The sequence below is a fragment of the Erithacus rubecula genome, assembly GCF_903797595.1.
Source record: "Erithacus rubecula genome assembly, chromosome: 1".
NCBI classification, from domain to species: Eukaryota; Metazoa; Chordata; class Aves; order Passeriformes; family Muscicapidae; genus Erithacus; species Erithacus rubecula.
In genome coordinates, this window is record NC_136658.1 from 41,684,185 (window position 1) to 41,745,073 (window position 60,889).

The following is a 60,889-nucleotide window of genomic DNA, read 5'->3' on the forward strand; positions in this document are numbered from 1 at the left end:
AACTGGTGTGCTGGATAATTAAGAGTTATAAAGCCACAATTGTGATCTGCCACGTCCCTAAACATGCTGGTTTGTTCTTGGGTGATTTGCTGGCACAGGTGGGATTACAGTTTTCCAGATTGCTTCAAGAATGCAAAATACAGCCTTTTTTTTTTTTTTTTTTTTCTTCAAACATCAAGCTGCTGCTTTTTGTATAATCTGGTTTGGTCTCTTAGGATGGTGCTCCTACCATCACCTGAGGCTTCTCCTCTGTAGCTCTGCTTTGTCCCTTGGGCTGATCAAGGACTGTGAGTTTGCCCAATTTAGACAATTCTCTAAATTCCATGAGATCTGCCTACGTCACCTGCAGGGCAGGCTTGGAGACCCTGTCACCAGTTACAAATTTCTCTTGCAAAAGCTTTAACAAAAGGCTTGTAAGCCTGGCAGGCATCACAGCAGCTGCTGATGCAGGTTGAAGTGTTGTGACACTGGAGATAAAAGGGCTCTGTCACTCATCCTGGAGCTGAAACCTGAACTTGACAACCTGCATGACCTTGTCTGGAGAAGCCAAGGAGAGGCTGCTGTACACACAGTACACAGGGATGCTCCTTGTTAGACCATTTCCAAGCAGGACAAAGTGTCACTTGGGCTGCTCTGGGCAGCATCTTCCAGCTTTGTGGGGTCTTTGAGTTCCTTCTGTGCTGAAGAAATGGAAGGGAATTTAGAGATTTTGTGTCCTGGTGCATAAACTGCCTCCTTTGCTGCAACTGTAAAGAAAAAGCTGGCACAGAACTGGGCACATTATGAGCACATGCACTAAATACCACATCATCCTGCTCCTCAGTGTCACAGCAGAGGACCTGTGTTCAGTAACCTCAGCACCACTCCCAGGACACCTGGTGTGGCAGCAGCACAAGTGCTGAAAAATGGTTGAAGCTGCTCCACCAGCCAGCTTTGTCCCAAATCCTGTTTCACTCAGCCTTCCCAGCAGGCTCCCACAGTACTAACAACCTGCACCAGGAAGGAGCTGCTGCCCTGCATTTCCCTGCCCATCCCTGGGGACACATCTAACCCACAAGGAGAGCTTGGGAGAAGCATCAGGCTGAGGAAGACCTGGGTGAATCCAGCTTGTAGGGGAGCCAGGAGATGAGTCCTGTGGGAGTTCTGCAGGGCAGGACAGGGTCCCAGGGGTGCTGGGACACACGTGAGCATGCGGTGGCAGTGGTGCAGAAGATGTTCTGGTGCCACTCCATCTGATGGTCTCCATAGCAACAGTCAGGCTTTTTCTGTCCCAGCCAAACTGCCAGCAGCAGCAGGTAGATATGACGGAAATTCAACGCTGCTATTAATTTACATGAGCTGGGTGAAGCGTAAGCAAGAGGAGTGTGGGGGATAAGGAGCTGGCAATGCTCTTCAGGCAGGCTCCTTACCAGCCAGGCTCACCTTACAGAGATCCCCAAATGCACAATGGAACCAGAGCTGCAGCTGTTCCCAACATTCCAGCCCTCGAGAAGTTGCCTGAAAGGGGGAAATTGCATTGGGGTCTGGCCAGGGTGCCTGGGAGAAGGAATTTCTGGGTTTCATCCAGCTCTACAAACTTTCAGGCATACACAGACCTGGATTTTAACTTATGTTTTACCAATTTCAGGAATAGAAAGCCTATTTTCCCTGGTGGGGGAAAAAAAGTGAAATGAATTCAGTGACACAACTCCCTGTCTCAGGCAGTGTTTTGCTACCTGCTCTCCCACTGCAGCCACCTGCAGCAGTTGTTGGGGACTCTGGCATGAGCAGAGTGCCTATAACCACAGAGCTGCTGGGGCTCAAACCCACTTAAACATTCTGGGGTTTTGGGGAGGTGCAGACCATGGTGATCCTCAGTACTGACCTGTCCCCAGTGTTCTGCCCTGGTCATGGTCATGGTGAGGAGAGGCAGATGCTCCAGGAAGTGCAGAGAGGGATGATTTTATGTTTGTTTGTTTGTTTAGTGCCTGATTACATGAGCTTCCCTTGATTCCTCTGCGACAAAGTGATTTAATTAATGCCGAAGCTCTGCGTACACAGGATGCAGCGATGCTGTTCACGGTTGGCATGGGCTACATCTATAGAATTATTTCAGAAAAAGGAAAACGTCAGCATGACAAAAATGGAAAGTGTTAGTGTGCCATGTGCTGCCAGGAAATGGGGCTGCTACCCTATTCTAAACCTGGATCAGACTTCTAACAGAAGTTAGCTTGTTCACCCCACCTTTTAACATCTAAAGTTAATTTAATGGAATTCCTGCCCCCAGCTGAGGGCCAGCAAGTGCTGCTGTGGGAGGCAGGCAGGCTTCCACTCACTAACTCATCAGTGCACATCAACTACAGCAAGCCAAGCAGCAGCAGAACTTCAGCCAGACCGGCTGGGAAGAAACCCCCAGAGGGCTGCAGGGGTACAGCATTGCCCTCTGCAGTCAGAGCTGTGAGACTCGGGGTGTCTGCACCCCAGTGACTGCCTGCCCACCTGGCCAGGGCCAGCCAGGCTGCTCCCAAACCCACACCCTGCTGCAGGCACAGATGCAGAGACCACTGGTGAATTCAGGGAAGACCCAGGATGAACTGCAAGGAGAAGCAAAGCTACTGGCCAGCCATCAGGTGTGGGAATAGCATGGAGAAGAGAGGGACAAGGAAGGGCACCCCCCTTTCAAGTGGCAATCAAGTTGCTTTCTGCCTTACAGACCATCCACCACTCTTTGATGCCAGCCATTCACAGGCACGATTGAATTCACTCTCTCTTTCCCTCCAGGATAGCATTTTTCACCATACAACATTTCAGGCAGACCTTTTCCTACAGGTAAATACCAATCTGCAATTCCAACAACATCCTCACCAGGGCAAAACCCTGACTGCAGCGGAGGTGTCTGAGAAAATCCTCAGGTACATTTCATGGTGGTACTGAAGGTATATTTGCATGAAAGGGTCTTGCTAGCTTTAACTGTGGGTATCTGAAGCAAGCACAGTACTAAAGAAGGCAGCTCCAAGCAGCAGCTATTGCAGAAACACTTTCTAGGCATAAAACCCACTGTGCCTTGGTCCCCTGAGCCCCAGAACATCTCTAAGTCCCCACATGGGTCATGCAGGGAGAGGGAGGCTGCAGAAACAATTTTAAATAATCACTCAAGTGCTAAGCAAGCCAGCCCCAAGACCCCAGTGCTGGCTTATGTGTGCAAATCAGACCCTGAAACTCCACAGCTTTGGATTTTAGGTTCCTTTTGGCATCTTGTCTTCCAAGAGCTGAGGCAGGCAGAGTCAGCTGTGTGTGCTGGTGTGGCACTGAGAGGCAGGAGAGGCTTCCTTCTCAACAGCCCTGGTCTCTGTAGGGTTTCAGCAGAAGCTGGCCATGGCCCACTGCCCACCCTACTGACCTGCAGGTGTGGGGGATGTGGCTCCAAGCCCTGCCAGGATGGAGGGTCCCGGGCACACAGCCCCTCCTCCCTCAGCCAGGGCAGGGGCGGTGCCTGCAGGAGGCACAGCAGGCAGGTCGCAGGTCCACGGGAGCTTGCAGAGCCCCGGGGCAGCTTCCTCCTTGGGCTGTTATCACCCAGTGATTTGGGACACATGCCTGAGGCTCTGGCAGCCCTGCTTCAGATCCAAGTCCTCTGAAGGATCGACTGGCACAGTTCCCAATGCAGGAGGCCATTGTGCAAGAGGGCACTGCAAGGAACACAAAACTCACTCTGAAGAGTATATCAAGGTTTGGATTTGAGAATAATTCGGGTATCTATCTACTCAGTTAATAGCTTGTTTGATTAACAGCTGTCTTTTCCTTCAATAGCAACCCATTCTCTGTAAAAAAAGCCTCTCATTGCCTTACCTGGTCAGAGCACAAGATATTTACTGGGAAACTCCACTTTGGATTGGTGCTACAGAAATGAATTAAAACTTCTCCGAGAAATGAAAGAAAATCCACTAGCACCATGGATCATCAAATGAACAGTGATTCTTTGGGTGAACGTTAAAACCCATTTATTCAGGCTTTTGTGCAAGGTGCACAGTCCAGTTATATATACACAGTATGCACATCCTGACAGCATACAAAAAGGTAAGGAGCAACGGGTGCTTACACTGGGAATGTATGTACAGACATATTAAACTGGGATTTTTACATTAGAAAATTATCTGACACAGTTATCATCAAGGTTATTAGAAATTGTGTAGAAAACCAATAAAACTTGGAAAGTGTCTACTGTTATTTCCCTTCACCCAGGCTGGATACAGGTCAGGCTTCCCACACTACATCACTTGTGGACAAAGCCTACAGGATTCCCCACGCACTTTGGAGGGTCACATTACTCTAGCACATCCCAGTACAATTTAAAGATTAACACATTAGTATTATTTCCTGTTTTCCTGGAAAGAACAACAGCTTAAATACTTCAAATAGCTAATTTTTCTCCTGGGAAAAGACAACAAAGGAAAGACCATGAAAGAATAAACAGTAATGAAATATTTTAACAGCACTTCCTGGTCCTTCCAAAAACTCTTCACAGACCAGGCACCTAATTTAAAGCACTGTACACTGTCCAGATTTAAAGAAGTGCAATAGCAGGCCTTGGCAGACCCCAGGTCTTCTGCAGATCTTTACCTTGCTCCTATCCTAAGGGTTGCAAGAGATCGTACTTTTGTAACCTGCACAGAAAGACACAGAGAGATCAAATAGATTTAGCAAAAGGATACTAAGCAACAGATAGAAATAAGCAGCAACATCATATGAGCCATACTTCACTTCCTGTAGCTATTCCATATTTAATTTCTGACTGAACTTTTTCCCTAAGGTGTGAGCAGAACAAGGGAACAAGAGAAACTAGCAATTCTTGTGGCCAGGGCACCCAGGAACACCCAGAACCCATCTTCACAGACTTTCAGCTAGAAGAGGAGGTCCAACTCTCTACATATTCTTCTATGCCAAATTTTTGCACATAGCAGTTCAGTTTTGGTATCAAATTTTAGCATTACAAAGCCCCTAACTGAAAATCCACACGGAGTAGTTTTAAAGGACCAACGCGCTCCTGCAGGTCAGACAAACCACATGTGAGTGCAACACAGATTGTGCTAAAACTGCTCCCAAAGATGGCTGAAATAAAATGCCTTGTGCACAAATACACCAAATACAGGACATATTTGTAGAACATTCAATCACAGCCAGTATGATTTCAGACATATTTTCCTTTTAGCACAGCACTTGTGCTGTTTGTTGTGTAAGCTCTGGAGTTCAGTTTATTCCGTTTGTTCCTTTGCATGAACCTTTTGGAGAAAAAGGTGAGGACAGGCATAAAGAATCTCTCTCGAATTCATTTCTCTCCTAAAGTTTAAAGTTCTCTGCTGGGAATCTTTACAATGAGTCAAAACTTACTGAGCAGACACATTACAAAAAATGTATATTTTTCATGTTAAGTTTTACAAAAAAAAACATTGTTGAAGTGGCTTGAAAATTGCTTTTCTTTTGGAGAATGACTCCCTTAAATAAATTATGACTAGGCAAAGAATAACCAGTATTTTATATTCAGCCTTTCTATGTGAACCTTCCTTTGCTGTGAACATCATTATGATTGCTTTAGAGAAAGAAACACTTCAGGTATAAGCAGCAATATATCATAATAATCTTCAAAATTAATCAGGAAAAACAGCAAAGAACTAGATTCTCTTTGATATTAGTAAGCATGGGGAATAAGCAGCTATTAAAAAGAAAGAAGCCTTCAATAGTTGTTTTGTTTTTTTTCATTTATGAGTGCAGGTACAGCATGTAACGTGTAGGAACATCAAAATTCTATACCACAGCCTGTTTCCCTCACAGATCATTTTCTGGCACAAAAAGTCAACAAGAACTTCCAGGGCTTGGCCATAAGCAAATAAGGCATGTGGTTAAGACTAGTGTTTTAAAAGTCTGACAGCAATTCCTGGATATGGGTGGGGAGAAGAAACTTATTTCTGTCAGTGAGTGAAAATGTGGGCTGGGAAAGCACCACTGAAACCAGTGAAATGCTTCCTGGTACTAAGAGATCCCCAGGAACAGCCAGCTGGCTTTCATAGGTGGCTAAAATCAAACATGCAGATAAGTAGATATGATTTTGAGATTAAGAACAAGATTGAACCATATTCACTCGGCCTGCTGTGATATTTTTTTAAATCGTAATTCAAGCACAGTTTTAAAAAGTCTCATTTTTAAAACTATTCCAGATCAAAGTTCCTACAGCAACTTGTACATTTCACTTTACATACAGCCATTACAAGGCCTGATGCCACATGCTGTGTTAGAAGTCTTCAGTTTAACCATGCTATCTCTATGTTTTTAATCTATATGTGCATACATACACATACATATAAATTATCAAGCTCAGTTAAGCACAAAACAAATCATGATACCTTTCCCTTAGAAAATACTTTCTTCCATTAAACTCCAGTCTGCAAAGATAATTTCAGTATCATAGGCAAAACATAATTTTACAAAATTGCTGCAGAGGGGGAAAAAAAGCATTTTTACTCAAATTGGTGGAATAAGCAAACAGAAGTAATTAAGGGAAATATGACTGAAGAATGATTTAATATTTTCTTCTCCAGTGCTCTCAAAATAATCCAGTAAGTGCAAATAAATTAAAAGCCACGTGAATTTTACCAAAGTACTTTTCTATCATGAATTTAGCTTGAGAAGTCCACCTTGCCATACTTAGCTGCCTGCCTCCATTTTTCACCTTGAGTCTAAGGTCTAATTAGTCAAAGTGCAACATACTTTTTTGCTAGGACTTCAGGTTTAAACTTACTTTCACAATGTCTTTAATAATTATGCAACATCTTCCTTCCCTGTTTCAATTTGCATTCTTATATTGAAACAAAGTTATTTAATTGCATTGAAGCTCTCAGTGATGTAAACTGAAATCTGTTCTTCAGATTAAATAAAAGGCATGACACATTAGCAAGAAGAAAAAAAAAACAAAACAATAAAACAAAGACAAGCCCAAACGAAGCAGTAAAGCAGCAAAGAGAAGTGAGATACAAGAGCCAGTTCAAAGAAGACTGGGAGAAACACATATGAAAAGGGCCATCCCAAAGCATAGAGAGGCCACTGCTAGAAAGAATCAGAATTCCAGAACTTATTTTCATGACCCTCTATTAAAATGAACAGTGACAGGTGTTTTTCCCCCACACCTGCCACTGTTTTTTACAGACAGGGCAGGCTGAAGAACCATGGGATACCTGACTCCTGCTCTCAGGTATCTGTGCTTATGCTACAGAGTTCAGCTTTTACAAGAGTGACCTGCAGAGAAGTTTCAAGCCAGACAGGAATATAACAATATTATTATAGCAATTTATTTAGGACTCCTTGGGAAAATCCAACTATTTAATGGCCGCCTTTTTTTTTTTTTTTTTAAATTTTATTTTTACATCCAGGACACCTGTTGTGCAGAGAAGCAAAGCTGCAGCACCATGCAGTTGTGCCTGACAGCTCTGCTGTTTGAGCAGGAATAACCATCCTGCTCCAGTGCTTTCTCCTGCTTAGTCCAGACAGCCAGATGAGCTACACAATGAAAGCCCAGAACTTCTCTCTCTCTCCCACAAGGTCCCTTGTGCATGTGAGCAGAGCTAGGCTCAAAGCTAAACCTCATGATATAAACACCATGATTCAAATTCTACATGAATATACTTGTTTTCTGATATTTTCTCCAGAAAGTTACCAGCAATTTTTAACTAGTCAATGTAATTCTTTATGCTATAAGGTGGCATATGCCATGCATGTCTGATAAGAGAACGTGCACCCAAAGTTAATCCAAGGACTATTTTGAGAAGCAGCAGTAATAGTTCTAAATTTGAAGATGATGAGTTCACTGGCTTTGCTAAAAACAACACTAAGATCCCAAATGCAGAAGAAGAAAGAGCTGTGTTTCCAAGAGCTGTATGGAAAAGTACAACAGGCACAGAGCAGCAAGATAGATGCCCAAAACACTGTTCACAGGAGAAAAGACCCAAGAATTCAAGAGGTGAATTAAACTGAAGAAACACTATCAAGGACATGAAACAAACAGTGGAGTGCTGATTAATGGTGTGAAGGGTTCTTATAAATTTCAGATTTTTTTCTGATGTGTGAACAAGGTTGCCTGAATCTCAAACACAAAATTTGCTCACTTGGATGTAAATGAGTTTGTACCAGCAATAAAGGCAGCAGCAGGATTGACTCATCTGTGTATTCTGCATGTTACCTCTCAGCTTCGCTGAAGACTAAAACGCACTTGGCAGAAAAGTTTTGAGCCTCGGTCTCAATGCAAATGAATCTCTTTCTGGCAACACAACTTCAATTACCATATTCACAGAGATTATTAATTAATCAGAAGTGCTATTTGAATAAAAGTGTGGCTCATTGATATATTTTAAGAAAGCATTTGACACAGTAGTCAACCACTCATGGTAAACTCAGTTTAGCAGAATGTTACTGAAGCCATAGATTAAGAAGTTAAATACTGTATCAAGTTTAAAGAAGAAATCCAGGGTGAATAAGAGGTGTGAAAGCTGAGGCTGTAAAAAGCTGTGGATACAAGATCCCATGGAACTGAGAGTAGGCAGCCACAGGGTTGTGGAACGATTACTGTTTCACAGGAGCACACATGGGTTTCGTGTTGCTGGAACAAACAGTGGGGCAGCAGAACCCTCCATGGGCATGGCTCCTGGCACTGCAGAAATGAAATGGGGCAAAATTACCACACTGCAGAGGAAGTTATAACAAAGAGGCCAGGCTGGGAGCATGTGTCCTCAAGAACTCCAAGACCTTTTAGTGTTGGGCAGGAGGCTTTCTAAAAGCCTTCAAATAATGGCAACTGCTCCTCTGTAAATAAAGTAGCTTAAAAGCAAACAAAGAAATAAAAAAGCTCAAAACCAAATAAGCAGAAAAAGCAATGTAATTATCCTACCTCTGAGCTTGATCTCTTTTCACCTGATCCACTTATCCAGAGCACAGGAAAACATTAACTCTTATGAACACGTGCATTAGCAACATTTGCACCAACCAGGCCGCCTCCTTTGATGTGCATTTCCATCTCCCCTCGTTTCTTCTGCTGCCTAAAGCCTACTGCTGTGAACAGAAACACTCTTGACATATTATTTACAAAAGCCAATATAAACACCTCATGGAATACCAGCAATTCAAAATGCTCTGTTTCCTCCTGCAAATTTTGTTGTTTCCTAAACTATGAGCTATGTGGGCATAATCTGTCTCTTCCTGAGGCACTGCTGCATGTATTGTGGTCCCTTCTGAAGAAATGTGATAACTTGGTGAGAAAGCCTTTTGGGCTTGGTGAGCCCACTTCATTCACATTGAACAAAACATATACATTTGATATGGCAGCAATCTCTTGGGTGGAAGGAAATAAAAAAATAAAAAAGCAAAGCAAAGCTTGTTTAACAGCACTCCAAAGTGGCGGTTTATCAACTCAGACAGTAAAGCGAACACAAGCGACAAACTCCATGAATCAAAACAAAACAGGGCAACTGACCTATGCCTATGGGTCTAGACTCACCTCAATGAAATGGAAAGTGCAACTTGCTCCAGAAAACTGGCTGCTAAATTTGCTAAACAGATTATTGGTCACACCTGCCACAGGACTACACCGCAAAGGAGTCCTCCACACAAGTAAATAAAGGAGCGAGTAAGGGTATCTAGTGAACATTTGCATTTGGGGTTTTCTGCCCTCCTTGAGCCCTCTACCATCACACCAGCCCTTTCTTTAAGTTGCCCCTAGCTGCTGCCTGGGTCCACAAACTGGGAAAAGGAGCAGCCAGGCAGAACTCCCCTGCCTGCAGTCCTGTTTTGTGGGGAGAAAAGGCACTGGACTGTGCTGCTTGGGCACGGAGCAGTGGGACACAGCCCTTGGCAGGTGCCCATGGCTGCCAGCCAGAAGCATCTCCTCAGCCACCCAGGCAGCACAGCACTCCCACTGGGAAGCAGCTTCTCTCCACCTACAAACACAAGCAGCAGAATGTGCCCTGAGGGGGTCAAAGAAATCACCACAGTTTGTACGCTGATACATATTACATTTTCCAGGAAAATCTTATCTCCCAGCCAAGATAAATTAAACTATATGTATGAGATAACTTCTATTAATAAGTGAACTTTGGTCTTTTGTAAGGAAGCTTTCAATTTTATGTTGCTATTTTTACTCCAAGTACATTTACAAACACCAGGATCAACTACCTCAGCCCACTTAGATACATCATCTTTGTTAAAATCCCTGATCTTGGGCACAACAACTTTTTAGATTATCCATATGTAAACAGACATGGAAAATGCTTGTATGAAAGTTCCTCTTCAAAAACAAAAGGTTTTAATTATTATCTATATTTTCTTTAAAGAGTTAGAAAATATTTGTGGTACTTTTTCTTCAGAAGTTTGAAATATCTCATTTAGTACAAACATCCTTTTTCCTCAGAGATGCTCAAAGCAAGTAATTTGAAAAATTCTAGAGAACATGTTTTAAGAAAAAAGCTAAAGCATAATAATGCTTTCCAAACTGGTACAAGTGACAGAAAATGTAGGTTTTGATGTACAGAATGGACTAGTTCAAGAAGACAACATATCTTCTTGCACAATGAGGCACTCTGTGTAATAGTCTGTAAATAGTGGCACTACTTCACATCCTTTTCACCTCAAGAGCATAATTTTGAAAAAAATCTTTCAAAGCACTTACCTCCCCCTTCAAGCACAATATTGGGAAGCTACATACCTATGCAGAAGCTCTCTAACAAGTGAGAGACCTCACAGCTAAGGCTTCAGCAGGAGGGGCTCCAACAAGGGGAAGTATCATACTAAAAATACACACACTTACAAGTACCAAGTTTTAATTCCTCATGGCAATTCTGCCCTATGGAGCAACAGAAATAGACATGTGCTCATACCAAGTGCAAGGCCAAACAAATTCAAGAAAGAATGGAATGCCACCTCAGAGGAGGTCTAATTTATATGGGAACATTTTAGCAAGTTATTTGTACACCTATTTACATGGGACTGTTCCTGCCTTTTTCAGGTGTATTAGAGAAACTAAAAAGCCCATTAACTTGCCATTGTTTAAAACATGTGGCCATGCATGTGTTTGACAGCACTGTCCACTACAAGGTGCAGTAACAAAAACAAAAACCCAACAAACAGATTAAGGTTTCGTAATAATTAAGATATCGACCCATTAAACTACTAAATTTCATTTAACCTGGGGCTAAGCAATACGTAGGCAGTGATTGAAAGTTCTTACATTACCCACAGAGCTCTTTTATGGCCAAATTACCCTCTGTTCTTAAGAGAGCAAATTTGCTGTGATGATTCACATCCTGTTTTGAATCGACAAACACTAGTGCTTCCTCCTAACTGTATGTGGTAATTTCTTAAGCAAAACACCATTCTTTAGGGATATAATTTGATTTTTTATTTCATTCTGACCAGAGTGTAAAACAAAAAGATGATAAAAATTTCTACACTGCTCTGGAAAGAGAGGCTATTGGAGCGTGCTCAGTAAAACTGTCATAAAAAAAGGGCATTAAATAACAACAATGGACCTCAGAGAAATTAACTGTTATCTCTTTATTGTTAACCAATGAATGTTATCCAAAATAGTAGATGTAATTGTAGCTTAATTGTACAACACAAAACATGATGCTAAAGGAAAAAGCATGTGGAAAATTACTTCACCAAGTAATCATTAGATGTATTCTTAGTATTTCTGCACCAGTAAGTGTTCCCAACTGCTGATGACAGCAGCTATTACCACTTTGTTCATTGTGAAAACCTGTATTACAAATGGTTGTTCCTGGTTGTTTGAATTAAAAAAAAAAAACCAAAAAAACAAAACCACACAGCTTTATAAATGGATCTAATCCATTTAGCCCTACTCTACATGTTGTAGATTTATAAATAGCGATCTTTATTGGTGTTTTTTCCCCAACACTGAAACTGATGGATCAGTGTTAGTGCACACTTTTCAGGGAAAAATGAAAACTCACTGGAAGCACAGTATTTCACCTGCCAGGGCAAACTGTTCAAATACTTCCAAAATTTGCTTAAGCTTCAGTGCATGAAGCCTGTGAAACAAAAACTGTTCTTACAATGCACTGCAAGTTGAAACACCAACTTCCACCAAGCAGCATTTTGAAGCATGTGCACAGCATCTGCACATCAGTCTTCAGGGTCAAGCAGATATGTTTAGCCCCACAAACCAAAAATATATTAACATATCTTTATTTAATTTTCATGATGTCACCCCACATAGCCAAACTTCTACTCCACAAAATAAAAAAAACAAACTTAGTCGGACTGTTCATGAGAAATTTAGACCTGTTGTGCATGAAAAAAAAATGTTTAATAAAATGGCAAATTTTAATAGATAAGTGTAAATTTATGAGTGCATAATATCAAACAGAAAAAAAGCTGAACCATCCTCAGAGAAACCTAAGTCTTTCCACTGTCAATATTTACTGGGGTACTCTAACATAGGGAGTAACTGAAGTCCACATTAACTGTGAAGTTATTACTAAAGTTCAATTTCTAAGCAAATTTCTCAAAAGAACAGGTTTCCTTTTCAAGAGGGAAAGGACTTAATAACCTGACATCAGATACAACAATTAAAATACTAGCTTCACTGAAAACTGAAGCTACAAACACTTTTACTCCAATTCTGGGAAGTTCCATTTTGTATTTGAAACTCAAACTGACTGACACATACATTCTACACCCCTCCCAGAATATAGTATACCAGTGACAGGTTACAGCTTTAAAACACACCAGATGCTTTTACAATTTAAACTCAACAGAAGGCAGTTAGACAGTATTTAGCACTATAAATCCATCATAAACTCCAAAATAAAATCCTAGGAGTAAGGGCTCCTAGAAATCTTTGATATTACTGTGTAGTGACAGTCAATTTAAACAGTTTTTTTCATGGTGTTTGAAGGACCAGTCATCATGTACATAGTAGTGAGGTAGGATAGTGTCCCCTCCCTGGGACTGATGTTTTCATATGCTCCCTTGCCAGAAAGGTCCAGGTCTCCCTACTGCAAATAAAATAATTACAAGCAAATAGCATATTAAGCTTGTTTATTTTTTCCCTCTTTGCTGCATTGGAACATTTTGCACATCTAAAAGAATCACCTAGGAAAAGCAATACTTACTCAAGCGCCTATCAGCAGCCATGTGCTGCCCCACAGGTAGTGTTCCATTTAAAAACATTTCCTGGAACTACCACCTGCCATCCAGACCTTTGTGAACAGGTAGGCAAAGAAAACCATCAATGATGACAGGACATGAAACACCAAAGAATTTCACATGGGAGAGAAAACAAAACAAAACAAACACAAAGCCCCCCAAAACGAAACAAGAAAAAAACCAACCAAAACTGAAAGTGAGCAATATCAAACTCTTAATGGAGTAGCTACATTGAAAACTAATTTCAAAATTTGTACTTTAATTGTACCTATTCAGTTTAGGTACAGTTCAATTCTTCTATTTCTTATTGTTTAAGCAATATATACACTTGTCAGTCATTATATACTTCACATCTGTTTCCAAAGGAGGGAAAAAAACCCAAATAAACAATGAAACTGAAAATACAATAGGAAAAAACCTGCTAATAACCTCCATACCCTCCCCCCACCCAAAACCTAGGGTCAACAGACTGCCTTACTGTTGAATAGCTTCCCCTAAATTTGTCTTCTAGTCACTGTAGTCAACCTGGTATTAAGTGCTTTGGCAAAGTGGGGTGCAATCCATCAAATCTGCAAAGGCCTGCTTTTTTTCTCTGTTGGTGGTTCAGCTTTACGAGGAACATATAGCAAAATACCAGCTCTCACATTGCTTCAAACTCATCAATACGCTGCTTTGTATTGCCTTGTCGGATTTGCCGGAGAGTCTTGTACTTATCACGGCCTGCTTTAACATTCTCAGCATGAAGGACATCATTTTGTGTTTTCTTGGTTTCATCTCTGGCTTGAGCCAACTCTGAACTTAAAGCCTGTTGAATAAAACATTTAAATTTAAGTGCTTTGACGAATGCTTTAACAGTTCTGGAGTTTCTGATAACAACTATCCTGCAATCTGGATAAAAATTTCTTAAATGCCAACCTATGGAATGCTTGTTGTACTCCCCAGTAACACAAGTTGTGAGGTCTATCAAAAGGAATGCAGAAGGAAAGATAAGGAGAGCATATGATTCTTTCCTTACATGAGTGTAAGCATCAAACTATAAAAAAAAAAAAAAAAAAGCCTCACCATAAAATCCAAGAAGAAAGTGAACAGTAGGATAAAGCAGGAAAACCACCGAATTTTTCAATCTTTGTTTAACTAAAGGCTTATCTCCCTGATCTGGTCAGTGACTGACCAAGCAAGAATAATACACACACATGCTACTAAGACAATGGTGCCAGAAAAAGTAGCAGCTTTTCTTTTCTTCTGTTTTCTTCCCAAATAAACATTTTGTAACCAGAAAAAGGGCTACCACTACTATAGATTATTATGCTTTGAGGAGTAAGACACAGCCTGGGAGGAATTGCTCAGTTTTTATGAAATAAGAGTAATCCAAAGTGCGTGCAATTTGAGATTTTGCATTTACAACACCTGTGAGTGACTACAAATACTACCAAGCAAGCATCTGTTCATACCACTTAATGCAGTTTTGGTATTGAAAAAGGAAAGCATTGTGTTTTAACACGCAGAGTTCTGGAAATTACGTAATTATTAGAAATGCTTACTGGCTAATGCAACAGTATACTCACACTTTTAAGCTATAAAGCACTATTTTACATCCAATCTTTCTATATATTCTACTTTTAGAACACTATGAATGATATTGGTTGGTAAATTGGTAATAAATGATAAAGAAGCTGTTTCCTTGGCAGACCATAACATCAGTGAAATTTCTTATAAAAGAAGGATGAAAACCCAAAGCCTGAATTGTGCTGATACAACTATGAATCTTCATTACCTGGAGCTGTTTCTTAACACGTTCATTTTTCTGTGTTTCTGTTACCCGTTCTTCCTCACTCCTGTGATTCATGACACCATCAGAAGACAGTTCTGCACTGGCTTCAGCATTGTTCTCATCATGTTCATCGTGTTCATTCTCTGTTGGAGGAATAACAGGTGGGGGTGGAGGTGGAGGAGGAGCAGACATCACAGATTTCAATTCTTCTTTGGTCTTTTCCAAGTCCTCTTGGGCTGCAAAAGCCTGAATACAGTAAACAGCATTTAGCATCTTTTAAAATGATTTATCAAGAGTCAGAAAAATAAAAATAAATATTTGAGATGTTCTCAAGACACATGGCTGTTTCTTTTTAAGGGACATGACTAGCTTACACACTGAAAATTGTCAAATAGAGACACAGAGTAAAAACCAGATATGACTCAAAATAAGCTGTACTAGGGTCCAGCTATTTCTGGCAGTAGACAAGAGAAAAGTGAAAGAATAGGGCAATAATACAAATTGTTTTGCAGCTTTCCTAGCCTCCTGAAACTTAAGGCTCAGGGATATCCCATATCCCAGATGTCTTCAAATTTCATACTTAACCAGAACTTACGAAAATTTGTTCAAAACCTTTTGGAACCCATGCACAGTAACTATTCACACTGCATAGCTAATTATAGATTTCATGAAGTAATACTACTTTGCTTTAAATTTTTGTCCAGCTGCATTTCACATGCCTTTGTTAAACTGTTTTGGTTCATCTTTCCATCACATCTCATGATTTTATACACATCCCTCCTGAGGTGTTTTCCTCTCTAACACAAAGCTCCAATCTATTTCATCACCACACAAAAGGAAGCCATTTCTAGTCTTTGACCACATCTTTGTGATGAGAATTTCCCCCACTTCATGACTATGTAATATCAAGAAATGAGTTAAACAGAAGCATAGGCTGGCTTCAGTAGATTGGAGGACAAAAACCTTTAAGAAAAACTTTTCTGAAGCCTAAGGGAAATTTGATCCCATGGACTTCTGGTGAGATTTCTGCACTCATTTCCCTTAGTTTCTTTGAAGTTCTGACTTCACACAGAATGGGCTCATTACTTTGTGCTGCCATTCTGAAGCTTCCTCTTCTTTCTTTTTCTTGGCCTCCTCTAGAAGTGCAATCTTGGCTGTGAATTCAGCAATTTCTGCTGCCTGAAACAAACAGAAGAACAAAGTAGAACTTTTAATTTGGTATCAGCCTGGCTTTGCAGTAGAAGAAAGCAGAGCCTTTGCTATGATCCAGCCTGACAAGAGTCAGTTACCATCCATCACTTCTCTGTGAAAAATAGAAATTTTAAGCATACATTACAGAGGGTACACTTGGCTAACAGAAGTAAGTCCAGAAAAAAAAAAAAAAATTATCTTTTGCACTTCCAAAGCTTGCTGGAAAACAGCAAGCTGTTGTTACAAACTAGCATTTCAAGGCTGTTTCAGTATCATACAACTTCAGTGGTCCCACCATTATGATTATGGCCCTGGATCATAATCTCAGTACTATTAAGGTAAATATTGTCACCAGAATTATATACTAACTTTACAGAAGATCAAAAGCTCATTTACAGTTGAGAAATCATGTCTTCTGTTTTCATGCCTTAGTTGATTATTATGCCCAAATTCTTGAATTATAAGTGGTCTAAGACAGAATATGAGAAGACACTGCAAATACTGGCAATGGAAGGGGAAAAGCAACAAAAATACCCCAACAAACCCCAGTGTCACTAACTTCCCCCCACAACCATCAAGCTTCAGAACAGACCTGCCTCAGAGAACAGGCTTCCCAATGGGCTGTAGAAGGAAGCTACTCTTGTTCTCAGCTGGATAAGCCTGAGACTATTAGAAAGAGAATGTAATGAGTGTTGCCAGTCTGAAAGGCAGCTGTCATCTTTTAATCTCCTACAGATCCAGAGTTTTATTTTTGTCTTGCAATGTAGTGGCAAGTCTAATGCAGTTTTCTAAAACAGTTCCCACAACACTATCAGTATCTCAAGTACTTCTGTGTTTCAATATACTTCTTCATTTGATATAAACAAGGGTAAAAGCTAAATCTTCAACTGCCTTTTACAATTTTAACCTATTGTGAGGAAAAAAACCCCAAGTTTCTTACTAGCTGCTCCTGGTTCTTCATTTGGTCAGCTGCCTGCTTGGCTAGAGCAGCTTTGGCTACTTCAGCTGCTCGACGCTCTTTTTCCAAGCGCTCTGCTTCCTCTTTCGCACGCTTCCGCTCTTGATCCAGCTCCAGAGCTCTCCGAGTCTGTTCCTCTAACTCTGACAAGACCAAGAACAAAGTTTGCAGACAAGGTATCACTACCTACCTCTTCCTCACATACATCACAGATACCAGCTGTAATATGACCAAAATGAAGTAGCCTAGAACACTAACCAAGACTCAAGCTAAGAAAAGCTGTTGAGCTTACTCAGAGCTCATTTTTACCAACAATCCATTTGCCTTCACCATAAGCTTTAATACTATAAAAGCACCTCTCCAGGTATGCTGACACATGCTTCATCTTTGCACTTCTAGTTTTAAGAAATAATGTAACCACTATTCTTCAGTTGTTTTCCCAGGCCTACTACTACTTCAGTTATAAAATTAAATTAACAGCATCACAAGTATCTGGGGTTCTACAAATGCATAATCCAGAAATTAAATAAAACACAAAACTATTTAAAAACACTACTCAAACAAATCCTCCCATAAAGATGGAGAACACAAAACTAACACAGACCATGTATATACTTGCCCACGTATGCATAGAAGGCTAAAAAGACCAACAACACATTAACATTTTGTATTTCATCAGAAATTAGGATACATTGCTCACAAAGTTATGAGAAAATGTGTATTGACAAAACTCCAGAATCACCCTGACATTGCTTTGACCTGGGTGAAACAGCTCTCCCTAAACAATTCCATGGCATTCCATAGTGTGTTAATTGCCTGGATGTATCCAACCTGTTCTGCATAGAAAGACTAAAAATGCAGGGGTAGAGCTGGAGAGCAGTGCCAGGCATATGTAATTTATTTGCATAAGTTGATCAGTGATTCTCTTTATGATGCTTCAAGACAACAGTTAAGAAAAGAAAGGAGCAACAAAATTTTTATAAATGTGAACCAAACCCTGAAGTAGGGAAAAAAAACCAAAAACATGGAGAGGAGGGACTGGGAAGTCATGGAAGCAGGGACTCTACAGGGTGATTAAACACAGAAAACTGATCTGTGGTGAAACTATATGTTTTGTCACTCAGGTCTGACAAGACTTTACTTTTCAATTTCTCAAATCTTACAAGGGAATAGGAAATGAGGAAGGAACAAGGAATTTCCAAATTAAAAGCTAAATCTAAAAAAAATCCTAGAGAAAGTACTTCAAATCTCTCCCTCTAATTTCCCTGCTCCCTTCAAGTCCAGGTGTTCAGCACTTTAAGCATTTCATAATTCTGAGTTGGACTGCATATATGCATTAAATTTCTTATTACTAAATCAAAACTTCTGCTATATTAGAAATTGGTTTTATATTAAAAAGATACAGACAAAGGCATGCACATTATCATTTAAATACTGGAAAATAATCTCTCCTATCAAATAAAACCCATTAAATTCTTGTCACTATTAGTAAAAGAAACAGCCTCCCCACCACAAAGTAACAAAACACTGACGTACAAAAAGAATTGTAGAACTGAATTACCCAACTAAACTAAATACTGTCACACGATTTAAGAAATCTATGACCTCACCTTTCTGAGCTTTCATTGTTTGCTCCTCAATTTGTCTTAAGCGCTCCATTAATTCCTCCTTTTCACGCTCTATTCTTTCCTTTTCCTTTTCTGCTATCTCCCTTTTTTTCTTCTCATTTTCTAACTGTGCCCTGAAAAAAAAATAGTAAAAGTGTTTTTTTACTCTCCAATATATTAACTGCTACTCTTTGGATGGAGGTAGCCAATTTTTCAGTTTACTCAGCTAGCAGGGAGGGACAATTTTAAATGTCTTCTAATTCAGTTTCTGCTTCAAAACACTGTAGAGAAAAACAATTTACGAACAGAAATGATAATCAACCTTGGGTATGGTTCAGCCAGGTAAATCCACAATTATATCTGCATTTTAGGCATGATGTTTCATCTGGGTTAGAAATGGCAACAGTGTTTTTTAAATACACAAAAGGTAAGCCAGGACATTCTTCACGGAACTTGCTTTAAGGGTGCACCCAGAGAGGATAAAATTCTCTAAGAATCAAACAACAGAGGGGTAAGACTTGCACAAAATACATAACGGGGAACAAGGTACAGCTACTATTACTGTGCTGAAAGCTCAAAATAGGTAACGCTTTTATATTAAGAGAGGGGAGCCATGCCAGTTCACAAACCTGCCTACATAGTGCAGAAAGAAAAGCAGTTCTCTCTTTTCTAGAATTCTAAGACATACGATACTCTATGACTTCTTATAAAGGTAGCATTTTTTTCTGTTTCATGGAAGTTTGTTAATTACCTTTCCAATTGTTTCTGATGTTTCTCTTCTCTAGCTTGGGCCTTCATCTGTTGCACTTCAATTGTGTCAGGTTTCCTCCGCCTCATGTACAATTCATGATTTCCCATACACAGTGCCAAAATTCGCTTGTTAATTCTCAGACGGGGTGCATAAAAAACAAAATCCTAGGAAAAAAGTAATTCCAGTATATCCATTAACCTAAAAAAATACACTTAGAACAAGATTGAAAGCATTATTGCATTCTGGCATCGGTTAAATGAACACTTAACAAGTATTTTGATATTTTGTGCAAGCAAACACCATAATCTATAAATCTAGTTACGTCAGAAACTACTAAGATAAATTCAAAATTGCACCTAGAATACTCCAAAATTAGTTTGTTTATATAAAATTGTTTAAAAATGTAAAAAATGTTCTATTCTATTCTGAAGTAACTTGATCTAGAAAGTCTCATGAAATGTGTTGTTGCAATAAAAAAAACAAACAAACCAACCAAAAAAAAAACAGAGGTGGAAAGAGGTAGAGAATTTAGCATCTCAGCCTATCTTTGCAACACAGCACAAAGTATTAGCTAACTTTAAATCCCCCAACAATTTAGAGGTATCAAAACAGAATGAAAAGAGAGAAAATAAACATACCATATTTCAAAATGAACATTTTCTTCTGGTTACTGACTATTCTACCAGTACAAGTAATAAATGTCACCAATATTTACTCATGTTTTAATGCCAGAGCAAGTCCCTGAAGGTTTAAATCCCTTCATATAGCAAGTGATACTACTGTACACACTACTTACAGGGGCCTTTTTGTCAATTGGCTTTATGACAAATTTTTTATCGTTAAAAGAAATGTTTCTTATTTCGCTCCAAGGAAAACCAATCTTGGGTGTCAGCCTTCAAAGAGAAGAAGCTCTCATTAGAAGCAGCAAGGATGTGCACTGCATATATGTATGAATTCAATAAGGATTATGTCATATAAGGAATATTACATTTACAACATTATGTTTTAATGTCAACATTCAACAGTTCAAGCATATTTTGGCAGATTTTTCTTTTTACAAATATTCCATCAAATTAATTACATTTTTATAAATTACACAGCATTGTAACAAAAGGCATTTTGATTTGTGAATTATTCTACTAGTTTGCCTAGATGCTAAACATCCTGATCATATAGTCATTCTTTATATGGCATTGGTAACTGTATTTTCACTTGAAAGAGTAACTATTTAAATGTGAGAAATTGACATTTCAAATACTGAAATTACAGTAACCTTCAGTCATGCTGTATCTGTTTAGCTGAGATTTGTGTTCTCACATTTTCAGAATTCAAGTTAAATTTATTTCCCTTGCATCTTAAGCAAAATAAATTCAGAAATTATTACAACGTTATGCATCGACTACATAACAGTAAATATTTTTTCTGTCAGCACAGAAGCTTTTTCAATTCAGATTATCTTAATTATAAATACCAGAAAATATTTAAGTATTTGATTGCTAACTATCAGCAGACAGGAAATGCCAAAAATTGCCTCATAGCTCAATCTGATCTGAACATTTTGAATATTTCCTGCTTTCAGGAGTTATATTGCCATCTAATGGCAATTAAGGCTTACAGAATTTTGGTGCAGAGTATATACATCTAAAGTTGACTGCTCCCATCTGCAGTTTGACACATCATGTGTAACTTTAAATCACTGTGAACAGTCTGTTGACATCAGATACTACTAACAAGTGCCAGTAAAGAAAGAAAAGAACAAGTCTGTTGTTCTGTTTCTAAATGCTTCATATTTTCTACATTTCAGCTTTTCCCTCTTCAGGTAGAACAGATTATTTGATCTTGTTATCAGGACACATAAATGATCTATTTTCTTTGGTGTCTAAAAGGTTTCATTTTTAAATATATAAAGTTTCTCATGCTCCAACATCTATAATACTTGTCATGGCTCCCAACAAAAGTTTCTCATTAACTACATTGCTCAGCTTTAAAATATCCTTTTCATCCTGACCAAAGGGAATGTTGTGAGTGAAAGGTACAGGAAGAAACCATATAAAGATGGTCTATCTGTAGCAATCTATATACAGCAATGCATATTTAAATTACCATAGAACTGCTCTTCCTTTCCCTTCTTTTGCATCCCTAATCTTTAAAATTCAAACATTCTAGCAGTTAACATCTCTCTCTCTCTCTTATTCTACCTCTTACATAGATTAGAAGGAGAACTTGTTTTGCCAGATCTTACTGAACACACAGTAAGGGGGGGTGTGCAATCTCAGATAGCAACTCCTAGGACAGCACTGCAAAATGAGTATTTCCCACTTACTTATCATCGTGCTCATAAATATTCAGACCCAAAGCATCAACTCCTAGCCACAATTCAGTTCCTTTTTTATTCTTTATTTCAAAATAGTTGACTCCATACATTTCCAAGTCTTGTGCTATCTTAAGGTATTCCATCATAGAATCTTCCCTGATGAAGAAGAAAAATTGGTATAGTTTAGACAACAAATCATAAGCACATTGTAAGAATAAGGGAACTGCAGAATAAACAGCTGGGGTAAAATTCAGTTATTAATTAAATCTCTCTCAAAAATAGTTTCACTCAGATACTTTGAAGAGCTCTGCACCCTAATATCCAAGTAGAGTCCAATCATTGCACTTTATCTTTCTGCCCCATGAGCTAAGGAAATACTAAAAGGTATTTTAGAGGCAGGCAACTGTGGACAATGGCAGTTAACAGCCTTACCAGAAATCATGTAGGTAAAACCAACCACCCAACTGGAAACTCAACTCTCATGGAAGTCTTTCAGAACTACCTACCCTGGTCAGAATAAAAGAAAGCCAGTTTCCAAACAAATACCTCCCAAAATACATCCTAATAATAATGACAGGTGCAGTGAACATTTTTTACATAATTACCTTAACATTCCCCTGTGCTCTTCATGCCAGTTCTGTATTCTTTCTTCCCACTGTTCTTTTGTCAGTTTGTGCTGTTCTAACACACTGTGAATAGAAATTGTTGCTATTAAATGACACTGACAAACTTTACCACTTATGTTGCACAGCACAACATATGCTTTAACAGAATACCCTTAAAAGATTACTTCCTATATACTGCTCATATTTACAGCACAGAAACAGAAACTTTATATTTCACCAAATTCCCTTCTAAGATAGTGTGAAAATCTCGTTTTTCTTGGTATTCTATATTCTTTGTAATATAAAAGTCACACCATTGCATACCTCAGCTAAGTCATAAAATGTAACATTTACAACAGCTGAAAATGCTATAGAATCATCTGGTAACAATGCTGCAAATTAATCTCTCGTTGTGCAAAGATATATTCAAGCTTTCATTCTGCTGTCATTTGAAAGAAAAAGTAAGACTTTACAACAAGTTAGGAGACAACCCTGGTGAGAGGTTTCTTTGTGTTTTTTGGGGATTTTTTATTTTTCCTTTATTAATAAAATCAATAGGGAAGCAGGTTCAGAAAGCTATTTGATGATTAATCTACAAGAGGTTGCAATGATGGAATTCCATTTTGGCCTATTAGAACTTTCAGTGTAGTAATGCAGTAAGAAATCAAATGCATATGATAACTTTATTATGCTTTCATTCCTTGTACCCAGCATTTCAAGTGTTTCTGGAGAAACTGTTTTAAAGGACAATTAAAAAAATCATCTGAGCATTTGTCTACTGAAAAGGAACACCTTAAGTATATGAATTTGTGTTGTACTAAAGCACTGTAATATGTTTTATTTGTAGTACGCTTACTTCCAGGAAATGTGTACAAAAACATGAAAACTGAAGAAAATGAGAGTCAAATGAATTTTAGTTATGTCTATATTGAAGTATTTTGATTTGAATTTAGCAGAAGCAGGCCTCCAATAACATCACATGATTTTAGAGTACTTTGGAAATGTGTTCAACAAAATCTGTGCAGTTGTTTGTGGACAGGAAATACATCTCAAGAGACCTGCGGCTGTGATGCTTCTTTGTAATTTAAAATCCAAATGAGGATCTCTGATTTTTACTAGCAAAAAGAGGAATTCTAAGAAAACCACCATTAAATGCAAGTTATCACTTAATATTTTATTTATAAAAAATGTACTATGGTTAAATTTATGTGCAAAATGGTGCAAACCCCATCTCACTCACCGCTGTGGGAGAAGCCTGTCATTGGCCAGGTAGCCCAGTTTATGGATCTCCTTACTGTAATCTCCATACTTGGACTGGACAGCATAAGAAGCCAGAAGAACTGCAGTTTCTGGTGGGCAATATATTTCATCATTTAAGATCGACTCTTTGACTTGCAGGAAGAAAAGTCTCTGAGTTATTTCTTGAATTAATTCTTCAGATACATCCTCTGGAAAAAACTTGGCCCTGAACTTAAACTGCAAAGGATTTTCTTTCCGTACATCTTGCTGTGTTACCTAACGGAGAGGAATAAAGAGAAAAAAAGAGCACTAAATAGTAAATTAAATGTGATTTAATAGTACTTAACACTCTAGCTCCTCTACACTGAAACCCAAAACTTCCTAACAAGTTCACTGTAAAACTCACTGAAAGGTTCACATGGTGCAAACAAGTACATCAATTTGAATAAACCAGATAATTTTGAAATGATACTTAAAGGCTGATTAAGAGATTTTTTTTTTTTTTCTTTTTGGTAGGCTTGTGTGAATTTTTATTTATCACAGTAAAGACCTGGAAACTAAGAAGTTGCAATAGGCATTAAAAACATGAAAACTATATCCAAGGATGATTTGCAGGAAGTAATAAATTAGGGTCCAACAATGGCACTTTAGCAAGAACTTCAGCACATTTCTTTAATGTGAATGTGAAGTTGGATTCTTTTGAAAGTCTTTTAACTATTAGAACAAATACAAATTGCTTTCTTCCTGTGCAAAAGCCTTAATTCCTTTAATTCTGCTATTGTTGTAGAAGAATGGATATGCATTAGAACTGTGATTTCTGCAAAGAAATCAGATATGGCTTTAAGACTTCCTCTACTTCAGATTTCAACAAACACTTGTTTTTATGTAGAATTTGATTTAATTTGTGCTCAACTTGCAGCATCAATTATGCTCAAAACTAAACTAATTTTAACATAAAATAGGAATTGTTAAAATGTACATTCATAGTAAAATAATTCTCATGCATCCCAGTTCACACAATGTGTAATAAAGTGCTTGAACTGGGATGTATGTTTTATGTGTGCTATTAGCCCCACTAAACCTCTTTGTTATGCATAAAATGATGTATCTATTTGCTTGACTTGTAGGAAGTCTCAAACTGTGAATATAATAAAAATACAACCTTTTAGACACCTAAAACAGCATAACTACATACATATTCAACATTTGAGATGTCAGTTTTAAAAGTTTTGCTCACTTTTCATTAGTATTGTGCATTATTTACAGACGCATTTCATCTCACCAGTGAAAAATTAGCTGTGCTCACCATAATAAAATCTTATTTGCACATCTATTCTTTACCAGATTTTATCTGCATATACTGAAAATACGTAAGTAGTAATTTAAAAGTGAGAGTTAATTTGATGCATTTCAGAATAAAATGTCACCAGTTTTTTTAAGAAGAGATAAATAACTGTCTTAAAGTTTAAAAAATGAGCATACCCTCAGCTGCTTCTGAACTGTACCAGAAACTTAACTTGCTAAAGGTTTACACAGAGCAATGTATTCTGTATTTCTCATATCTAATGCAATAAGTCCCATGGTCTCCAACCACTTGAGACAAGCCATTACAGTTAAAGTATCTGCAGCACTACAATGTTAATTGTATATAAAGCAAGATACATCAAATTCTAGGACACAGATTTAGTTGTCAGCAGGTTTAACTCACTGGATTTACCACAGAGGAGAAGCAAAGATTAAGTAAGTGTAGACAGTGGGACTTGCTCTAAAACTCTTCCAATTTGCCTCATAATATTGAGGATAAGAAAGGTACTCTTGATTAGGTTGAACTAAAAAACAAGTATCTCCATTCTAAACAGTGACAAATAATCTGACAGCAAATAATAAAATAAGGAGTGACCATTCCAATTCATAAATACAGTTTAAAGGAAAATGACCAAGTTCTCAGTAACTAGGAGATACTCAAGGTACTCAACACCATTTGGAAAAGAAAAATAATTATCCTACAATCTACCTATTAGACACCATAAATTTAGAAGCTGATTATTTTGCCTTATTTAAAGATTCATAGCTGTATGTCTACAAATTCCTGAAGCTCAAATACTTCCTGAATACATGCCAAAACTGCAAAACAATAATTCTATTATGTTTTGCTACATGAAAATGGGACAATCATATGAATTCAAGTTTTCCTAATGCATGCATGCATTCCACAGTACTGGAAACTATCTCCTCAAATTAAATATTGATGCAGCTTTGCATATTCTTTATAATTAATCCAACCTAACACTATTTTGTCATTTAAAGCACATGAAAAACAATTTTTTCAATTAAATTTGAAGTCAGCTATACCTCACTTATAATATTAAATCAGCAAAGCTTATAAAATATATTCAAATTGTACACTTGGCTAAATATGTGGGAATTTTTACCTTCTTATTTAGCTTCAACCAAGTTGAGTAGCCTTTGCTGTCCACATACTGCAGCCCAAAAAACCAGACTTCACGAAGACCAACAGTTTTCACCACCTAAAGATAAATGAGCCATAATCATCAGTAATCACTACAGTACATTTATTTTTTTAACTGATATTGTGTAGCTTAATAAAGCTACGTAAACCATTTCAAACTGAAATGTAATCTAGTCTTACAAAAATAAAAAATTATTAAATAGTAGCAAAACATCCAGTTCAGGGAACCCCAGAGTTCCAAATAAACTCAAACACTCCAAGCTACCAACTGGAGCATGCAGCTCACTGTGTACATCAGCACCTGAGGAACAGACGGTTTTAACAGGACCCTGAGGTTATAAAGCACATCTGGGAAGTGACCTGCAGCCCTATGGAGAAGTGACTACACTTCAACAGAAGACAACCAGTGAAACAATAATAAAGAGTAATATTTGTGGACAAGCATGATGTGATGAGGATGAACTGCCTCCTTCAAATAGCTCTGCCATGTTCTAAGAGTTAATGATAAAAGAGGCAAGGATGATCTACCTAATTAAACATACATGATTTTCTTGTAAGATTTCAGATCAGGTCTATCAACAAAAGCTACTAAAGAAGCAAAATTGTCCTCAAATGGAGGGAAGGTTGTTTTATGGATAGACTGCTAAAAAAAAGACAGATAAAAAATAAAAGCTGTTTTGATAACAGAATTGTAGTTTAACCACTAGGGGAGTCCCCCAGGACTCCAAAAAAGGATGAAACTGATGTGACAAAAATCTGCTGTAAAAAACCTTCCATAAAGATTCATGAATAACAGTAATACCTTAAAGATCTGTGAATAACAGCAACAAAAGATCATATTTAATAAAAGCAAAACACTGTCCATAAAAGACAACAATTTAAATTAGATAAACAAAGTTCTAGTAAAGCAAAAAGGCAAGAAAGCTATTACATTATTATACACATGTATGGTATTCATAAATCTCTAATTTTACATTAGACTGATCACAACTTATAGAAAAGGATGCCGCAGCACTGGAAATGTTTCAGAAATGTTGAAAAGAATGATCAGTGACTTGGAACGTTTTCTGCAGAGCTAAGACAAGAACTAGGGCTACTGACAGAAATAAGGCAAGATATGATACAAGTCTATAAAACTGGCATGGCGTGTAGAAGGAAATAGGGAATGATTGGTCATTATTTCTTATAACGTAAGAATTAAGAGAATCAACAGAAATCATGACATAGCAGGCTCAAAGCAAACAACTTTTACTAAAGAGTTTCATTAAAACTCTGGAACTATTTTACAAGTCTTTTGCACAGCAAAAGCATATGTGGATTTAATAAGCAATTAATCAGAAAGGTCCAGCAAAGATTATTAAATGACTGTAAACTCTGGCTCCAAAGATCATTATGGTAGTACTTACATACGTCTTCAGGTTGGAACAGGGTGCCAAGCTGCTTTACTGAAGGCTGTTTTATGGAAGCATTCAGATGCATGTGAAGTAAATAGAATTTTACACATAGATCCTCCTCCATTTTAAAGTAGTACTATCGGGTTGCAAAATTAAGATTTTGAAAATTAGAAAATGTCATAAGACAATTATGCAAACTTACTTCTGCTGCCTTGCATATTTGCATAATCACTTAACAACCATTCAAGTGTGCACCTTTTTTCCTTCTTTATCATTTCACTTGCAAACTCCAAAGCACAAAATGGACAATGCTAGTGGATCCAACCTGATTGATGCCTTGAGTGAGCACAGTTATTTCCTCTAGAATTCCCACATCATTTCCTTTAGATCATAAGAAATGCTAAGGAAAGGTGTATATTATTAGTATGGTCCCCAGCAGCATTAAATTTGGAGCCCCAATGCAGGAATTCAAGATTTGCTGGTTTTTTTGGCACAGATCTCCTATATAATGCTGACCAAACCACTTATAGCTTTATCAGATGACTGAGAATGCTCTTTACTTAGCAGCTGTCCAAGCTGAGCCCTTGTACCTTATCAGCTCTCTGAGCTGCAAAGAACTGCAGATGCTCAACTGCTCTGCCCGTGAGGCATAAGGAGACATGTGCCTATGCTCACGTCAAAACACTCTGCTCTCAACCCAATAACTACAGCCCCTGAGATGCACATGATTTAAATACAGACAACCTGGGTGCAGCAATGCAGAGCTACACAAGTTTGCAAAATCAACACTAAAACCAGCAGAACCCACAAATAAAGAAAAAGCATTGCCTAAGCTGCCTTTCAGCTCAAAGGAAAGAGCTGAGAAACTTTGTAACAAGATAATACATGCATATGCATGATATGAAAAGTAAGTAGAGAATGAACAACTCAGGAGTCTGATTCTGGCTCAAAACTTCTATTAAGTAGCTTCAGACAAGTGTTCATCACATCTGGAAAACAGATTTATCCACCACCACATCCTACAACTTGCCTATCATTTATTGTCTATTAATAGGCACTAAAAATTTCTTGGAGAAGAAAAGCAACCTGTATGTTAGGGCAAATCATAACATACAAATAAGACAACCTAACAAAGATTTCATACAGCCACCTTCCCCAAGATTGTAAGGAAGGCTTTGGAGACATCTGGAAAGGACAATGGGGTACAACATGAAATAAGAGACAATTCTCACATTCCTTCTGAATGGCAGCTGGAATGAACCAAAAGCTACTAATGCACAGCACTAATAAAACAATTTCCCCACAATTACCATCACTGTGTGGAAACATAACCCTCACAGGGTCCTCCCTCTCCCAAGAAAGCTATAGATGCTTAACTGGTTGACTACAGGAGGGCAGATCCCCTCTTGCCTATTCTGACCACTGACAGGATAGACAGATGGACCAATGGCAAGTATGTTAGAACACCTTCTGAAATGGATGGTAAAAAAAAAAAAAAATACTGTGCAATAAATAAGAAGTTTACTGAGTTTGACAATGGAAGAGAAAGCCACAGATTTCAAATGCTGAATTCTTGTCTAGCTAGCAGATGACGATGATGAGAACACACATATAGAAGGGGAAACAAATCAACAACTCCAGAAAATGCCAATTAAAAGCTTAAAAGAACACTGGCTGGTAAAAGGTTGTTCACCAAAAATGCAGAGAAGCACTAGGTAACAGCTGAATTCATGGAGAGGTTATCTTCTGCAAACAATAACCAACCCGCTTGTTATGTTCACCACTTCGGCACAAACTCTGAAGGTCAATCCTTTCAGTAACAGCACTATTCAATTCTCCTTTTTTATCTGAAAATTTCATGCTGGTTTCACAACACAGTTCAGCTCTTGATATTACACTGTGGAACTCACACATGAATTTAAGATCAGGCTAAAAAATGTTTCTCAAACACAATTGTTCTGGTTGATATTTCTTAACCTAATTTTTTTTCCATTTAAAACTCCAGAGGTAAGAGTTGGTGAGATGTTAAAAAGCACACAGAGAACTGAGGAACAAAGAAGAGAGCATGACAACAAATTCAGAGCTGTATCTTTGTTCCCTGTTTGTGAATACCCCAATTTGGATGAGCCTGATTACCTGGGCACAAGACATTACACAGCAGAATGTCACTCCACCCAACAGTGCACAGCGTAAGATAGCAAAGGCTGGCAGAAGACAAGTAACAGCTTGAGCCTTCTATGCCACAGAATACCATACTTTTATTTGATGTGATGATGCCAGTTAGACAAAAAGCAAGACAGCCTCTTTTTTCAAGAAGTCTTTTTATGTGTTATGAAGCTTATTCCTTCATAGGGGCTGAAGATACACTGTTACTGATGCTAGAGAACAGGGCAGGCAGTAAGTGTTTAGAGTCAGTGATTTCAAACAAAAACTGCAAAGGCAATTTAATTTATCCAGAAGTTCAGTATTAAAACAACAAGCATCCTTTTCTTTTCAATTTATATAATAAGGCATTTCATTGACTCTAAAAGTTTAAAGAACTTTTTCAATGTCTTACTTTCTCTTAGTACTCATCATATACTTCAAGCATCTATAGTGGAATGGACAGAAACAACTGGAAGCCTTAACTGTTGATCTACTTAAACTATTTTTGAATAGTAATTTCAGATATTTCCACATTTCCTAAATAAAGACATGCATCTGGGATCTAGATAAAACATTTATTGGTATCTTGGAAAATGACACAACATATTGACAAGATTCTATTCTTAAGGTTTCCTATAACAACCCACAATACAGGTCAAAAAGTCATCAGAACCTTGAAATCAGTAACATCACATGAATGCAAGAACAATCCTGTTGAAGAAATCATTCACTTGGTCCATTTGACTGATATACAACACACATCAAGTGACATGTGCAGTTCTTATACATCTGCAATCCATAAGCACATTAAGGTCATAATTTTCAACTATTCTTTTTTCCTTTCCTTTTTTTTAAACATAAATTCCAAACTGGTTCAAAGGAAAACAGTATTTAGTTCTAGCATTGGAAAGCAAAAAACCATCTTACAGCGTCTATTGATGTAAAGCAATTGTGTTAGCTTTCATTAGTGAACTTACTGTTATATACATATTTCTAAAATATGCATTTCAACAACCATATTGCAGTAGCAACTATAATATCAGACTTAAAACCCACAGTTAATTTCAAAGTAGTTCCATACACCATTTATCTGAAGCCTCACTGGCAACATATTTAGAGAGTTGTATTTGAATTCAATATATTCCATGAGAAATAATGAGGAAACGCACACTAACTCATAGCATAGCTTAAATGACATAAGGAAAAACAATCTGTACATGAGAACACTACCACTTTTTCAGACTATGCCTTACCACAATACTCTTATGTGCTTTTACTCATATATACATAGAGACATTAACATAAGTTACCTGATCAAAGAGCTGCTTGCCTGTTGTATTGGGCTGGATGGCAAATTCCAACTCTGCATCCATTGTGGTTACTCTGACATTGATCTACAGAACACAAGAAAATATTTAAATCATACTATAACAGTGTGATGCTTTGTATCTTGTGATTAGCCTGTAGGAAACAGTAAGTTCAACAATTCTAATGGTCTTGTGTACACACAGAACACATCAGTAAGAAAAACAGAAAATTCGAATCTCAAAAATTCCAATATTTACTTAGTGTAAAAGCAAAATCAGGATAGTATTTACCAGTAGGTTGGAAGCTTAAATTAGAGAACAAAGCTCTAACATTAATTTAATGGGAAAGCTGACATCACTACTGAACAGCTGAAGAACATTGGGACATTCAGTTACTGGGCACTATCTTTCAGAGGGCTTCCCAAATGCATGCAGAAGAAAAAGTTCTTTGTCATGTATATCTCATTTTAAGGTATTTATGCCTAGCAATATAAAAAGACATGCAGTCTCCCCTGCTTGCCATTTCTAAAATCAAGAAAGTATTTAGGACTAGAGCTTGTACATTTCAGGACAGACTAGAAGCAAGTTTTCATCAATGGAAAGAAAAACTACAGAAGTTAGCTCTCCTTAGTGCCAACCTCCTCCTACTCCCTCACTACAGGGGTAAAAATCACCAGCATTCAATGAACCTCCTTCTCCTGAAAGGGAAGACCATTTTCCAGATGACTCCTAACAATCACCGAGTTCATTTGTTATAAAACAAAAAGTAAATACTGCAGGAGATAATTGGAAGCCTTACTTGGAAGTACAACAATCTTTTTCAATTTCTCTTCAGCTGGTGCATATAGAAGTGAGAATTTCCATGAAACAGAACAAAGTATTAAATGCACAGCACTGTTTTCTCAGTGTTAGAATGGTCCTCCACTCCTACTGCCAGGCTATCACATTTTATTCATCTTTATTTCTTTACAGGAATATATAAGTTTTAAAGGTCAAATATACCGCCTTATAAATGCAAAAAAAAAAAAAAACCAAACTCACACAGATATATTCTAATTTCTCTCCACTGTAAAAAGCAAACTGGAATAAATTAAGACTTGTATTACAGGTTCTTACACTACTTGATCTATGCATGTGCAAACCATTTCCATTAACTATTTCCCTAATTCTGCCACCAGGTGGAATACTTTGAGAAGTGATTGGAAAGAAAGACAAGACAAAACATGGAAGGAAGGGAGATCTAAGGTGGGGAAAAGAAAACTGCAGAGCAGACTGTCCACATGCAACAGATGAAGCCTGGTCACTGCTCCCTTCAGCATCAAGGTAAACATGAGGGAGATATACAAGATGAGTAGCAGAAGCCTGAGGATGTCTAGGTTATAGACTTGCAAATAAGAATGATAGAGGGGGCTTAGCCAACTTTACTGTGTGTGCAAACACTGATAAAGAACAGGAGTTGAGGACTTTGGAGTAAAAGATAGTTTAGTTTTATTGCAAAAAAATTAAGATAGAAGGTGCGTGTCAAAAAGAAGGAAAAATATGTTTTCTGCAGATTCTCTCCATCTGTCCATTTCAAGAGAAAAAAAAAAACCTTACAGAACATAATTCCTCTAACTACTTTTAAATGGTAGGTCTAACTCATTGCCCGTTGCACTACTTTAAACATGAGGGATTGCCCTTTAATTACAAAAACTTATTTCTTTAAAACAGTTTTTCTATTTAAAAAATGAAGCCTCCTTTAGGGCAGTCACAAGTATGCAAGTTACAAAGAAGAAGGCCAAAAAATAATTTCATTAAATGCCAAAGTGCTCTCTTATATAACAGCACCATTGCCAAAACAAGAAGTGTCACAGAAGAGCTACAAAGCACAGCAAGTTCAAAATGAATTGCAGCAGCAGGCAGCAAAAACTTCTTATATAAATATCCTTACAACAAATGTCATCTACAAATGCAAGAAATACAACCTGAGAGTTTATCCTTCACCAGAACTAGAATACCCAAACAGTAAAATAATAGCTGTAATACAATACAACTCTAAATTCTGTCTTCTTCTGGATGTTACTACCCAAAAAAAAAAAAACCTAAAAGTAGAGAGCTTCTATACCTGCAATAGATACAGACAGATATTAAGAGTACCTGGCCATTTAAACACATTACAGTAACTGCTTAAGCCTGTAACATTTCTGTTTATCTTTGAACTTTCAATTAACAGATCACTCAGCAGATAATATTTACACATTCAGTTCTAATAAGAAAGCTGCAAATTAAAATGATGGCAATGTTAAAATGTTACCTTTTGTGGTAACTCACATCAGAAGAAGAAGAATTCTTACTAATTTATCATTCATAAGAAGAGACAAAGTTAACACTAGACATTTATTTTCTTTCCAAAGGAATTTGGACTGGCTTTGAATATTGCAGTACAAATACCAGGCTTCTACAAACTTGCAACATTTTTTTAAACCTTCAATTATTTCTGGGCATGGAATGTTACTTTTGTCAAAACCTGAAGACCCCAAAGATCTACTTATCTAATTCAAATCCTGATAATAGGGCACCCTCTCAACAAAAATCAAACCTCTGGTATCAGCTGCATTGTCTGCAAAATAAAGCTAGCAAACTGCATTAACAAGACAAAGTTGCATTAACAAGGCAAAGTTTCCACATCATCAATATGGCAGCGAATTGAGAGAACACAGGCAGAGAAAAAAGGTCCAGGAATTTCAGCAGTGTTCTGCCACTCATGTAACTCTGCTGGGTATCCAGCTACTTTGAAGCAATTCTCTTTACTTGACACTGGTGATGGGGGAAATGAACTGAACCACAAATTACCAGGACAGGCTCTAATCTGAACCAACTTCACCACACAAATATGGAAACAGGAAGGAGCTCTCACAATACTGACAAGAGAAATGCATAAAGGTTTCCTGTAGCAAGTACTGGAAGGCTACCACAGCACATACCACAGGATCCATTCAGTGCCTGCTTTTCAAAGTTACCCTCACCAGGATCCCACATCTTTGTAACAGAATCTGACAGCTCTCTTCTTCACACTAGTTCAGCCAATTACTATCTCAAGTTTGCATATTAAATAGAATCACAGAATAGTTTGGCTTGGAAGGGACCGTTAAAAGTCATCTAGTTTAAATCCCCTGCAATGAGCACAGAGACCTTCCCCTACATCAGGCTGCCCAGAGACCCATCCAACCTGACAAACATTTCCAAGGATAGGGCATCTTACATCTCTGTGGGCAATTGCTAGAGTTTCACCTCCTGCAACATAAAAATGTTCTTACTTATATGTAGTTTCAATCTATATCCTTTTAGTTTGAAACCATTACCCTTGTCTTGTTTCAACAGGTTCTGATAAAATGTTTGTCCCCACCTTTCTTATAAGCCCCCTTTAAGTACTGAAAGGTCACAATAAGGTCTCCCCACATCTTTCTCTCCCCCAGATGGAACAACCCCAACTTTCTCAGCCTTTCCTCAGTAAGGACGAATGCTCCGTTCTGAGAATCACTTTTGTAATCTTCCTCTAGACCTGTTTCAACAGCACCATGCCCTCCCTGTGCTGGCCCCAGAGCTGATGCAGCCCTGCAGGTGGGGTCTCACAGAGCAGAGGGGCAGAATCCCCTCCCTGGCCCTGCTGCCACCACTGGATGCAGCCCAGGACACGTTTGGCTTTCTGGGCTGAGTGCACACTGACAGCTCCTGTCCAGACTCTCACCCACCAGCATCACCAATTCCTTGCAGCAGGACTGCTCTCCATCTGTTCATCCCCCAGCCTGTGCTGACACCAGGGCATGCCCCAGCCAAGGTGCAGTACCTTGTACTTGGTCTTGTTGAACCTCAGGAGGTTCACATTGTCCCATTTCTCAAGCTTGTCCAGGTCCTTGGCATCAGCAGCAGGCTGAGTTTATCTGTATTTTACCAGTCTTGCTTCAGAATGATTAAACACAGCCAAAGGAAAGGGAAGAACACACACTAAAGAACTGTGTTGATTATTCTTTGCCAAGGGAGCAACTGATGCTTTGATAACAAATGCTGCTAATGGGTTATGACGATTTTTGCCACAGCTCACAAAATACTATTTCTAGAAAAATATATTCTACAGCAAATATCTATTAAATAATTTATCAAAACAAATAAAGAGTACAGTCAATGAACATATCTGGAATAACAAACATTAACGTGCGCTTATTAAAAGCATGCACTTCATAAGGGAATTATTTTCATTGCATTCTTTCACCTTTAAGGACTTGAAAAAGTATTTCTACATCTTTGTGTAGTATCTAACTTGAACTCTCTACAATTTATGGGAATATTACACATCACCACATTAACCTTTGAACCTCTCCTTGAACAGATACAGTCCATGAAAGATACACAAAACCTGGCTGTAAGATTAATAAACTAAAACTTACTACTACCATACTTCAGCCATCCTTTGTAGATAATAGTTATGGCACTTCAGCTTTCATCAGAACTCCCAAACTGAGTAGGTTCCAATACTGAGGAAAAAAAAGCCATTGAAAATAACATGGAAATTATTTCCAGAGGTTTTGCTTTGGTTTAATAAATGCTATACAAATTAGTCATCTGCAAAAGCCACAAAAACCAGTTTGATTCATAAAAAAATTGCATATTGCAAAAAAGGCTTTTTTAAAGAGCTTTCTCACACTGGTTCAGCCATTTACTATCTCAAGTTTGCATATTAAATTGTGTTAGGAATAGCAGTGTATTAGTCCCACTGCTTCACAAACTGCACATATACACACAGCACTCTCTCCATACCAACATCAAAGGAGATATAGGAAGAGGTGAAAGAAAAAAACTTTATAAAGTTGGTAAGGTAAAAAGGTAAGGATTAAATAGAATTAGGAATAAAAGGCAACAGAATAATGCCAAACAGATTTTACTAACAGATGAATCAAAAGAAAGCAGTCCTCTAAGCTGACATCAGTTATCTATTTATACTACAGAAATAAATCATAAATTCAAGCCATAATTCAAGCACTGCATTACACAGACTCAAAAGATTTTCCTATGTAAAAACACTACTGTAGTACAAAAAAAAAAACCTTATACACAATTTCAATTCAACCACCTTACAGAAATTAGTTTGATCTTCCAAACATTAGAATTTTAAACCACTATATTATTCCAGAATTTATTTACTCCTCTGAATATACAGAATCATAAAATATTGAATAAACCTTAAAAAAAAATTCTTTTTCATCTTAGTAATTTTGACTCTTTCCAGTGTAATGCTTTCTTTCATGCCTTGCAGTCTTGTACAAAAGTGCTGCAAATTACCACCAAACCCAAATGATAATTTAACTCCTTCTACACCTTATAAATGTAATATTTCAGTCAATTAAATCTAATCTTCTTAGCATATGAAATGATTAACAGTTATGTAACCCCATGATGTCTAATTTTAGCTTCTATGTTTCTATCTTTGGTGCAGATCTGTGAGAAAGCCATACAGCTGAGAAGCATTTTGTATCTATTCTTTTAGGAAGAAAGCACTGAAAGTAAGAGTCAACAAATATTCTGTTCTTCAGCAAGCTGAGAACTAAGCCCACTGAGAACAGCACTTAGAACAGCTCAAATTTTGATTACAGCAGCAAAGATGTAATTAAACAAAGAAGTCATCAGGTTTGTTCAGATGGATTACAACATGCTAAATGAAACAAATTCACACTGCTAGATAGAACTGAGAATAGTAAGTCTATTTCAAAAACAAACTATTTGATTTTAGGTGCAGATGCTGAGTAACAGCTCAATAAACTGGAAAGCAACTTTGTCACAAACCCAGCCAAAATGAAGGAACAGACTTTCTTCTGAAGCAATCAAAAAAGAAAATGGTTCAATCATGCATATTTTTCAGTCACATATTACTTGAATATCTCAGGACAATATACTAAAGTTGCTTTTACACTTTCAAAACAGCCTTTTCACCCAAGCTATTTAACCTACTAGCCCCTCTAAGAAAAAAATCCAAAACACATGACATTTTACTACCATGCATAAGAATCAGTCACAGTGGCAAGAAATTTATTTCAGACTGAGTCTTCCAGGAAAAATAAAAGATGTTTGCTATATAATAACAATACACCAAGATTTGCTACTGGTCCTCATTTACTTAATTTTTCTGAAATACTACGTAATTTTTCAACCTGAAACCAAAAAAAGTGAGCCCAAAATATATTTAATTGCCTTTTCTGTGGTTGAATGGGTACTGATTTCATTTAAATTGATCTATGGCTTAATTATTTGTTATTTTCTCAATTGGATCATTACAGCAGAGTCTGAAAAAAGAAAACTTAAACAGGTCACAGAAACACAGAAGAGAGAGAAAAGTAACGCTGTCAAAAATCTCACCGCTTATATTAACCAGGTTTTCTTAGCTCTTACCCATGATTATTTCATTAGTTTTCAGGTTAAATGATTTCCAGTAATAAAGCTAAAGAACACTGACTGTTTTATAGCAACAGCTGTCAAAAATAAGCAACAAGGAGTTAAAGCATAAATAGTTACTGGACCTTTTGTTATTGTGGATTGTCCATAAAGACAACTCCCAAGAGTTCCAGTAAATATCCAGAGCAAGAGACCTCCTAGTGTCCAGTACTATCAAATCTGAGCAGAACAGCAAGACTCTTCAAAGAACGTCTGATTCATTAAACATAACTGTGGCTAGGCTCTTACAGTCCCCAAAGAAGAAAGAAGGAAAAAAAAAAAAAAAGAGGGGAAGGGGAAGGAAGAGAGCTCCAAAGCCATCTATCATTTACAAATCAAACAGAACAAAATCTGAGGTTTGATTTTTATAGGTAATACTACTTAACCTTTTGCAAGTGTGCTACTTCTTCATTCAGTGATTATCAACTATAATTAGCAACCTGCAGTTTACAGGAAGACATTGAGAAATGTAATCAATTAAATTTCATTTATAATGGCTCTTTTCACTTGGCTTCCTTCTAGGATTTCACATGCACCTACACCATCAAGAGACACATGAAATCTTTTTATAAAAATTCCCTTATTTAAAAAAAAAAAAAAATCTTTGGCACAAGGCCAGCTTCTTTGCCAAGATCTGGCAGCTAATATCCATTATAATTCATCCACAGGATGAATTGTGCACTCTTTCAACACCACTGCAATCTCAGCTCTAAGGATAATGCTTTCCTCATGAACAACCTTAAAATTCTCATTTCCTTCAATTTTCTCTGGTCCTTAAAATAGAGGGAACCCTGCCTGCCTAAATTTCATGGTTCCAATCCCAGAATTCAAAAAGAAGTTACCTCACCCAGGCTTTTTTTTCCCCTAGTCACCATATCTGTGGCTCCACTGCTCTCCAGCTGCATGGATCTGAAGGCCTCAGAAACTGCATGAGCTCACAGTGACTTTTTGCCTCATTCTTAAAACAAAGTTTTCCAGTTGAGAAGCTCCATCAAAGGCACTGCTTAATTCTCACAGCCAGCGCTCAATGGGGTCAGAAAATAGTATGCTGCTAATTCATTCCTGCCCTTCATAGTGCAGCTTTCTGTCACCAGTGAGCAGGATACAAACAGCTACTTCCAGCTGGAAAAAGTGCCAAGATACTGCCCCTAATCCACTGGCAGGAAAAGAAGAAATTACAAAAACAAGGTAAAGTCAGTTGGTCATGACCAACTGCAAAACTCAGAACAGAACTTCAAGCCCTTAGTCCCATGCCCACATTATTCACTGAGCTGTATCAATTCCAAATTCAGAGATTATTTACAGGGGTAATTTCTCATTAATAGCAAAAACCTTTTATATACCTAGATATAGGAATGTATGTGTGTATACACATGCACATTCACACATTTATTCTTAGCAACAGACCTGCCCTGCTCCTAATCTGCTACCAAAATGAAACATCAGTAAACAAAGAAAGCCCTAAGGCTCTTGTATAAACCAACTGAGTTGAGCAGAAATAATCTGACAATTCAGTTCCCTTTCTGAATGCTTTGCTCACTGGATACAAGTGGAAGAGACAAGCAAAAGTCATCTAACACGACAGATAAAATCCTAAGCTAGCAATGTAACATTTACAGAAAAAGAATCAACCTACTGAATAACTTTCTCCTCAAAGACTTCTAGAATTATTATCTAAACAGAAGTTGGAGACCTTTTTTTCCCCTGGGTAGAAAGTGGATGAACCCTTAGCTGAAGTGAGAGGAACAGGAGATCACCAACACTGCTCATTTCCTCCCTTCAAAACTTTCTATGTGATACCCTCTACCATGGTAAAAACCACTATCTAACTTAGTGCAGACACTTCACACATGTTCTGTCTTCCCCTGCCAAATCCTGCAGCAAACCCTTCCACTGATTCTCACAGACACTGAGTCAGGCTCAAATTATGCCTCCAATAACTACTGTAATTCAGCTCATCTCAAAGTCAACAATTCCTGAAAAGTCATTCCTCCTGCCAGCCATATGGACTCCAAGTACTGCTCCCATTTCCAATTGTCCTCTATGCAACTTGCAGTACCAAGCTTTCTTGAGCTTTTTTTCAACATGTTGACACTAAACTGTCTCAACTTCAATTGTACATGATCAAATCTTACAAAATCTAGAAAGTGCAGAATCAAAACAACTAGAACAGTTATAAGATTATCTCTAAAATATAAAAACCTTCCTAGATTTTAGAAGAATATAAACCTGCTACTTACTGGTTTCGGCATTTTTCTTGTTTTCTGTAGTCTCCTGTCCACTTATATCTTCCAAAAACTCTTTGCCCCCTTCTGCCAAAAAGAAAATTAAAAGGGTTGTTTTTAAATTAATCAAAACTTAATCACAGTAAATAGTATAAATTCCTATGCAAGTAAGCAAGTGCTCTACATATACAAAATACACTTCTCAGTGGGTGACATATAGGAAGAGCAACTAATTTAGCCAGTGACAGAATCTACAGGTCTCTAAGCAGTAACATCCTTCCTAGTTTCTGTAGCACATTTATGCAGCAATGTTATGATAAAGAGACAATGGTTCCCCAAGTGCTACAAATTCTCTTAAAAGTTCTGTTATCATACAATCTCTACTATTAAAAACCTCTAACATTATTTACAAGAAACATCATGAAGAAAAAAAAAAAAAGTCCTTTAACAATTTTAAAGCATCAAAACTGTATTTCCTGGCTATAAAATAATTTGTTTCTCTCAACAAAGAAATGATAGTAATTTTTCCCAAATGAAAAGAAATGCAAGTACACCAACACTGTGCTTAAAACAACAGAGCTTGTTTCTTTTTAAGCAGAAAGCTGTAAGCTATGTCTACATGGTAATGAAAGTATTCACTATTGTATTCTGTTCAAAAAAAGTTTTTATGCCTTGAAAAATATGTTTGCAATGTTATTGGTAGGTATCATCCTCCCTCCTTTTCAATTCCATCTAACTCGGAAAGAGCAAGCAGCTAGTCACCTTCCTGCATGCATTTACAGTAATGCATGACATCCAAAAATCAGACTGTTGCTGGTTTGCATGGAGCAAAGACTACATTACCTTCACAAATAATATTAACTGGAATTACACTCATACTAAGAAAAATGTGTATGACATGCTAGTCAGAATAATCTGAGATTTCAGTATTATAACTCCACAGCTGCAACAGATGAATAAAATCATCAGAAATGCTTAAAGGAAAAATAGAAAGAGAAAAACATAATATTGAGAGCAATCCAGTTATCAAAAACAAGCTTTTGTATAACTAATCTTTCATAAAGAAAAATAAAAAATAAAGTATTTTCATATAAAAATTACAAAATAAGTTAATTTTCCTTGCTTCTTGTCAATAAAAATACAATACATATTAGAAACATTTGCTCAGCCATTTAAGGTGCACTAGTGCTTTATTTTTTACTTCTTCTAATCTGTAGAGATAGGTTTGAAAAGAGGGACTAAAAAAAACAAAGGATGAAAACAATTTTAAAAGCATAAATGTTACTGGCTGGTAAAGAAAACAAATATTAACACTAAAGATTACAGAAAGAGAGATCTAATGGCATAGTTCAGATATGGAACAAAACTGTGTTTAACAGAAAATCAGCCTGAAAACATTAAAAAACACCATCTTTAAGTTACATTTATTATGATATAACTAATGCAGCCCAACTCTAGTGGTGTAAGACTATGCCTAGCATATACAGACAATTACATTCCAGCTGACTTTTTTAATTACAGAAGATACTCTGGAGAACTGGACAGTACCAGTCGTGTCCCAAATGCAGGCTCGCTGCCTGACGTGCAGTGCCAATTTACACACTGAGCCAAGGCATTTCCATTTCTTTATTCACATCTGCACAGAGCAGGGCGCCAGGTGGGAGCCCACCAAAGGCTGGCACCCCGATCATCCAAAATTTACACCTTTCATACTTTGCAGAAAAAAAGAAATCATGGTTTATTGGCTATGGGTTCCATGGCTCTCTTCTTGATCAACATGCTACCTTCTAAGGTTCAATGGTTCTCTCACTTTTTCTGCCAAACACTCCACATGCTGGACCTTTCCCTCTGGAGTCATGGGCCCAGTGAGTCAGTGGGCACCAAGCTGTGGTCACAGTCACCCCCTGCCGGAATTACCTTTTCTCTACTTGGAGCTGATTCAGTACAGTTGCTGACTTGGCTTTGTTTGTTTCTTCCTTAACTTGGGAGTTCTGCCAAATGTCCTTGTGGCTCCTGAATTCTGCATTCCCTGTGCCCTCTATCAATGGAACATCCTTCTTCCCAAACTTTGCTAACTTTCCCCTGGGTCTGAGATGGCTGAAGAGTGTCAAGCCCTAAACCTTAACAAGGAAATTTTACTGACAAGTCATTTATCTTTCTAACACCTGGACATCAGCAGCAAGACTACTGTTCTAAGATACTGTTAAATATATTCTTGAACATTACAAATACACTCTTCCTTTATTCCTCTCCCCTGCTTTTAACCACAAAAGCTTCCTGGGAGGAAAAAAGAATTGGCTTTTGATAGAAATTCAACAGCATGTTTCCCTTTCAGAGAAGGTACTGCCTCTTCTCCCTTCTTTCCCTAATGAATGCCTTGGAAAAATATAAGAGAATAACAGAAACCAAAACAAGCTTTGCTCTAATATGTGCCAACTGTTAGCAGGATTCTGAGCTGTAGTAATCCCTGTGCTCACCTCTGACAGCAGAGGCTCAATGCTTGAGAAACTGAAGGCAGATTGAAGCCCTAGAGTTACACTCAGTTAATTAACAATGCAAAAGCTAAATTAGATTCTCATCCACCATTTTGTAAGCATGCCAACTCAACACTACCAAAAGGAACAGAAAGTAGTACAGCTACTTTCCTGTGCCTTTAGTTACACAGCACTGAAAAGAAGGGGTATGGTAAGATGACTGATAAGGGAGTCCAGTCTCCAGGACAGCATGGCACAGGACCAAGATCAAATAATTCCTTTCTGAGGTCTAAGAGACAGCACATCTAACAATTTTTTCAATGACTGCCATACCTTCATACATTTGATCACTACAAATTCATTCTTAAACACGTCCCAGATTTTTGCTTTGGGATTTACTCATACGTTTTGTTATAATCCTATCAACAAACCATAAATTATTTATTCAAAAACTTACTTTAAAACCTTAAGGTAACTATTAAAATCAGAAACATGACTACAGAGTTTTACAGGTTAATCATATGTCATCAAACCACAACTGGGAGACACATTTCCAAAAGAAAGGTATCAGCAAAAAGCAAGAATCCTCTTATGTAAAACTGAATAAAAATGAACTCTCACTGTTAGTTCCACAGATTCCACAGGCCTGAGAAATTATCACAGTATATGAGCAATAGGGAAAAAAAAAAAAAATCTATGCAAAACAAACAGCACCCCATGTATTTTTGAAGTGTTTGCTTGTAATATCTTCTACTAAATTTTTAAAAATTCTACGTTTGCTTAAAAAAATAGCCAAATATAAATTTATAGCCAACTACGCTGAACTTATTTCCAATATTTTAATTTTATATATAATATAGCCTGTGTCAGCCTGACTATGCTTTCATACTTAAGATATTGTGCAATTTTGAAACAGTACATTCACACAAATACATTGTAATTATTATACATATACACAAATAGAGAAGTTCACAGGTCTTAAAACTGCAAATATTGACATCAAATTAGCAATGAACAAAAACCAAAAATCACTCTATCTTTCCCAATCATTGGCAGCAGCTAACATTAAAAAAAAAAAAACATGAGGGAAACATTGGGCCAAAAGAAACCAAAAATTGCAGCCAGGCAAAATATTGAGTATTTCCACCGTTATTACTGGAGTGTCTGTTCACTTTTGCTAGAAATGCCAGTTCAGATACATTTATATTTAGTAGATGCAAAATTTTTAACTTTGAAGCAACTAATTACTTATACATACTTTTATCTTAACACTCATAGGAAAAGGCATTGCAAATAGTGAAAAAACCCAAACCAACAGCAAATAAGACCCCAGTTAACTGGGATTGGGAATGATATTCCTTTTGATTCCTGCATTCTGAAACCAGCTTGTGACCTACTAGGCATAAAGGCTCATCACTTCAGCATTTAAAATCCTAAAGGAAGGACTCTCCCAAGTCAGGATTAACAGGACTGTGACTTTGCAGACTTCCTACTGCAACAACACTCAGGACCTTCAGGACTGTATGCAGTAATCTGGACTCTGGACCAAAACAACAAAAGTATCAGCATGCTCCACATCCCAAACAGATAAAAAAGTCACCAAGAACATCAAGAACCCTCTTGAAATTAAAAGCCCTGATTTCAATTTGTTTCACTACAAGGCAGTTGAGATTTTTAAATCAGTGTCATCCATGTTTCTAGTTATGCCAATGAAAGCAACAAATAAAGCAATTGTTGAGAGATGACAATGAAAGCTTTCTTCAGAAAAGTATGGTGCATAAAATGCCTAATGCCAAAATTCTGTCAAATAATTTATGCGGCAGCTGTTTTCAAAAGAAACATTCATACACACAGCCATGGGTCTGAGGCTCAGGTGAGGATGGGATAACAGGCAGAAGATTCCAGCAGGATGCTTGCCTGGTAGAGAAGCAACACTCAAAAGTAGGATCCCTAAATGACATCCAAGGGCCTTCTCTCAGAAGCATCCCTCCAGCAGCATTACTCCTAAGCTTGAGCATGAGGTTCACCATCTATTTCCCTAAATATGGAGAGATGTCAGGAACCACAGAGCTTTACCTACAGCAATATAACTAACTTGTTTATTATAACAGAAACTTATTCAAAATTAATATACTTTTTGTTTTCGAAGTCTTATTCTATTCCATTTTCTGTGGTACCTAAAAGTTTTAGATTTTTGTGGGGGAAGCAATAGGCAACTGACAGGCCATTGGACCTGACTGACGGGTCTCAGATTTCTACAAAATTGTCTCTCTACTCCAAAGCAGTCTGTGAATGTCTGCAGGGCAATCATCTTTCACACTAACAGCTCCCTAATGACACACTTGCTGCAATCCAATAAAGAAGTTCATTTGCCACAGACTCTACTTCTGCATACATCTTCTTCAGACGGACAGAGCAGCCGCCTACACAGTTGTCTGCAATATAAGCAAACCAGGGCAGGAACTAAAACAAGCCATTTATCTCACAGAAGAAAAAAAAGTGGGGGGGAAACTCCACCAAAACGAAATTGTGTATCTAATACACAAAAATTGAGATTTGACCAGTGCTAGACATCACATGCAGAGTTTTACATGCCAACTTTTTTTTTATGTACTGTATCTTTCCCTTCTTAAAACCACCATTTCCCTCAACCCTCCCTTCTCTGAAACAACCAAAATAGTTTCTGAAAATTAACTGCAATAGAACTAGTACAACTTTTGTATTCAATGTATCTATAGGAAAATACATTTTGAAGAATGAAGTACTTCTAAACTGAACTTCCTGGGAACTTCAGAAGTAAAATGAAGTCCTGGCAGTTGCCAACACAGTATTCAACTAAAAGCAACTTCATACCAGTCATTTGTGCACTACTTGCAGTTTTGCCTGATAACAAACTGGTATGTTTTAAACGTGCTACACAATTAACATACACTTAATATTTACTGATTTAGTAACCCTAACTTCAAGTACTCACAAATGCACTATAAGAAATAATTCAAAGCTTCTGAATTGTCTAACAATGATAAAATGGCCAATCTTACCATGTATATTGGATGCACCATCAAAAATGGAAATCATGAATACAAATTGATAGAAGTAGTGTTGCTTCCAAGCACAATAATCCTTTCTCTACTCATATGGTTAGCAAAGGACATGTACCTAGTAAAGTCAAGTATTCTATTTTCTGAATGATGCTGTTAAGTCTCTTACAACCAGTTCCATAAAATAAAGGAAACATATGAACTGGCCACTCATATTATTTTCCATATAAACTAGCTAGAGCTGTTAAATTGCAATGTTTTTAGTATAAAGATTATTAACTGCCTTTTTTGGGCCAATGTCATATTTCTTTTTCTTTGTACTACATGACTTGAAGGTTTCGCTTCACAGAGTGATTAATAATACCTGAAGCAGAAGGAAAAAATATTTTAAATCCAAAGTACAGCTAAGTATTAGCCTATTGGTAAAGTTAGCCAACAAAAGCAGTTCTCCAGTGTTGAAGGAAGGAGTTTACCTAGGCTCCTTCAGCTCTGGAGTAACCTTGCTGAGCATGAGATACTGATCCATTAAAGCACCAGCCAGTGTGTCTTTCTACAATCAGTTCTTTCTCCAGAAGACTGTATAAAGTTTTGTTTACATTGACAAACTTGAAAATCCTCCCTTTCCTCTACTCCCACAGCCTCCTAACGCAATATAAAGCGATAGGAAGGCTTTGATGTATTTAACACATCCAACAGAAAGACACAATGCCTTCAACAACTTTCCTCTCCACCTCTGCCAACAGAGGCACCCTTCTCAAAAAGCAAAGTGAGGCTGCTGAAGAAGAAAGGCCGTTCACCCATCCTGGCAAAGGCTAAAGGAACTTTGCCAGGAACTGCCTTCTCACGTCATAACATCTACATGTCTTACCCTCCTGGTTTTGCAGCTCGTAGGTGGATCTAAATCCTCACTCTCTTTAGGGCTTCACCCAATTTTCTGTGAAACAATCTTTTTCTGTCAGTACCATTACCCTCAAGCCCTGCAATGCTCTCTGCTGCAATGGCAGAAACAGTATGAGCAGAACTCCTTTTGTCATCTCTACACACACTTTCACACTTTTTCTTTGAGTCAGCACTCAATGAAAACCCTCTGGACAGCTCCAGACATGTCACACCATGTCATTTTTTCATGCATTTTTCTAAAGCTGTTTTGCTTTTGCTCTCCAATTTCCCAACCTAATTGAACAACTGTGTCACTTCAGTACAAAGCTTGGAAACACGCCACTGCCTTGCAATTGCCATTTGCTGGGAGGCTGCTTATCTGGGAACATTGCACTGACCCGCAGTTTATTTTTCTCACAGTCCTTCTTATGCTAAATCAATAGATCAATAGAGGCAAGTCTGTAATCCAATAAACAGTTACTACTTGCCCCATCTTTAACGATTAAAAAACAACTTCACGGCCATAATGTTACAGTACACCGACTCCACATCTTCCCTGGGAGCACACGTTGCCCAGCAGCGCTGTGCCAACGCACCCAGAGCTGACAGCAGCAACCGCATTCCCACAATCTTCCCCATGTGCCAGCGGCTCTGCAGGCACACGCATCCCCAAAAACGCTCCCGTGGCACAGGCACCTCCGATGGAAACAAACCAGAGGGACACAGAGTGACACACCTGAAGCCTGACACGAACCAGCCACAGAGCCAGAACTATGTAAAACTGAGAAATGCCACTCCCGCAACTCAGTTTAAAAAAAAAAAAAATAGGAATATTTTTAAAAGCTTGTACCAGAAAGAGGAACACGAAATACTTGTCTAGGGTGTTACACAGACTGGAAAAGACAGCTTAATAGCACCTTACAACTAAAGTGATTAGTTGTGTTGGCATGGAGTCCAAAGAGTTGGGGTTTTTTTCGTGTTCAGATTTAGAAACTGACAAAAGACAAACGAATTCCACAAAGTTGAAACTAAAACCCCTTATCTGCGCTAAACTTTAAGGACGAGGTTAATTACAAATGCCCACGACTTGTACCAAACATTAATCCATTCAAAAAAACAATGCACAAAGGCTCATTCAGGGCCGCTGCGCCCATTACGTCGGTCAATACTTAAGGACTCTTAAAAACGCGCATTTGTCGAAAACAATAGACAGCAACAGATGCTCCACAGCACTTGTTTATGAAGTAATTCCTTATTATTCTCCCACACCGCCGCACTCAGCTGGCCCGACCCGACTGCCACATGTCTACTACGGTGTAAGCTCCCGAGCCGCGCCGCTCGGGAACATGAATAATGCAGCGGAGGCTGCGCGGGCACGCCGGGGGCGCGCTCCCGGGGCTCCCCGACGGAGCGGCCGAGCCGGGGGGCGGCCAGCCGGCTCCCGCTCCCGCTCCCGGGCGGAGGCGGCGCCCCGCACACCAGCCGCGCTCCCGCCGCCGCAACAAGTCTCCGGTGCCCGCCGCACACCGAGGGCTGCGGGCGGGCTCACGCCTCGGGCTGCCGCCCCCGCGCTGCCCTCCCCCGGCAGCCGCCCGCGCCTCAGCGCCCCCGCCTCACCTGGGACTCCGCTCCCTCCGCGGCGCCGAGCGGAGGGGGGGGACGAGCCCCCGGGGCAGGGTGCTTGGGGCGCGGCGCTCTCCGCTCCTGCGGGGCGGTGTGTCCCCCCCCGCCGCCCCCTCGCAGCGGGGCAGGAGGCGCCGTGGGGCCGCCCCGCGCTGCTCGCCGGAGATGCGGCGCGGAGCGCGGCGGGCGCTGTGACAGCTCCGCAATATGGCGGCCGCCGCCGCCGTTCGGATTTTCCCCCCTATCAGATGTGGCTGCTGCGCGCGCACTGCGCACGCGCGGCGCGGGCGGGCGGGCATGCGCGGCGCGCGGCGCGAAGCCGCTGCCCGGAGGGGCGCGGGGGCGGCGGCCGCGAGGGGCTCCCGTGAGGGGCGGGGAAGGCTCGGGCAGCGCGCGGGGGCGCGGCTCCCGGCGGGGGAGACGGAGCTCCGTGAGGGGAGCGCCCGCCTTGTGCGGCGGTAGTCCCTCCGTACGGAGTTCGGCCCCCCTCTGTACGCTGCGGTGGCGCTCGGGGGCCCCGCGCAGCCCACCCGAGCGCAGCCCTGCCCGCGTTATCGGAGCCGGTGGCAGCTGCTCCGGCGGCAGCGCTGCCCTCCGGGAGACCCCTGCTCGCTTGAGCGAGGGGAGGGTGAGGAGAGGCGGCTCTCCCGTTAGCGCGGGCGGGCGGGAAAGAAAGGAAAACCTCAAAGAAGGCTTGAGCCAGGGAGGGGGAGTTGGCCGCGTGTTGATTTTTGTTTTTGTTTTTTTTTTCCCGTCCGAAGCCCCGGCAGGCACAGTGCCGCCTGTACGGCAGGCGTGTGCTGCGGGGCGCGGCGGGAGGCCGGGTGTCTGGCCAGATAGAGCGGCTCGGAGCTGGCGACGCCAGCAGCCCCGGGGCGAGCGGTGAGCCAGGGGCTGGCAAGGGTCGAGCTGGGATGGCTCCTGAGAACAGGGATGCCTTCAGGGAAAGAGCGTGGAATGCAGCCCGAGTGGAGAGCGCTGATCCTCCTCCTCCGCTCCGTGTCATCGCAGTGATGGGCGCTCTCTTTTCATCGCTCAGTCGCGTGAAACAGTCACGCTGGTGGATGGGTGCACACTATTTATTTATTTATTTATTTTAGTCCTAATGGGAATGTAGAAGAAAATAGCATTATGGAGAATCCTGAAGGACAGCGAGGTTGAGGCAATCCCAGCCCCCACCGTGCTTTCTCAGTTTATTTTTGTTTGCAAGGAAGCGAAGGTGCTCCCTGAGCTCGGTGGCAACCCAAGCAGGGGGGCCGAGCAGCAAAGCTCGGTGCAAAGGGATCCACTCGAGCTACCGCCTCTGAGTCATGCGGCTGCTATTAATACACCGCGCCCTCTGGCTGGCTGATAGAGAGAGGTAGCGGGAAGAGCTACGAGGAATTTTCAATTAAAAGCTGCTTCGAAAATAACTAAAAAACACATTCTAGGGTGAATTGGAGATGGGGAGAAGGGGAAGAGGAGGAAAGCAGCCTGGCGAATAAGGGGTAGTCTCCCAGAGAATTCGTGGGAGCCTCACTGACTAAATATTTTTTAATTTTTTTGACAAAATTTAAAGAACATTCTGATAAGGTAAATGACCACATAATACAAACTATTATAAAATTAAATTGCATTGTTGATAGAATCTAGGACATAATTACTTATTCTGGAGACATTTGGTTTAATTTGTGATATTTTTATGCATTTGGTTGTATATTTCAAACAGGCATTTATCTTAAGAGTCATTATCACAGAATCTGAAAATCTCGGTCTATTTAAAGGTATATTCAATTTCCTCACACTGGCTAAAATTTATTTTCCAGCTTTGTTTGTGCCATTTTTCTTCAAGGAAGAAGTGGAGGTGGGTAATTCCTTCTAGTCTCTGTTCTGCATTGTGAAGGACATCCTTGTGTGAAACAGTATTTTGCAGTACATTAAACTTCTAAGACATCTTACAGTGTCTGCAGTTACACAGTTTCACGGACCAGTCACCATTAGTGTACATTGTACTGGTCCCTCTTCAGATGGCCTTTACTTGCAGGTCAGAGCAAGGGAAATGAAACAAACAAGCAAAATGCAGAAAATAAACTTTGTTTCATTCAGTCAATTAAATAAATTGACTATGATTCACTGCGATGCACAGATAAAATGTGTTTACTTTAGTTGACCAAAGTAAAGGCTTGCTTTCTTCTCAAATAGTCCTTTCTGAAGTGGCTCAAATATAGGATTATCACACTAGGGCTCGCTTTCATTACTGGTGTTGATAGCATTTGGAAGCCAGTTCCTTTCAGTTTGTGCATTATCACTGCAGGATATGCTTTATCTCTTATCCTGTTACATGAAGAATATTATTGCTCAGAAATGTCAAGGTAAATAATAGTCTTATCTTCCTTGTCAACAGTATAATGTGGTTTTCTTCTCACCTTGCTTCCTTAACAAGGTGTAAAATTGCAGTTTGTCTGATAAAACGGGGCAGTAAAAACAGAAGTGTAGTTAGAGATCATATTCTTTGTAGCCATGAAACTGAAACTACAGAAAGAACTACAGGCAATAAAGAGAGCTTTCAGATACCCCTATCAACTTAAATTACACAGTTCTCTAAGAGGTAGGTTATAAAGATAAAGCTAATGATAAGAATGCCGTAATTGCAAGGCATAAAAGTTTACATTTCAGCAGTAATGCTAAAACCCAGCTCTTCATTAAATAACAGATTTTGAACTTCTGTTGCCAGATCTGAGAAGTCAATCCTAGAATCCTTTAAGAATGTAAAGATTTTTGGGCCAAGGTTTTTCTTCTTCAATGCACCTGCAAAAGCATAAAGCATCAGTCGGTAATATCCAGTTGTGTGTTAGAATCTACTTTTATCAAAGCCAAATGTACAGTTCAAGGGACATTTATTAGACAAGGCATTTTGGAAAGGAGAACTAAAAAAAAAAAAAAAAACAAAAAAACACCATGAGAAATTCCTGGTTTGTTTTTTTTTTTAATTTTCAAATGGTATGCAAAAACAACTTGATGTTACCTAATTCAGTTAATATTTATGCCATCAGCCTGGATAGAAGTGTGGTGCTGTCCATACCATGCCCCTAACGTGAAGGGTTCTACGTGGACTCAGCCTCCACGCCTGGAAGGCAGCCATTCTGGGAATAATTATACATATGACTCAACACGAATACTCAGCTATTAATATGTTTACAGAAGCAGACCTGACATTGTCTAAAATTATTGTAGGGTAATTTTACTCTTGCTAATTGCATGGTCTAAAACCAAATTGCTTCTTCTTTTGTTGGTTTTTGAACAACAATAAAAGGATATATTACCTCAAAGGACATTAATAGTAATTATTTTCCCGAAAAAATATGTTAGATTGCCCTTTAAAGCCTTTGCTAGAAACAAATGGAATTTAAAGTATTCTGTGGTCATCAGATGAATCCAATTCACAGATATTTTAAATATTTGGTGAAATTACAACAAATGTCTAAAGTATTAGTTTTTATGTCTCTTGTTAAATTTGTCTGTCATTTAAAATTAAATGTATCTAATTCCAATTTTTTTTTTTCATCCATGATATTAACATACCAGATTTCAATAAAAATAAAAGGGCTCCAGTAGCAACACTTAGAATTCCAAGTTGCCTTCATCACATGCATATGTACAGTCTTAGCTTTGATCAAGTTCAAAAGGCAAAATATGGTATGATCCTGGGGAATTTGTGTTTTCCCTCTCTGAAATACCATAGGTGTGTGAAGCTTATTTAGATGTCATCTAGGGCCAAGATCCTGCGCTTGGGCAGCACCTCCAGAATCCACCGCTCCAGTGAAGAAGTCCAGGAGTCCATGTCCAGGATAATCCCTCGCATGGGTGTTATAATGAGGCAGGACAGACCTAGTGCAAAAAGTTAGATGGAAGGGGATCCTCCCTCCTCAGAGACACACCGTGAAGAGAAAGGATAAACCAGCAGCTGAAAGCCTGGACGAAACACCTGCGCAGCAGTGGGCAGGGTAATCTGCTGCTGAGCTGCACTGTTGGCAGCTGGCTCCTTCCCCCGCTGAGGAGACAGCCTCTAGCACGGGCTGTGGAGCCTGGCTGGCCAGCACACACCGCTCCCTTTGAAAATCCAAAGGGTTGCTCGCAAAAGCTTTGTCCTGCAGCCCAATCGGTTCCTGCCAGTGTGAGATTTAAGAACATTGTTTCTCTTGCTGACAGAGCTCCCCAGAAGCCTAAAACCTGCGTGAGTAAGAAGCCGAAAGGCTTCATCACTGATGGTCTGACACACGTGGTGACTTCTTCCAGTGGCAGGTTTTTGGCTTTTTCCTGATATTTAGTCTCTGGTACTACAGCAACAACATCATAGTGGTGTCCACCTATCTCAGAGTCAAATCTTAATACGTTTTCTACTCAAGGCAGGGAGTAGCAGAATCACTTGTAGAGGATTGTGATTATTTCAGTGCCAAATATGGATCTCCACAATTAATTCTAAATGAATCAGTATTCGTATCTCTTGGTAATAATTTGTTCATTTACCTTTTGTGCGCAGTGTGTATTATGCAGCACTTATATTCCATCTATTATTTCAGTCACCTTTATAATGTTATGATTTTTTTGGTTTTTTTGCAACTCAGTAATTGCACAGGAGACAGGTTAACAAATAAAGCTGCTTACAGTTAAGGTTGGGGCAAGCTGTCTGATTTCTTGTCTGTCACTGCTCTTGTGTCGTGTGACCCAAACACGCCTTCACTGATACATAAGGTTGGCATCTAACAGCTGACACTTAGCTCCAGTTCCTGCTTGTGTCCACTTAATATTTTTATCTCATTCATAGTTATAATTATTATGACAAGTACAAGTTGTTCTGCAGTGACAGCACTGTTTTTTTAGTGGCAGCGTTTATTTAGTTAGAATGTGGCAGTAGCTGCATCATGTTCATAGCACTGGAAATCAAAGTCATTGGTAACCATATCCACTGCAGTGAAAAAAAAGGTTTTAACAAAATAAAATAGTATATAAAGTACTAAGCAGTTAAAGGCACCAATCCAAACTTTGATGAAGAATGTATTCCTGCAGGTAAAAAAAAAAAAAAAAATATGATTACCAAGGAATTTGATGCAAGTGTTTGAAAACTTAAAAAATGTATATACCTGTTAGAGCCAAAGCAAATGCTTTTGGGGGTTGTGTTATTGTTGGGCTTGTGTTTTGTAGGTTTTTTTTGTTTGTTTCTCCTAAGTGGATGTACACTGTTCTGAGAGACAGCCATACACTTTGTGAATAAATAAGATCACAATAAAATGTAGACCTTTTTATTGGGAATCTATCACTAGGTCCTGGTCCTTTCTAATTTTACTGCATTTACTTGCTTATTTATTAACAAGTAGAAATAAGCAAAACCGTGGAAGGAGTGTTGCAACTTTTCAGGCAAAATATATTCCCAGCATTTTGTCATCTCCCAGTTATACGAAAATATAGATGTCAAAACTTTAAAATAGAAGTATGTATTTCTTCACAAATCCAACCTTTTTCAAATAAAGGAATTTTCTGGAATACTTATATGTATTGAGGGGGGAGGTGAGGGGAAGAGTGAAAATTGAAATAGGTTTGTGTTTTTCCGGATATGGGACATTTTTGATGGCATGCCAATAGCATCACAAAAGATGAAAAAATGCGTGAAGGAAACACTCCATTGCCTATTTAAAGGGAATGTTCCACAACAATCTCCTCAATCAATTTTTGCCAAAGCTATTTTCAGCTAAACCTTAATCATGAAACTGCTTTAAAAATCATTAAAAAAACGCAAAAAAGTCCCAGCATTAACATTAGGTAAAGAGTAGCAAGAGACTGAACACAATTTCTCTCTTATTTTAAATATTCTTTGCATCCACTGAAATGACAGACTTATTTCAGAGTTAATCTGCCAGTACTGAGTACAAGGTTTTAAGTCCACAGACATTCTAAACTTCTGAAGGCATTTAGGAACAAGAAGGCTGAGCTGATATTAGCAAAAGCATGTGTCATTAAAACCAGCTACACAACTCTATTCCTGAAGCAGATATCCCCATAGATTAATTTTTTCCACCTCACAAGCATAAAAAGTGAGGATTGTATCAAGGCACTTTCTTTGCTGAACCAGAATACTACAAAGCTTTATCATCAGCACACCTACAAAGATGTAATTTGCAGGCATGAAGGTAATTTATCCTTAAGAGGTCACAAGCTTTTGCAGTAGCAATGTTGCAATTGAAACTTATCAGATCAAATCACCCTTTACTGAAATTCATCAAAGAGAAACAAGGCAGGGAAAAGAGAAAGGTAAGATAATGTTAGGGTGCTAAGATTTTCAATATGCTGTGTCTCCCAGTATATTTTTAAAGGCTGCTGCTTTTTCATTTCACTGTGTATGAAGAAGGTCTGAAAGATTTAAGAGTGTTTATTTGCCTTAGAAAAACAATACTAAAAGATGCAGTCTTTGACTACCCTTAAGAATACCTCAAAGGCAGTTGAAGAACCAGGTGGGCTACAATATAACAAGTACCAAAACCCATGACATATGATTAAAGTGAAATGGAAAATTAGTCCCATTAAGAATTTAAATTCTGTTAATGATTTTCTGTTACCTGGTGAACAGAGATGGAAATGATGGTACATAAGGGCAGATTTGATATTGCAGATGCTGCTGAAGTTGATTTACAAAATAGTTAAGTTTCTGCATTAAACTAGATTGACTTGGCTTGTGTGTGCTTGGAAACAGAGCCTTGTGACTGACTTGGAGTTGCTGTAATTCTGTCCTGTGGCTGAGGCAAACTTGAGAGATCTGCCTGGTGTGGATTCCCTGTGGACCAAGAAGTTACTAGATTGCTCACCCAGACCTTCCCAGCTGGCAACACCTCAGTTGTCTTTTTCTTCTTTCCTGATGGATATTTACATAAAATTTCTAGGATATTATTTTTTTCTAGGGCTCCTCCCTTTGCTGCATCTGGTTGCATTTGGCTAACAAGTTTTAAAGTTGTCAAGTAAACTTGCAGAGGAACCTACTTTGATGACAAAAGCTGGGCTGAAAATAAATAAAAACTGAGATCCCCTGTGAAGGCAGAAGAAATACCAGCTATTTACCTTGTTAAACAATGAACAGGGTTTTTTTTTTTTTCCCTATATCCTGAACTAATGTTCAGATTAGACTGTCGGTAACACATTATTAAATTTGATATTTGACATTAAATGCAGCCTACATTGAAACCAGCAGGTTTCATTACAATTTTTCCATCTGAAAATTCAAAATTTTGTTACATCCCAAACTTGAGTTCTGGGAATAGGTTGAACATCTGTCTGCTGCCTGCATCTCTATATCTTTTGAGTTTAATTAGATGAGATGGAGCATTCCTCCAGCAAAAATGTCTGGTTTGCTCACTTTTTGTTTCTTTTAAAGCAAAATAATGTTCCTTGCACCCACTTAACAGATCAAGATGAGAATTACTCTCATTGCCCTGCTGATTGCTCATCATCTTCTATATGGAGTTTCTTCTACATGCAGCCAGCCAAAACCATTGTGGCTTTGCATGAAAATAAAGGTTTAGTACCTTGAAGATCTGCCCTTTCTTGTTTCTTTACATAATTTCCTATTATTTAAGTACAGTTGAGTTTTTTTTTCCTTCATTGCTTCAGCAGTGCCTGCAAACTTCATTTCTGTTGTCAATCTACACAAAAATAGGGAAATTTCCTCAGTGTTTGAGGGTAGAGGGAGCACAATGTCAAGTTTGCACAAGGTAGAGAACGTAAAAAACTAGTAGTGCACGTTATATGTTCAAAACACTGTTTCCAGAAAAAGACAGAACTATCAATGTAGACAGTACAGTACTTGGTTATGATCCAGAAAATGTTTAAGATTCATATATATACAGATGATACAATCTCAGCTGAAATCTGTACAGCTCTGGTTGTTGCAGTCTCGAAGGCTACAGAATTAGGAGACATTTGGATACAGAATTGGCATGGAAAAAAGGCCTGCAACTGAATTAGAACATTTTGCCTAAGAAATTGAATAAATAAGAAGAGATTCAAATATGCAGGCCTGAGGCTTAGGAGAGGACAAAACAAATGAAAAAACCCTTGGAAAAACAAAGCCAACCCTTCTCTGAGCACTGTAGAGGAATGGAAAACCAAGAGGGGATGGGTGTTCCATTTGCATCCTGTGGATAAAAAAGGAGATGAGCAGAAAGGAACAGGCTTGAAAACTTCTTTTGGAAGGATGTGCTTTGTTGTATTTCCATTAACAATTCAGACACTGTGAAAAAACCTGATATAAATTTGGAATTGTGATGTAATTGCAGTAATGTGTGAAAAGTCTGGGCAAATGAACTCAGTGCAAATGTGCTCAAGGCTAGCAGTCATCTGAATCTAAAGCTTCCCTTTAAGCCTGGGGTTGCAGCAGCTCCTAGAAGGGAAGACTCTAAAAGACAATCTTCCTGGGGCAACAAGGATTATTTGTGTCTTTATTTGTTATCTCCTATGAAAAAGCAAAAAACCACTAACAAGTGACTAACAAAAAGCAACAGCCATCAGGATGGTGAGTAGGAAAGGACAGCAGAGGACTGAGATCAAACCACCCACGTTACATGGTGTTGCTTCAGCATGCAATAGCCTGGATTGAGGCTGGTGGTTTTTGAGGTACAGTGCCAATGAGCAAAGTATTACCTATGGGGGTAAGTAGCTGTCACCTGCCCTAAGACATCAGGGCATCAGTCTAAGTTATGACTATTGTCTTTAGGGAAAGTGTAATTGCTAGCCCATTTCCCTTGCTTTACTTTACTCCTTTCTGTTTTATTAGGCTGTTTGTGAATAGGAAATACAGTATTTTAAAGTCACTTTTTAGTAAATATTCCCTAACAGATTCTTCTTCAAGGTGTAGCAAACCAATTGCAAACACAGAAATAGAATAGAGAACATGGTTTGAGTGCTTTCATTTTCTCAGTCTTGTAGTACAAGAGGAGGCAGGCTATGTAGCTGACAACTTTGAGTGTTGTCTTTTCATCAAATAACAAAGCAGACTGCTAAACTCACTGCTCCAGGATGTTAGGAAAGTCAAAACACACAGCAGGAGCCTAAGAGGGAGGACAATATTCTCTTGTCCTGGATTATTTGTATTTTTGGATATTCTTGTTATTTACATAAGAGGTACTAAAAGAAAAAAAGCAGCATGAAAGACAAAGTTTAAACAAGTTAGTAGCTAGGATGAAGTCACCATCACCCCAATTCTGTCGAAAATATGCTTGAGTTTGCTTTGGTTTTGCATCTTCTCAAAAGCACTGGGAATCGACAACAGTTGCAGATACACAGCTGGGCTAAATGAACATAATGCTGTATGGCAAGTTATGTGCTTCAATGAGCTCAACATTTTCTTAGAAATAAAACTAGGCTTAGCCCACAGAGAGAGCATTTGAGTGATCAAACTATACATGCCTCAAGGAAAAACAGAGGAAGGAATCTCTGAGGTTTAATTCTGTAAAGCAAAGTTTCAAAGAGACTGCTGAAGAGCAAGTAATTGCTCCAAACTCTCTTTTTCTGAAAGGTCATTTATTAGGTCCCTTTAGAAGCATATACCCTTTAGGGGAATGTAAGAAATACATGTGTTACACAACACATGTTACTGTTCAGAAAATCCTTCATTGCTGTAGGAAGTCAGTTCTTTTAGGCTACTTAGGCTTTTGGGAAATTCATATATGCAGAGATCCATTTCAGATGTTACTATACAACTACTGGGGCTTGGAAAACCCTATTCACAAATGAAGCAGACCATGAAAATGATGAGATGGATTTCTCTTTATAACTCTTCTAAGAAATTTAAGCTTTTAAGTTAAACTGCAATAACCAACTGTTAAGATCCTCGAAAGTGCTCCCATTCTCTGTGGAAGGGTTTGTTGCGGTTCCACACAAGATTCCTTTCCCCTCACTGTATTTGCAAAGGCTCATTTTGATTTGCATTCTCCCACATACCCAAAAGCTGATGGCAGTAGTCCTGCTTTACAACTGTATGGAAGAAGAGAGTCCAGCTCTCACTGTAACCTGCTTATCTTTCAATTAGCAGCATAGTCACAATATTACTGTGCCAATGGTAGCAGAGCAGAACACAACATTTTTGCTTACGTGTCTTTTCCATTAGTAGTTGTATGATAAAACTGAAACACCACATCCTGCAAAATACAGCAAGGAAGGCTGTTTTGTTAAGGTGGCTTTACAAGCAAAATCAAGATATGCCTGCAGTCTGCATAAGGGCTTTTAATCCAGATATTGTGAGTAAAACCAGCAGCAGTACTGTCACATGCACATGTGGGCACATTATCTGCCCACTCCTTCTGCTGAAAGGCTGCTCAAATTTCTTCATCAGAACTAAAGCCTTCAGAGAAATCAATGCTTTAGAGATGGTTTAGGCCTTCTTCAAAATGTTAGTATAATGAGATGTCATTTGCTTTGAATTACATTTTCAAAATCCCTGGAAGAGATTTTTAATTGCCAACACTTTCTTTTGTCTGCTTTAAGATATTCGATGTGCTCATCTGCATCTTAATATATTCAGATATATCAGTTACAAAAATATTTGTGTAATACCTAATGTTATCTATTACTTAAAAGCCCACTACATTCTATTGCAGTAAAAGAAAATACAGAGTAAAGTTAGTCTCAAAAGAGTTATACGTCTCATTAGTAGTACTGATCATTTTAGTCAAAGAACTGCTCATATGCATTTGGGTTTGCAGAAATGGTGATATAAATTTTTCCAGATTCAGTGAAATCTAAACCACTGGACTGGTATTTTTCCTACAAAATAGGCAAAGCCAGAAAGAAATCTGTGAGGAAAAAAAAATAATTCAGCAAATCAAGGAAAGATTAATTAAAATATACTGTTTATCCCACATTTAGCTGTTACTGTTATATGTTTTTACACAAGATGTCAGAGCTAAAGCAAAAGTCTGGGAAAAGAACACAGGATTTTCCCTACATTCTTTTCCTTGTGGAGGCAGATAAACTTAAGATATTGATCCTGCAGGGAAGGATGTGGGTAATTCTGGTTCCATATTTGGTTGGGGTACCTGTATCTCAGCTGCCTTTTGAGAGATGCTCCACACTCATCCTGTAGAAGAAATGTACTCTGTCCTGCATAAACCCAGCTGTGCAGCATGAGAGAGCCTCAGAGAAGCTCAGAAGCTGGTTCTCAGTGTGTGCAGCTCAGCCTTGGCCACCACTCTGCATGAGCAGAGAGACAGGATGCCCAAGGGCTGTCTGTGAGCATTTCTGCAGGTGTCACACAGGCTGACATCTCCACAAGGGACAGGTGCATCTTGATGCAGATTGTGTTCCAGAGCGGTGCCAGAGGCTGAATGCTGTTCTAACTGCTAAAGTCTGTTTACTTCTACTAAAATATGATACTCTCAGATAAAAGCATGCAACTCTGTGGCCCTGTGTTTGAATTGAAGTATTTTAGCTTCAGTAAAATTTGAGTGTTTGTAATAAAACAGATGTAAAAATGCAAGTATTTTTCCTGTAGCTGTTGTGCGACAACATGCTCTTTCATGCAGTGAGACCAGGCTTTTGAATGCAGCTGTTCAAATGTTCACTGTGCTGGGAACTTTCATCTTCTACACCTCTAAACTATTAACCTAGAATAGGTAGATACAAAAGGAAACAGATTCAGTCCAATGAATTGGATGTCCCAGCTGGAAAATGTTAGAGACACAAGCAGGCCTGCAAAGACTGCAATAAAGGGGGCCAGGAAACAGCCCACACACTCCTACCATCCCTCAATAAACAAACAGTAATTTCTGGAAAAGCATTTGCTTCTACTTTATATAATGGCATAGTTCAAATTTCTCCTTAGCAAGACAGCAGTCTACAGATAAAAGCTGCCAAGTGCAAAAAACACCCGTCCTGAAATCACAACTGCAACTCAGTGAGACCAAGATGTTACAAGGAAACTTTGACAGACATTTGCTTTTAAGGTTACTAAAAAAAGTATCACGATTTATGCCCAGAGGGTGTAAAAGCTGGAGCTAGACATTAATTTACTTGTCTTGTCCTTGCACAGGCCTCACATTGGGACTGTAAGCCGAGCTCAGAGCTGGTGCAGCACAGCAGGACTCTGCTAACTTCCAGCTGTGCCTGTTTAAATCACAGAATCTGGCCTGGTTTAAGGCTGCAGAGCTGTGGGGTTCTGTTACCCCTGTTTCCATGCAGAAAACAGAGGTGTATAGCAGAGTGACAGGGCAGGTGCTCCCTGAGCAGTCTGGAACCACAGCAGCAGCTCTGTGGGTCGCAGCTCCAGCCTTGTGCCAGCACAGCACTCTGCCCTGAAATGAGAGCTGCCAGCAGAGCACATTGGCAGCATTGTTCCACTGCTGCTTTGCTGCTTTGCTGCTGAACGGCCACCACAAGCAGGAGGTGACCTGCTGCAGCAGCTGCATGCTGCATCTCTGGAGAGCTGCAGCACTCGCCAATGCTGAAGAACTGGAAATATAACTGGAAATATCAGCAGAGCTCTCTCTATGCAACTGCGTTTCCAGCAGCTGGACTAGTGCCAGCTAAGCTTGCACAGTTTAAAAGTCAAACAGGATTTCTACACCAGCCAGTGTGCTGGCTGGGCTAAACCCACATAGGAGCTGGTCCCAGGGAAGCAGAGTGGGCCCTTGGCTCCTCACCCCAGCCCTGCTGGCCCCACCACCAGCTGGCTTTGGATCATTTTATTCATTTCCCATGCTTAAAAGTTCTTGACTGCATGCAGCAATCTTGGATTACAAAGGGGCACAGGCTACGTCTCAACTGTTTTAAGTGCTGCCAAGAAAAAAGGGGACTTGGGTCAAGCCCAAGCTAGCCAAACACAGAATTGTCAAACCAAGGCTTTCAATAAATTGCTTTCCAGAAAGTCATGAGGCTGGCATTAAAAAACAAAACTCACAAGAACTTAATAATAGTTTGGGTTTCTTTTTATTTCTTTTCTGCATTCTTATATTCAGGTTTCTCTTCAAGCCTGGGAAGAGAACTTACTTGCTTAGGTTTAGATTTTCAATTCCTAGCTAATTACCAGATTTTTAAATGAAATAAAAGAAGTATTTCACTACAGTATTCAGTATTTTAAAAATCACAAAATTTAGCAACTTTGAAAACACTACTGATCATATTCCTGATGTTCTATACACGCTTCCAAGATCAGAGAGAAGGAACTTGTTTTTAACTCCAGTTACACTGTCAGAGGAGGAACATAACTGATAAAGTTATTACAACCTGTAT

At 38.9% G+C, this 60,889-nt stretch overlaps 1 protein-coding gene across 2 annotated transcripts; it reads right to left on the bottom strand.

The window, feature by feature from the left end:
- Nucleotides 1–12,205: 12,205 nt before the first annotated feature.
- On the bottom strand, nucleotides 12,206–47,912 carry RDX (radixin). 2 transcript variants are annotated; one of them, XM_079299563.1, is made up of 14 exons: nucleotides 47,636–47,912; nucleotides 39,640–39,711; nucleotides 30,941–31,024; nucleotides 26,054–26,149; nucleotides 23,623–23,897; nucleotides 22,383–22,466; nucleotides 21,787–21,933; nucleotides 20,260–20,356; nucleotides 19,464–19,627; nucleotides 18,716–18,846; nucleotides 17,088–17,248; nucleotides 16,043–16,135; nucleotides 14,960–15,202; nucleotides 12,206–13,990 (listed from the first exon to the last, which is right to left on the bottom strand). In XM_079299563.1, exons 2-14 carry the CDS (start codon nucleotides 39,649–39,651, stop codon nucleotides 13,826–13,828), a joined length of 1,752 nt encoding a protein of 583 aa, XP_079155689.1. In that variant the 5' UTR covers nucleotides 39,652–39,711; nucleotides 47,636–47,912; the 3' UTR covers nucleotides 12,206–13,825. The 2 variants fall into 2 exon arrangements, with proteins under 2 accessions (XP_079155689.1, XP_079155690.1); XM_079299564.1 differs by lacking the exon at nucleotides 39,640–39,711 and having other exon boundaries at nucleotides 47,636–47,877.
- Between the last annotated feature and the right edge of the window lie 12,977 nt (nucleotides 47,913–60,889).

What these genes read in the sequence shown, in the direction of transcription:
- RDX (XM_079299563.1), bottom strand. An exon ending in GACAGGCTTCTCCCACAGCG is followed by an intron (nt 22,467 to 23,622) that starts GTGAGTGAGATG and finishes TTCTATTCACAG; the next exon opens with TGTGTTAGAACAGCACAAAC. An exon ending in CTTCAGAATGGCAGCACAAA is followed by an intron (nt 15,203 to 16,042) that starts GTAATGAGCCCA and finishes TACTGTATTCAG; the next exon opens with GCTTTTGCAGCCCAAGAGGA.